The following is a 56,756-nucleotide window of genomic DNA, read 5'->3' as shown; positions in this document are numbered from 1 at the left end:
TTACTTGTTTAGAGCTAGAGAAAACAAACTTAATATAACCCGCAGCTCAGATTGTTTTCATTAAATTGCTGGAACTGATACAAGAAGTTTAAAAAAAGTACATAGTAGACTGGATATAAAACAGAAGTGCAGACCAGAATTATTTCCATTTTGTTTCAGCAGGACAGGGTCAAAGACTTGAGTCCTGAGTCTGCTCCAATACTCACATTTTTCATATCCCTCCCAGATGCTTCTTTTTTTGGCTCATTTAAAGAAGCCCTTTCTTTTAAACCAGACCTAACAGATTCCCTCACCATTTCATCTCAAGAACTGGAAACACATGGCTATAGTGAATGAAGACCTTGCTAATAGCTGCATTGTGCTTCCCAACATCTGTGCAACAACAGTGCTCCTTGTCCGGAAGACGAGGGTTAAAGTGACCAAATAGTCTTTGGTCGCTTTTATCATTGAAATTAATGAATTTAAAGGTATACGATATCAAAAAATCCCTATTAGCAAAACTCATACACAGAAACATACAGTTTGTCTTTCCAATGCATAATGTATTTCTGGGTATTTGTGCAAATAAAGTGTTATAATTTGTGGTTCATAGACGCAACTGTTAGACCTTTCTAATTGCAACATTTTTTTCCTTATTTGATCAAACACAAAATCAAATGTGCTCCAAGTCACTAGGTCCCACAAGGAAAAAACACAAAACACAAATTTCAGTGCCTAAGCTTTGTACTTTTATATTGTATTGCATGGGCCCCATTCCAATACTTTAAGTTGCATTCCTAACCCTAAAGCTAAGCTAATTGACTGTTCCTCACCCCAAATCTTCCTTAACAAGACAGGCAAGGTATGCATTTATTGTGTTAGTTTACTGCAATTTAAACAGCAGATGTAAGCAGTCTTTTTATTAATATTTGTATTAATAGTAGTATAATACTACGGTTATAAAGCCAAGCTGGTCTGCAAGAAAAAACTGCTTGTTTTATCCTCCTTGCTTGTAGTCTATCTTTAGTGCTATTTATGAATCGAGTACATGTACATCTTGAGATTTTGGTAAAGCGAGTAAGCTGGAATATCACACAGATGTCTGTAGAAGCTTTCAGCAAACTATGCAACTTAGCATCAGCTTCTCTAAAGTTAATAATAATTATAATAATGATGCTTGTTGTTGTCATGTCAGCTCTCAGTCAAAGGTATAAATGAAGATGCTCATTTAATTTGTTTTTAAATTTAAGACTCATAGTATTTGAACAAATTTTTTACACAAATCACTGAGTTAATCTCCATTTCCACCAAGGGCTCCGGTTCAAGTCGGTTTGGTGCAGCTTTGTACGGTACACATTTATTTGAATTTTCGGTGTCAAAAGTTGAGAATGGCACCAAAATAATAGATTTATACAATCCTATTTTTATGCTACCCTTCTGTTGGGGTGCCAAAAGTTCTGATCCATTCCTGAAGGCTGGAGACAATTCAGTCATCAAAAGAGTAATCACTCCATCCAACATGGGTAAAAAAGGACAAACATAAAAAGGGCCATGGAATTTGAAGACCGTTATCATTTGTTGTGGCTATTGTCAGCATAGATGACTTCAGAGGTGCAGACCTGTACCTCTTCAATTGTTGACCTGTATTTACTTTGTCAAGTTCTTCATTTACGGTAATTTATTGGCACACTACACTGTGCCAAGCATGTATTAGGAACCTGATGCAGCTGTCGCCATCTTGCTCACACTCTGCTATCAAATTAGGTTGGCTGTGAAAACACCAGCAAGTTCAGGGTTTACCATACCAAACTACCAAATTGTACCAAATTTTTCTAAACTGTGCTGAACCAGACCTAACTGTTTAGTGGAAATGGGGATTTAGCCGTAGCCATTTAGCTGGCATTATTTAGTATTATCTAATTACAACTGAAAAGACTCCCAGCTGTTGAAATGTTCGGGGACAAAAATTGCTCATATCAGCTCCAAAAGAGAGTAAACATTAAGATATGTATGAAATTGAAGACTTATAGAGCAACAATTCCACATATCAATAAATAAGCCATTTTTATTATTTAATGCTGCTTCTGTGTTATCATGTGAAGTAAGTAGCATGGGGCAGGGCTAAAACAGTCAATTATCTTTTCAACTTGTTTTATGCATTCGATGGAACGATTGTCATAGATAGTTTTGGAACGGGGCCACTCTATCCCTGTACTGCATATGATGACGATTGTTACTTCAAATGTCATCATGAACACGCTGTTGGGTTAGGGTTGGGCCAGGTGCTCCAGTGCTTCTCCTTTGCAGCTCATGTAGTGGTAGCCCATGTCAGTTGTGACATCTTTGCAACCCTGGTTGAGGTAAAAGTCCAGAGATGATTTGTTCCAATCAACGACTGTGAAGTTGAGCTGACCACAGCCAGCAGCCAGGCCGAGCTACAGGAGAGCAGACAGACGCACATCAGTACTGCTTTGATCACACAGGGATCAGCATTTCCTTTGATATGCAAGCAACACAAAGTGCAAATGATGTCCAACTTTTACAGTACATTTTCATTTCTGAACTTAAATTGGATAATAGTTTGGGGTTTTCACTCACCTGTGCTACCTTGCTCATCAGTGCTTTCCCAATGCCCTTCCCTGGAAAACACAAACTGCATATTAATTGAGACTTCCTGCTATCACAAATCATTAAGATGTACAATTTTTACACAAAAATATTTAAATTAATCAAAGATTATATATATTTTTTGTTGAGTAGTTAAAGTACGCACACCAAGAAACTCCTGTTTGAACATTTCAAGTCAACATGCTCTTCCTCAGATTTCTCTTGATGTAGGGATTTGGTTTTGCTTTTCTTTACCTATTCGTGTTCATTGTGTCCAGCACCCACTGAGAGCTTATTGACTCTTTTTTGATTTTTCATTGAGTACTTAAATTACCTCCAACCGTAATCAAAGCCAGACAAATCCTTAATTTTAGAGCCTAGTTGTAACTGGATTTTACATAAAAGATTGCTACATAAGGAAGCAAGAATCGCTACTGAAAGCTGCCATACTGTCACTGCGTGTGCTGCTGTGATCAAAACGTTATACTTGGATACATCGTCTGTGAACATGTTCTCTTCCTCAGGTCTGTTTCGCACACTTGTTTTGACAACAGTCAACTCTGGGTGTGTTTATATTGGGAGTGAGGATGGGCTGGAGTAGAATAGAGAATCACTCCCATGATTTTCACAAGCCTCAACGTCATCTTTTGTTATTGTTTTGGTTGAGAGCCCACTGGCAGCAGAATTTACATATTGTGTTTAATAAAAACATCAACATCTTTATTTTCACTACAGTTAACTTTACCTCTGAACTCAGGCATCACATACAAGTCCTCCATATAAATGGCTCTGCCCGACCATGAGCTGTAGGAGTAGAAGTAAAGTGCGTAGCCTATCTTCGTGTGGCCTGAAAGCAATAATCAATAGTTAATTCAAAACATCAGAAAGTTGTAGACAGTTAAAATATTTACTTTGAAAAGCACTATAAAGTATGTTTCTTTTTTTAGGCCACTTGGAGTCATTAAATCCAACATCAACACATATTATACTTAAATATCAAATGATAAATATGATATGGCTAGCAAGTTAGCTAAAACTTGCAGATAATACAAATATGTATTTGCATTTATATTGTATATTTATAATAATAATACTCTTTTACATTGGCTTATTTTCCCTTCAACTCCCGTTGGAAAATGTCCTTAGTTGCTTGATGTTTAATTATGTTTACAGCTTTTTTAATAACTTCGTCTGATGTTTCATTCTGGTAGTTAATCATACCTATATTATATTTTAGGCTTAAAAACAGGACATGGTTGATGAAAGCTGTAGCTCTAAACAGTAAAATACAAGTTACAGGTGCTTCAATAAACCAGTGTTCTTAAAGACACTAAACCAGCTTGATAGCATAAGGGCTTCCTTTCAATGCATCCGATGGAATCTGATACAGAATCACCAATCAAAAATTGTTGAACAATGTTTGCAAGGAGATTGAGACACTCATGGTTTAACAAAATCTATTTTTTTTCTTTCTTTCAATTGGCATTGTCGAATCATGACAATTATTTGCAAATATATTTCTAGTTGGCTTTTTACCATCTTTCGAATATGTTGGCTTACGTTTTGCTTGTAAATATGGTGTTGAAATCATGTTTTTCTTTTTTTTTCCCATAACAATATTATTGAAATTTCCAAACAATATAACAGATAGAAGACATGGACAAAGACATAAACAAAAGGACTAAAATCACCCATTACAAAAAACAAACAAAAACAAAACAGATAATCAAACTAAAATCACAAAAGGCAAATACAGTAGACAATAAAACATAAAACACCCCACTTCCTCATCATGTTCACTTCAAAGTTTTATTAACCTGCTAGAGTGCAAGAAATTTAAATCCAGACTCAGCCTGATAGGGAATGTCCTGTGTCTGTATTCAGTCTGGAGGGCTTCCAATTCAGGAAAGAGAATCTTTTTGACAACAGATCTAAACTCTCTGCGGGGAGGTTGTCCATGAGTGGTTGCCAAGTGATCAGGAATAACTGTCTATTGCCCTTCAGCACTGCACTAATCCTCTCGTGTGGAAGAACAGAAAAAATCTCTTTGTACCACATAGTAACAGTGGGAGGTTTGTCCTTGATCCACCTCGACAGTATACATTTTCTTGCCAAAAGTAATAGTTTATCCAGCGATTTAAATAGGGGGGAGTGATACAATCTTAGACGGCAGGCCAAGTAAAAAAAGGCCGGGATCCTTAGCTACTTTAGTTTTGAAAATGCCACAAAGCTCTTTTGCTATACAGGACCAGAACCGTGATATGTATTTACATTGCCAAAAAAGATGAATATTGTCACCTCTCTCTGTGTGACATTTCAGACATTGTGGTGGCAGGCCTGGGTCCATTTTATTCCGGATGGAAGGTGTTATGTGTAATCTATGAAGGATTTTAAACTGAGTTTCTGTCAGTCTTTTGCAGGGAAAAACAGTTTAGATACACTTAAAAGCTTTTTGCCAGTTGTCATCTATGTTCTCATTATCCACTGTAGGTCCCTCTCCCATTTATGCTGAACATTAAGCAAGCCTACTGGACAAGTGTCCTGTAACAGGTAGCAAAACGAGGAAATAAAATGAGAGGAGTTCTTGCAGTTAATAAGAAAGGGAAGGGAGATTAAGTCCCTGAATAAAGTGACAAATCTGCAAGTTCCCAAAAAAAAAAAGCCATACTGAAGTTGAAGCTGTTGAAAAGACATGAGGATACCATCTTCAAATAAATCTCCAATAAACGTAACACCTCCGGACTTCCACAACTCAAAAATTGAGCAGCTAATAGCTGGGGTAAAGTCAGCATTCCCACAAACAGGTGTCAGCATAGAGACCAAGTCCTTCCTCCCAGAGAAACCAACTATATCCCTCCAGACCCTCACAGAATTGTAAACTATCAGGTTAGCTTTGACTTCTTTCGAACCATTTTGTCTTTTGCAGTTAATCAGACCCCACAAAGATAAAGGCGAACAGGTCCAGGAAGAAATCATGTTTTTCTAAAGTGCCATTTTTTTTTAAAGATTACACTAGTCTCAGAATTCGAAGCATCATCCAAAGGCAAATGGAAAGCTTGACTGGTTGCCTTTGGATCAATCTTTGAATGTAGCATGACCTGGATGACTGAGGACCTACACAAACATTAGTCTCAGATAGAAGCAAAAAGAATATAAATGAAAGAGTTAATAGTGGATTTATCAGCTACAAAGCTAAAAATCATCTAGACCTTACACTGACACAGACCCATAATTAAACTCGACATCTGACCTACAATGTACCTATTGTAGAAGGGAATGGTTCGCTCTTTATCATTTTACTCTAATTATTGTCATGCAGGATATCAAGTATTTTTATAATCTGTCAAATAAAACAGACAAGAAAAATCATAACATTCGATATATTGTTTTTTTTTCCTTTAACAATTACCACAGATATTTCTGCTTTCTTTATTCGGTGGGCTTATTAGTATGATTCTGTCTGTCAAAAGTTCAAATTCTGTACAAAAGTGGGGAAGCATTTTGACTGTCAATATGCCGGTTTATCAGAGTCGTGGGATATCTAGACGTAGGTCTGTACTACGAAGCGAGTTCAACATATCCAGGGTCTCTTTGGGTCATCTGGTTTAACAAACTCTGACCTACGAGATCGTGATTATCAGTCCTACGATGCCGGTTATCAACCTGATCCGTCAACTCAGGGTTGCCAAGAGCGCGTTGACGTAAAAGGGGCGGAGTTAGCGTCATTTAACCTATCACAATCATCACCGCGTCTGCCGTCAGCAGATCGTCATATCTACAAACGTTACATTTGCAAAAAGTAAAAGCTATATTAACAATATAAATACGCTAAGACAAACAGGCTCCCAAGAGACACAGCTGCAGTAACAAATGCAGGAAGGACAAAAAAGGAAAATCTGCTAGTAAAACCATTTGTCCCATCGTTAGTTCACCTTAGAACTGACTATAATAACTTCTGTTTCTTCTCTGAACTGAATGTGTTGCTCTGACTAAAGTGGAGAGTAGAACAGTTTTGAGAAGTTATATTTAAACTGCAGTTCTGACCATCACAAACAGAGCGACTTTGAGACATTAAACATGAATGAAAATACAATTCAAAGCCACAAGAAAATATTTGTAATTGTACATCTTCAACTACAATGTTACGGCGCTTTCTTCAGTCTCTGTTGAAGGATATCAGTGAAACATAATCATTAACTAAACGGACTGTAGTCTAATGTAAAATCAACCGGGACACATTAAGTGTCCTCCCCCCTCTCGATCAGCTCAGGGAGCTCCACGATCAAAAGATCCGATTGGTCAGTGGGCGGAGATTTTCAAAGTTTGATCTCTTATCTCCAACATAACCTGCTCCGAAGCAGGTTAGGTGTTCACCATAAGGTACCGTGGTGATATACCCAGGTAAAAAGTAATTGACCCTCGTAGGACTGAAAACCCAGAGTTAACCCTGAAGTTACCCCGCAAAGCTCATCCTGCTTCGTAGTAAAGGCCTCAGGAGTCAGGTATCTGAAACCAGTAGAGAGTGGGAAGAGGTGACTGTTTAGGTGGAAACAAGATTGTGTCATGGAAGAAAAAGATCCAGCTAGGCAGCAGAGCGTACATTAATGTTTTTTAGTACACTATTCCAAGAGACATAGTGCGTTAGCCTTGTTATATAAGTGGTGTAAAGATGGCCTAATGAACCTGTTGACTTTTAAATGCAGCTGTTGTAAAGCAAAGTAATGGACTTTTGGACTCTTACAGCAATTGCTTAGATTCAGTACACTTAAGGTTGTGCTACAAATGCTGTCTAGAGATCTGTAATGGCCCTTCTTTAAATCCATCAGGCAAAACAAACCATTAAAGAAACATTTTTCCTCCTTGCTAGAGTCCACATGTTTTTCTTGTGTGCTAGCTCTCTCATTAATCTGTCAGGATTTGGGTTTCTTACAAGACAAAATTACAGTATTTATATCCAGAAACAGTTTAAAACAATCAGTTTGTTTGGCGAGATCTGTGGTTTATCCAAATGAGCCACTTTAGGCTTGGGAAAATGCTCAAATATCCATAGCTGCCATTTGGCTAAAGGCCTTTAAAATTAAACAGTCATATTTGATTAGAGAAAAAAAAAACAGAAATAGTAATCACAACTGATTTCACACATATGGACGGAACAAACAATTACTTGGCTGACATATAAGCGCATATTGTACATTGGCAAAAGTTGAAGACGTACTTACAACATGTGTAGGATTCTGCCTCTACAACTTAAATCACTCAAACAAAAAGATGTCACAGCTAAAAGTGATACTGTTGGTTCTTTCTCACCGTCTTTGGTTCTGTGCTGTTCTGGTACCTCAGCAATGATCCCATGGAAGAACGGGTTTTTGGAAAAGCCATCCTGCTCCAAGTCTGCATAAAACAAAAAACACTCGTAATTTATATCGTATGTCATATACTACATATTCCCTTAAATTGAATTTCCATCGTCTTTTCATGGTCTGAAACGTATACTGAAGAAGTGTAATTCAGCTTTAAGAAACCGAAAATAGGCTAAAAGACACTTCATTCTGTAAGCACTAATCATATATCAATGCATTTAAACATTTTTATTGAATATGATATTGTGTGTGTGTATGTGTGTGTGTGTGTGTGTGTGTGTGTGTGTGAGTGTGTGTGTGTGTGTGTGTGAGAGAGAGAGAGAGAGAGAAAGAGAGAGAGATGTACAGCTCTAGGATACTCTGCTATTTGTTTATTATTATTATTATTCTTTATTTTATTACTATTTATGTAACGTTTTAATGTTGACTTGCAAAGGGACTGCAGATGTAGACGAGCACACTGCCCCATTACAAATAAAAACGTTAATAAGAATAACAAATTAAAAAAAGGTAACCTCAACAAAAGGTCCATGAAGTAGCTTTTGAACCTATAATTATTAATTAATAGGATTACCAGTCACATCTTACTTTCTATGAGAGCAGGTTTCAGCATTGTATTTTGTTAAACAACAAAGATTGCTGCTGCTGATGTACATTGTTAATAATTCACCATCTGATTATTCTTTTTTAATGACATGTAGTAGTCAACGTTTTACCATGTGTTATTAATTTACTGATTTGTTCCCCCTTTTTTAATAGATTTTATTGATTTAATTTCATTTATTTCTCTAAAAACCTTTTAGCAAATGACATAATGACACTGATGTCTCACACTAAGCCCCACATTAAAAAGAAAGCGGTGCTAATCATGTACAAGGTGTTTTTGAAGTCTCCAATTAACACTGATTGGAAAACAAAAACAAATAATGAGCAATTTGAGATTAAGACGATCTCATAATCATGAAAGAACTGGAAAAGTACCACTGCTTTGAACCACTGCACTGTGACAGATGCATTTCAAATCTATTAATTAGTATCTATGAAGCATCCTGTATTGGTTTAACAGCTCCTGCAGGAAGAGAGCAACTTCCAGGAGGTCAGACTTGGCTTTCCGCCTAAACAGTCCCAATGACTGTAGATGCCTGTCCAGGGTTGACATACTTAAAGGGATACTTCACCCATTTTACATGAAGCTTTGTATCATTAGAAACATGGTAGTAGTGTTGAATGGTCGTGAATCCAACCCTCATTTTGACCTGAGACGAGAAAATTTTCATTTCTTTGCCTGGAAGTTTTCTTCGTGTGATGCAATATGAGGCTTTTTGCATCACATGAAGAAAACTTTCAAGGATCTTTCAAGGATCCAGTAGTGCCATGTGCAAACAATTCTTACAATTATGAGATCCTGATCTCACAATAATGAGACATTTTCTCATATTTCCAATATACTGCATCTACAACAATCTTGTGTAAATGCAATTATGTGATTGTGTGAATAAAATGTTCAGAAAGGCTGCTCTAATATAATGTTCAGCTCAGAGTGTTCTCTACTTTTCAATCTCCAAGTGATGTTTCTTTTATCTAAACAGGATTAACCTTCTTATAATTGTTTATGAAGGTCATACACAATGAAGAGTAAGATCAATACTCTCAACTTAATTCGAAGATGCACTCTTTATTTCTGTACCTTTCTGTGTGATTTTCACATGATCAGCGATTTTCTCATATTCAGCTAATTCCTGCGAACACAAAAAAAGCATCAGAACTTATTAAGGGTCTGAAATATAACACTTCCTCCACATGTCAGTAAACAGCTTAAATCACAGTTTGCACAGACACTAATAGATGTAAGTGGCAAATCTCCTGTTCTAATATGTATCTAATAATGTCTTTACAATCTAGTTACAACAACAGCCAACATGCAGAGATCTTCTGACGTCAGTCTCTGAGTCATAGACTGGTAATGTCCTCGAGTCACAGCTGCCCCCTACAACCATGCACATGTCCGCTCACCAAGACCATCCTCGCGATGTCCTTGCAGTCCTCAACGTTGGCTGCTCTGATGGAGAAGTCCATGTTGGCTTGAGGTGATGATTTAGATGCTCACAGTGTGTCCGATCTCCGTAAGTTCCGGCAGGGAAAAGAGAGGAGGAGGTATGCTGCAGCTGTCAAAATCAACCGTCGAAATGAAACTGAGGAACGAGCCGCGAGCGCCCCCTTCCACGGAGGAGGCACCCAGAGGATCCAGCAATGTATTATGAAACAGCAGATAGTAAACAGCTTACAAATCATATCTGTGTTAATCATTTACAACTGTTTGGTGAAGCTTTGACGACAGGTTGGCTGGTTTCGCTCTACTGTAGGGGTTAAATATGCCTTTATTAGGGGATACAAATCATCAAAACAGATGTTAGACCCATATTTGAACCCACATTCTTCACAAGCTTGTGTAGTAGTTTGTGTATCTTGTGCAAGAAAACACATTGCGCCCTCTGCTTATTGGGAATTGCAGTTGACATTAATTTGCAAGTTTAACAACATATAAGTGACACTACTTTAAGTACAACTAAAACTTACTTTGCTTATTGCAATTGATGTGCATTTAAGGGACTTTACACTATTAGCTGATAGTAATCCAGCATTGCCCTAATCATATTAAGAGCCATAATCAATTAGTTATAAACTTAAACAACTGTTAACTTGACAGATGAATGAATGGTCTCTTTTAGGTATGTTTTGTGACAGTCCAACAACTTTGGCTCCTTGCAAATTACAGGGTGGCAAAACAAAGCTAAAACCTTTTAAAGTCTTAACAATAAATACAATTTTAATTTAATATAGACAAATATCCAGTTTGTATATTTGCCTCAACCAGACAATACACACAACCTGAAAGTTACAGTTTGAGTTGGACATTTCTGTACCTTTTGTCCAAAAAACTAAATGATTCTATTGAACATATTAAAGTTGTAAGTCACCCAATTTTTTCAGCACTATATATTAGGGTGGCATAGTGTCCAGAATGACATCAGATGGTTTGAATAAATTAGTTTTTATTTAAGTTTATTTTATTTAAATGACACCTATAGGGCTTTTAGAAATCAAAGTAATACAGGTGACGTGAACAGTAAAAAACTTTGATTCATGTACCTATTTAACCAGTTCTTTGGAGTTTGTAATAAACCTTACAGCCTCTAGGGAGCGCCAGCAAGGTCTCTGTGCTGTTCAGACCAATGTCTTCATGGCTGTCTGATGAGCAGAAGAAATGGTTCACTTCCTCAATTTTTGAGGTTTACAATCTCCATTTCTGAGGTTTACATGTGCTCAGAGTCCATATATTATGCATAATTTAAACGCTATATGGAGACACCATATCTATATAAAGACACTGAAAAGTGTGTTTGACTTAAATGTCTTTGCTGTCTTTGTTGGTTGAAAGTTTTGTAAGATTTTTTTTTCTTCAAAGTGAAACAGCTACATTTACAGAAGGTGTCAGGAGCTAGACAGGTCATACTAAGTTAAAAATGTCCCTGATGACGCACGTTGTGGACATGTCATCAAACTGTGAACTTTAGCCACAAAAATGAGAATGAGCTCATGGCTTTACAGTGTTTCAAGGGCTTAAAGGCAAATCTCCAACAGCCAGAGAAAAGTTTTAAAGAATTCAGAATTCCTTGAAAAAAACAGATGAACAAATAAAACTGACACAGCATTCATCTTGAGAGGATGAGGTTTCACGTAGGGGCTGGAAAAATGTTTTTCCCAGATTCAAGAATCAAGTTTGTGAGATTGAAATAAAATAAATATTTAGGAAGAGGCAGCTGTGTTTTGATTTAACATTTAAATGTATTGAATATAACACATTAAAAAATAAAATAATTTATTACACTTTAAAGTCCACAAAATAGAATAAAATACTAAACATTCATTTATACATACATACATTTCTTGTGGAACGAAGTCATTAACAACTGAAATAAAAGAAATTGGAGTTTAGAAAAGTATTAATATATTCAACTATCCGAATTGTATTTTTAATATTTGTTTCTGGCTAAAAAACAACAACAACAAAACTTGAACTTTTACTTTCAACTCTTTTTTTCCAAAGCCTACAGGAATTGTGGTTAATGGGATAGAAAATGGGATGGTGGTTCCCAGCTAGTATTAATGAGGACACAGTGATTACATGGAATGCATGTTTTACGAAAGGGCTAAGGATCCGCCCTTAATGAAATAAGTGTCTATGTTGAGACCCATATTGTGAAAAACTGAGTCAGTGACGCCAGTGTTCAACCCTTTTGAGCTTACACACAAACAAAAACCTTAAGGAGCTGCCTCTTTTCACTGTTTTCCTTTAATACACAAAAAAAAGAACATTATGTTATTGGTACCACAGTGATTGTAAATGTCTGTAAGGGTTGTGCTTTTTGGCTTGATGCTGTTCTTATGTCCTTTCACTTAGATTTTTTAAAGCAGAATAAGTGCAAAATAGTTTATTGCCAAATACCTGTATCTGTAACTTGATATAACTTGTGATTGGTGTCTTTCTCTGTTATCACGTTGATTATTTTTTGCTTTTTTGTTTTTCATTAGCAATTACTACAATCAAGGAACATTTTCCTCTGGGTAAATGAAGAGTACCCTTGCATTTTGCACCTTATCACATCAAATGAAATAAAATCTTTTAGTATTTTTATGGTATTGCATATTGTATTGCATTGGTTTGTATTGTATAGTACTGTATATTGGATGCTTTTTTTAGTTAAGTTATATCTCCTCCTCAGTTCAAGGACCTTTGTTAACTATTGTGTGATTATTTGGTTAGAGACTCTTGTAATGATTCTTAGGGAAACTAAAGTCTACAGCTGGTTTAGCTATATGTGTGCAGTCCGTTTTGATGGGAAAGGCAGTTAATTATCTCAGAGAGGGTCTGTGACATTTCTGAAATGAGGATTTTACTTTTTGATTTGTAGAAGTACACATTTCTCTACATTTGGATGTGTATGTGTTGATTCTATACATAAATCACAGTATAAATAGCAGAATGTGGTTGCTCTGGGCTAAAAATAACTTTATGAGAGATTTGCCACAGTACACGATATTCTACAGAGTGCAGGGTGGGGAGGAAATGAGCAGGGAAAGGGGGATTTTAGCCAGCTTTCTCCTGAGGAAAAAAATAAGGCAGCCTGTGTGGCTATTAATAGCTCCAGGAGGACGGTGTGGCTCTATGAGGCTGCTAATGGCTCCTTTTCATACAACGCAAGCAGAAAAACCAGAGTTCTGAACTCCTCTCACTCTGCTGATGACGTGCGCCAGGCTGAGGCGATTTTTACAGACGCACAAGAGTGCTCACTCGCAGCTAGAATCATTGTCGACCATATGAGTCAGTGCTGTGACTAAGAAAGTGTGAGACCTCTAGCTGGGTTTTACGCTTAACAAATGCAAAAAAAAATCATTACAAAATAAGAATTATTGTATAAATGTCATATCTCTTCACTCAACTGTTTCTACTGCACTCATAGGACGTTTTAGTCACTTTATTATATTGTTATTATGTGTGGGATGGCGTTATCTGGGAAGTAAATCATGCGTCCTCTGAGTGAGGTGTCTGATGTTGAAAAAAAGGAAACCCCCAAGACTGGTGATGAGATCACATGAAAGATATACTGTATGTTTCAAAATACTCAAAATACTTTTTTTGTCCAGAAATAAAGGCTCTTTTTTTTCTAGCAAGTTCAAAAGATTTATACAGTTTTCATATTAGTCAAATATAGTTGGTCAGCCATTTAGCCTTGAATAGCGCTGAATAAAAGGAGGATTAAAAGGGGAGGGATATACCGCTGTATTATGTTCATGAGGCAGACTAATTTAAAACACTTAAACAGTGAAACATAAATATGAATCCAAGCATCACATTTGCTTAGCACTTGTAAAAAGACCATTTACATAACTCTGACATTATTCACACCTCTTAAGAAATAAAAGGGTGGTGTTCAATGTTCCTACTTCAAAAGGTCAATTGACAGACTTTACTTTACAGCCAACTTCTGTTACTGTCATTAAAACAACCAAATAGGCCTCTATGCTTCTGAGTTAATGTGCTGGCAAACTCACAGAGGGGTAAACATAAAATGGACTCCACAGGTCATACTGTAGTGGTCTGCTCTTATGATCTTGTAATGTTTGACACCCACAAGTCTAGAACAAGCCTATAATTATGAGAAAAGTCATAGCACCTTTACTTCATAAAAGACTATTTTAAGGTATCTTGGCACGAGGACAGTTAACACAAGAAATCAGCTTGAAAAAGCCTTTTAAAATTAAATATTTTTGTTTTTACACTTCATTGTTATTAGATTAATCAATGCAGATGTTAAATTATAGGCTTTTGGGAGTGTGGAAGACATATTTTAGACAGAGCTAGCTGTTATTTTTTTAGCTAAATTTAGCAAATAATTGACTAGTGTAGCAGGCTATAGGCTATCAATGTCTTCATCAGAGTCTGAGCAAGCAAGGGAATCATTGCTGCCAGCTGTTTTATATTGACATTATTGCTGAATGTACTGAGTGTTTCGTTCACCATGCCAACATTATTTCTTTGGATTTTTCAAGTAACCTAACAGTTGTTCCAGTATTGTTCGCTAGCTTAGCATCAATGTTCTCATCCATAGATTGTATACACTGAAAAATGGCAGTCACCATATTGGAAATGCTGACTTTACCTAATTATTGCACTTAGGCCTAATGGCAATCCACACAACAAAGTGCCTGACTTTTGATCAAATCAGCCACCCACTATACAGGCTTTAGGAATTGCCATTTGTACCAGACTGTAAATGTAGAACTTAATGATTATTTGTTGGCTTTTGGACTCATCCTAAAATGCACACTGAAATGCAGTATTTTGCAGTATTTGCAGTATTTTGCAGTATTTTGCAGTATTTGCTGCAATGCAGAGGTTGCAAAATCCAAATTTCATTGGAGTATTTTATTTAGATTTTTTTAGTTTGCTACTTTAGAAATTATTTTTCAAGCTGGTATCTTTTTAACCATTTTTGGTACATTGTTGAGGACTGAGTCCCATACTGGATAGTGTTCATTATTCCAGCCACGGACAGGAAGCTGCCTCCTCTTCCTGTTTAGTCTAGATTCTGATTGGTCACTGAGCTTAGGAGCATTTTCAAACAAAGCAGTCAACACCACATTCATCAGCTGCTAAAAAATACTAAAAGTTGCAAAAACAAAAAGAGATGCTGTGGAAGGGTCTGAAATATAGAGCTATAGCTGCTGTTAACTTTCAACCTGCTTCCACTGATACCATTTTTGGACATTATTTCGCTTTCAAAATAAGTGCTCACCATAATTAGCTAGGAGCTCTGTCTTCATTGTATCTAATGAATAGTTCACTTTGGGGATACTGTAGCAATAAGAGACAAACACATCTCTTTTATTTATATCTGGATGTTATTTGACTTGTGGGGCTCTCTTGGACATATTTTCTGTCATAAAATGCTGTAATTATAATAAAAACCTTTATCAGAATGACATAACAACTTCAAAATAAGTTTGAAAAGAAAATGATTTGAGGAATTCCCCCAGACAGACCCTTCCGTCTGTCTCAGAACTCACTAGCTATAGCTCAGGAGAAAAAAGGAAATTAGCTCATCAGCAGACTGATGCAATTCTCCTGTAAAGATAACTTAGAGAAAAAAAGCAGACACGCTGTCATTCCCTCAGCTCCACATGGGCCTATTAACATGCCATATTAGGGCATCTGTGGCCAGAGTGTAGGACCAGTTAAGCAGGCAGAGGTTGTTTTCCTTTTTTTTCACTGGTCTCGCTGTCTCTTAAAACTTAACTGACAGTCATTATCATGTGATTCCTGTGAAAGTCAGGTCACTCGTACACTTACTCACCATGGTTAAGTGGGATATGTTGTAGAAGATTAAACAATCACACTGCAGGTACTTTTTCTGTAAAGATAATAAACAACTAGCTTTCCCGTATGGACAAATGAGGAGTTTCTAATTCTGGCGCAGCTCCATGTCATTGTCTACACTACAGGTTCACTTGTTGTAAGATCTATGTGTTTAATCATAACTCAAACACTGCTGATAACACTTCCATCGACCACAAAACTTCCCCTTTTGATCTCAAGTCTGTATATTGCTGAACATTACCTGTCCTGTTATCCTCCAGGGCTCGTTGGGGTGAGGTTTACACACAATACAGATTTATCTGTAAACGTATTGTAACTGTAAACATACATTACTTCTGTGTTGTTTTAAAGTGTCATACTCCTAATCGCCTAAGGGCTCCTAAGGAGATGTTTATCTGGTGAGCATATTTGCACACAGATCAGCACACAGATGGTTTGTTGTTTCTGATATGTGACAAAGTATGGAGCTAGGAATTCCTCAAGCAACAAAAAAAGTAAATAAAAGTGCACGTTTATGTTAAGGCTTGTGAACTTTGAGCCAAGCAAGTAAGCAGGCTATACAATGAAAATGTTAGTATGCTAATATAACGTTACTGTTAACCATATCAGCTAAGCATTTACCATGGATTGAGAGTGAAGATATACAGACATAGTTTTGAATTGACACAAGGCTGGTTGTACCGCTTGTAATGTGCATGTTGTAAATATGATTTACTGTATATAATGTTCTATTTAATAATGTACACAAGTTAGAAACTCAAAACTGCAATAATCTGACGACGTGAGTTATAGACCAATTTACCCAGTAGCAATTATTGAAGACATTAGGGTACAGGAATATTTGTGTCACATTGGAGACAGGAAGGCTTTAGGGTGGTGCAGTGGTTAATGCTGTTGTTGTATTGCACAAAAGGTTCCTGGTTTCAAATGCCCTAAACTAATCGGTAGTTGTTCAGATATTTCAATCAGTACCAATTTGAAGAACCATGCAACAGTCCAAGAATATAATAACAAAACAAGAAACCAAATACATGGAATGTATGAGTACTAAAAACTCCAATCGAAACCTAAACATTTGGTCAGAAAAGTAATCATTTCTTGGAGAAACAATTGCACTTCACAAATAACAAATGTGATATTATTTATCAATGCAGGGGTCCAAAAACGTCCTGTATCAATGGAGGTCTAAATTTACATACAAATGTTACATTTTTAGTCACATATTGTCTCAAAGCTGTTTAACAAGCAAACAAACATCTATATTTACACAAACAGTCAACAAAATGCTTCACATCCACTTTGGCCCAAATTCCTATATTACTACTAAACCAGCAGCCTATTAAGTGCATGAAGCATATCAATCCAAGCACATAGAAGACAATATTGCATCAACATCCTGAGGAAACTGCCTCTCCCCTAAAGCTTTACTGTAATAAGTAAAGCTTAAGATAGATAGATATGGGAAGTACATTTTTGAATTTTTGAATTTTAACCACTCAGGCTATTGATATAAAATCCCAAGTACTTGAGCATTTCCTGTTAATTAAATGCAGCAGCCTCCTCGTTCTTCTCTTTCTCTCTTATGAAGTCATATCCTCAGATTTGATTCCTTTGAATAAAGGTGAATAACAGGAAAATCGGACCAGAACCTCTATTGATGTCTTTTCTTTTGAGCATCTGAGCCATTTCCTTCTCAGAAACCAGAGGCCTGTTGTACTTGTTCAGGAAGGTGAAACCAGATAGTGGATAACAACCTGGATTTACTTAACTAAATCTGCTCTCACTGGAAAGCAGCTCCTTTTACTTCAGACAATATGACGTTTATCTTTCCTAACTCACATTAATTTTCGTCTTTCTACTAAAATGCATCATTGTTTTTTATTATGGAATATTTCTGATGCTGATGAATGATCTTATCGAACAATCAAGATCTCTATGTACAAGCACATTCTGAAACCTACATCCTTATGGGAATTTCAGCCTTTTTTTCCTCACTGTATTTTTCAATTAAAAAAAGAAGTTATGCTTACAACCAAAACAAATAACTGATAAAGACTGACACTCAAGTTATGCAATGCACATTTGTTGCAAGTTGGATGACACTTGAACACACCTGTATGTGTCAACTACTCTTATCATGTTCTCTATTGAAAAAAAAACTGCAGTAGCCATTCCTGTTTTCATATCTCCACTACCCATCAAACTTCCTCTTACAAGTTAGCCATGATCACAACTGGTGTGTATGGCAGTCAGGTAAACAACAACATTAGCTGGTGTGACTACAAATTATGAAATCTTGGTATTTGGCTTGTATGTAGAGTACATTGGATTGATAAATTACCAAGTAAATGATTTATGGTATATGTGACGAGTTGTTAGTTAAAGTATGTTATATGTGAAAATGGTAAAAATTGTATAATTTTTTTAGGTTTTTTTAGATTTTTTTATGGTGATATAATGTTGCTGTTGTCAGTTAAATAATGAAGTTGATGTTTATTGTATAATTGAATTGGGGAACAGATTGAATCACAGACACCTCTTTGTGGTCCCTTGAAAAAACTAAGGTTTACAAAGAAAATATTTATTATGTTTTATCTTTAAACTATCTAAATATTCTTCATAGGGAAACATCGTAGATCAACTATCAATTTGTTCAGTAAGTTTTCGTACAATATAACAGGTCTACAGCTCTTAGACACTGCAAAGTTGCATGTGAAAGTAAACATCCCTAACTGCAATGCAAATGCTTTTGCAGGTATGTTTATGTAAATGGAATACATGATGGGGTAATATTCAACATATTGGTTAATTGTGTTTTCATGTTAACCTATGCGATAAGCTATTTAGTACTGAACCCAAAGTAGCCTAAAGCAAAAGGGGATTTTTTTTATCTGTGCAAAACAGAAGTATTAGACATATCAAGCATTTCGCCATAAGATGGAACTAAAAAAATGAAAAATTAAGAAAAAATAAAAAGAATTCATTAAATGTGGAACATAGTAATCTGTTAAATGATGTATGAGAAAGGCCAGGTTATTGCCAAATTCAGGAGAGGACCATGAATGATACTAAAACATTTGTGCCTATTCAGCAGTATTAAGAAATGTTAGTGGGGCCAATTGAAGCGATCCAACTGACTGACACAAACTGTATTCACACTGGAATACTACTAAAAACTGATTGATAGTGTTATGACGGTAATTATCATCTGCAGGTAAAGAGTCAGGACATCTTTTTATAGCACAGTTTGTAATCGTACCAGGGACAGAATGTTACTTTTTGCTGCAACAAGACTTAGAGATAACAACTGGAATGCTGCTTTCATTGTTGACAAGAGTACCAACTGTAGATCAGCCACTTTGATTTACAGCAGTTTTCAAAAAAGGGAACTGAGCATAAAACATTGTTACAACGAATGGGTGGCAACCCATATGGTGTCAATTCACTTCCTAATTTTTAGGTTTTGCCATTTTCCCACAATAGCAGTGTTTCATCAAGACGGATGTCACAAACCTGTTGATCAAATAACTTCAAGAGAGCAAAGAGTATGATCTAACTCAATAAACCTCATTTAGCCTAAACAAAGCTCTTTATGGATTACCTGGTTCACTATAGAGTTGTAATAACCTTGACAATGCAAAGCTCATCTCTAAAGGCACTGTGATTTTGTCCCTCCAAATTCCCAAATTTACTTCCAGCTCAACTGTAACACTTTTTGAATTTGACCATTAAAGGACTGGTTTTGTCATGAAGTTTAAGAATGTGCTTTCATGATCCAGCTGTTTAACGTTCTCCCTGCTTCTTGCTCTTTCCTTGTTTTCTCACACTGACTTGTGACAGTCTTCTGAGAATGTTGTGGTTTCAATCACAAGTAGAAGTCAAGATGATTAAGTGGTTGGCAATTAGTTTTTGAACAACTGGGTGTGTCTCTAATGGCGGCACACCCACTGATGATAATGTCTTTTGGATAACTGTGGCTAGAAAAAGGTTTCAGTCTTGGAATTGGGATATCTCAAATTTAATATTTGACTTTTTATACACTTCCTTCTCAAACAAATAAACAGGACCAGCAGTTTAGTTGTGACACCAGTTCAACAGCGCTTAAATCTACCTTGGTCAGCAAGCTAATACCCTCACAAGCTGACAGTTTAAAGTTGGTGGATTTAATGTAAATGGTGCAGAAGCAATATTTTTGATTTATATTTTCTAGGTAAAACTTGCACACAAGCTGATTTTCTAGAAGATATGTTTTGTACATATTAAATTCTCAGTTTGATGTATTTTGTGAGTGCAAACTGACATATGCTTACTGGCACTAATTCTAAACAAACCGAGGTACATAAACTTACAAGTAGCAAAAAAAGATGGATAAAATGATGTAATGTTCAGATGAAGGGATGGATGTCAGGTCACAATGACCTTGAGCACCAACATCTGACCAGTTTGTCTTTGAGTCAAAGTGGACTTTTGTGCCAAATTTGAAATAAATCTCTTCAAGCATTTTGAAGATATCAAACAAGAATATGGAAAAAATTGCAAAAAGGAGTTTTTTTCTATCGGACAAAGTGATGCCTCAGTTAAGTTGATGAAATGCTTTAAGGGTTCCAGAAGACCTCTACCTTTGTCCTTGAAAACGAAAGGTTATTCATCTGTGCATATGCCCAAGTAAACATTGGGCCAAATATGGAAATACTGCCTGAGTGGTATCGCAATATTGCTTTCCCCTTGACTGGAAGGATAAAAAATGTAAATTTGTACATTTTTTTGTGGTATTTCTGGCTAATTAAGGTTTATATCATGATAGAGTTGGTTGCGAAATTAGGAGAGATTCATGATATGGTGACCATTAATGGCTGTACCAAATTTCATGCCAATACATCAAATAGTTTTCGACTAAAATCTATATAGATAACATGATATATAGTGAGTGTTTTGACTTTTGTCTCAACACGGCTTTAACCCTTTAATCTTTCCCTTAAAAGTGGGCAATTCAAGACGCATTCTACTATCACATCTTGAATGGCTCTCTGAATGGGAACACTAAATTGATTTTACCTGGAAAGCAATATGCCACAACATGCTCTCACATGCCCGAGAACCACATCTGCACTTCTGCTTATACCACAGTTTGGATGCTGACTCTGTTTCTGGTGCCCGTTGTGAGGTACATAGGGAGGGTGTGTGCCTGTCTGAGATTGTCCATTATGTCACCGGTGCCCCAAGAATAGTTCCAGTGTGTCCTGCGAGGCAGTGAGGCGAGTGTGACGTTAAAAACTTAACTGTTGTTGGTCCAAACCCAGGAGAAAACAGGGGCCTTACTGTTTCCCCATGTCAGGCACACCCAGCCACACACACACACACACACACACACACACACACACACACACACACACACACACACACACACACACACACGGACTACAGATGCACAGAACCATACACACATGGAATCATTTAAGCTTTTTCCTCTGCCACTGTTGCCCCCAGAATAAGCACTAGAAGCAGATCTGAACCAATGAGGACAGTGATCCCCATTACAGACAGGCTGTGACGCAGTGTGCTTGTAATGAGAGGTAGTGGGTTTCAGATGTTTTTTCCTCAGCCATGTGTTGTACATGTATAGAGAGGAATGTGAAAATAACAGTTGGTACAGCTTGATGTCAAGGAGTTGTTGTTTTTTTTTTTTACATATATTGTCATAAATAGTCTAAAATTAGAACATTTGCAGTGTCAGGTCGAAGCCAAAATAGCACAGCATCAATTGTTGCAAACAATTCCAGTATGGGTTTACATGATAAATTGATTTTAGAAAGATTTGTGACTTCACAGTTATATAACCATGCCTTATCATTGTTGAGATCAGAAATGTTGGTTGCATCTGAAACATTGAAAATACCAGCATGGGAGCTTTTTGTTATACAACTATTGGTTATTTTCTGATGTTTCAGTTAAATTTAGAACCAACTTATGAATTGAATATGAAAAAGAAGTTGTTTTTTTGCCGCTCTACTTCTAAGATAACAGTATTGATGGATTTATTTCCCCTGTAACTGCCTTATACACTAGTTTCTTCATGTTTCTTGGCACTCTGGTCTCTCAATAAGGTATTTTATTAAACAAAGTAGTATTTAATTGTACCTTTTGTTCTGGTGTGGTGTTAGAAAATGTGTGTTCCTTTAACTTGTTTGGGTAGCCTCGTTACTTTAAGAGGGCACCTTAAAAATCAAATTTCACTCAATGTAGCCTAAGCATCTTATTGTCTTCAGTGAAGGGTTGATACAGACAATAGTCTACAGTTTATATGCCATGTATTAGTAACGAAGTGAAAGGAGATGATTTGAACAGCAAAATGACTGCAGCAAAAATAGGCTAAATACTACAAGTGATACTTGTTCCTTAAAACCCAATGTCAATCAAACATACATGTTGATTAATTGTTATCCACCCTGCCATGAGGCGTAAATCCCACTTATTTTGTAAATCATCCCTATTATCGCTCTCTCTCTCTCTCTCTCTCTCTCTCTCTCTCTCCCCCCCTCTCCTGCCTCCTCCTCACTGCTCAGACAAGCGCTCGTCCGCGTGTGACGAGCTCGCGCCTACGTTGTTTAAAACGGTCTTCCCACGAGCCTTCTGAATCATTCACCTCACACAGACAGCAGGAGAAGGAGCGCGTGATTCAGACCATCCTTAAACTCTCACTGTCGTCTATTTGCCCACGAAGAACACCGAGCTCACTTTAACAGCAGATAATCGAGTCAAATATAGCGTGTAGATGTTTCTAACATCAGTTTCGTAGCGAAGCTGGTTTGTGTGGACGTGCAGGACAACAGACGACCACCTGCCCTGACAGTTTCGAATACCACGAAACTCCAGTTCACCATACTCGCACGAGGACATCGTTTGCATGAAACTGTGGCCAGGTAAGTCCAATTTCAGGACAATGCAAAAGTAAAATTGATAAACATGCCTTTTAATTGTTGTAAGCTTTTGTAACATGTCTTACCGCTGTTTATTGTTTGACTGTGTGGCAGTTGTTTGTCACCTAAAAACTTTAAAAGTTTTTTTTATTTTTAAGTTGTCTTATTTTTTTGTTTTTAGAATATACACAACCCACTTTTATATTGCTAAGGTAACCATGACTCTCCGCCGTTTAATTCAGCGTCAAATTAAAGTAGTAAAAACAGAAATAAAACAATAAAAATGTTTGTTAGGCCTAATCCATTCACTCCATTAATTGTTCTAGGAGATGAGCCAATCAGTTTTGGTCTGCAATGAAGATTAAACGTTTTTGACACATTTTCTGGAGTCAATCTAATGTGCTGAAATGGTATTTGCGTAACATTTGGTAATACATGTTCAAGGTTAGTACAAGCAGAAATGTTTTGTAGACCTCTGCAGTGTTTTGACCTGACACCTCTTTGCACGTCAGAAAACTGAAGGCTGGTTGTTTATTCAGATCACAAGACGTGACTGTATTTTTGATGCCCTTCAGACCTTCCATATCTGCAAATTTAAGTTATAGTTGTTAAGAGTATTTAGCTTGGCACAGTGACGGGGAGATCCAGTTTTGTACAAGCGAATTGTTATCATGCACAATTTGTTGCCATCTATGTGCTAGTTTACAAGTCAATGCTGCACCTTCTGCATTGCTTGTTTGTAACCCACACGTGTTGCTGTGCGTGTCCATGTCCTGGTTTCAGCTATGGCTCTAGGTCAACTTGCATCCCTTCTGTGATGTGACACACTCACAGAAGCATGCTATTGTTTGTGGGAGAAATATTTAGCAGGGAATGCAAAGCTGTTTCCTGCACTGGGGGGGTCAACTAACAATGGCTCCCACCCTAGAACGGTCAGTGGTATTCTCTGCAGCTCACTTCTGAAGACGGAGCTCGGATGTTAAAAGAATGGCCAAAAAAAAGAGAAAGGGAGGAAAAATAACACCGAACACAATGGAGAGCAGGCGGTTGTGCGGGTTTGTAGGATGGTCGACAATGGGGGGCAGAAGTGGTTGCATAAGAGTTGAGTTACCAAGGTCATGGTTGCTTTCAAGTCATCAAGCGCTAACAGTAAGATGTTTAAAGAAGGCTACACACTTTATATTGCCTTTGCATCACACTAAACACTCTTATTTTGGCCTTTTCCCAGCTCATCTGTGAGTTTTGTATGTCTGTCAGGAGTCTGTGTTAATGGCTACCCAAAGTCAACCAGACAGTAAATATTTAATGGGCAGTGTCTGTGCTGAATGAATACTCCTCAACCAGTGCGTCACATTTGTAACCGATCCTGTTGGGTGACTTCTTGTTTTTCCATGCAGTTGGACAAATTGAGCTGACTGCATGTTGTTTTTCTTAGATTGCACTTTCCTAAATTGCAACAAATGAAGAGGCTTCTTATCGAAGAAAATCCACAGCGTTAAAAGAATCGGTTGATCCTTATTTAACTCAGGAAATTGTCTTGCTTTATACACATCCATGAAATGCATCTGCTAACCTCTGTTTCTTTATCCAGATAAAAGCCGTGGATGCAACTACGCTCCATCTATAGAAGACAGGTGGAAGGGTGGCAGAGGCTCTGAAGAGGTCCAGCTGACCACCGGCAAATCCAGAAAACCCAGCCTGAAACGCACCATGTCCCTCAGCAGCTTCCACATAATGCAAACCCTCAAGAACTCTCCTGCTGCGCTACGTCGCCGCTTTCGCCGCGACCGCACAGAGTCTTTATCGCATGGGGACCCTCTTTTTAAGGTGCACTACCTGGGCACCGAGAAAATCTTCTCCCTGGACCGAGAACAGGCGCAGTACGCTATTCACCACCTGCTCGATGGTATTGCTAACGGAAAGAAGCTGAGCAAAGATCACGCCCTGGTGGTGCGTCCAAGATACGTCGAAGTGAAGGAGCTGAGTACAGGCCGACAGCTAACGAAGACGTACCTGCAGGACATTGCTTATTGTGCAGCGGATGCCAACCGGCCCAACGTCTTCCTATACATCTGCAAGCATCAGGGCCAGCAGCTGCAGTGTCGGGTGTTCTGGTGCAGCCGTGCAGAGCGGGCGCGGGACATGACGGCTTGCCTTGCACACTCGTTCCAGCGGGCACTGAGCGACTGGCAGCAGGAAGGCTCGGCCACTTTGCAGCCAGGAGAAGTGAAGGCAAAGCTAATGGAGGAGTCATCCAACTCTCCTGCAAACAACAAGAGTGCCACACTTCCTGCCAGTCTGGGAAAAGGTGAGACCATGGCACTGCTTCAAAAGGGGCAGAGAGGCAATGAAGTTTAGTGAGGGATTTATTATTAATAACTCTTACCAAGCAACACAAAAAACACATTGTTTTTAAATATGCAGCTTGAACACACTGAATCCTTTGAATTCCCTCACTGCAGAGACAGCACCTTGCTCGTCTAGGTTAATTACTTTGACAGCAGGAATGTACTGTTTTTTTCTTCTTGTTTTTAGTCAGAATTAGTTGCAATGCATGCAACATTCACTGCAAATCAATATTACAAATATTACATTGCATTTTAACATAAGTAAAAATCTCCCTCTGATTTCAGAAGAATTTCATTCAAATAGGTAATTGTTATCCAAGTCGTTTTAAAAAAAGTGCTACCTTACTAGGACACTTTGGAGTGAAGTTGGATTAACCTTATTGGCCAGTTGGAAAGACTGATGTTGGAGTTGTATTAGCTGCTGTTATGGTAACATTCTGTCTTTTCACTCCACAGTTCGTTGGAGAAAGAGAGGCTCCGTGTCTCGCAGCCCCCTCAGGGCCATCAGCAGGCGAGGATCTGCCTCTGACAGCTGGAACTGAACCACAGCTTTAACCCTTTGAACGCGGGGACTACTTTAACCGGACTACTACCTGAAGGACTGCAGCACTGACGAGAGGGAGGGAATGTTACAAGACAGAGGGGATAAAACCAGAACGGTGTGAAGAGTCCATATTTGGACGTGTGAGGACTCTGCTTATGGTGTTATGATGCCATAATCAGCGAGTTTATGAACTTGAAGGTTATTGATGCATCAAAGTTCTCCTGACTTTTGCAAGAGGGACACTCAAAATACTGCTGACAGCTGCCTTTGTTCACCTGTCAGCAGCTATGTGAGGACTGCCTGCAGGCCATTTGAGGAGTGGACTGTTTCATTTCCTTTGCTCTGCTTTGGCTTCTGGAAATAGATGATATAACAGACATTGACAACAAAAAACTGGAAGACAATGACAACAGTCTTGATTTTTAAGACTGACTTTTATTTAATCAATATTTATGACAGGTGTCTCCAGTTTTATTTCTAAGCCTGTGGCACTAACAAGCATCATTCCCATATATATTTTTTGGCCAAGAATATGTAGATGAGTGCAACTGGTCTGTAAAGCAAATTAAAGCAGTATATATTTTCTGGGCACTTTTAAAAGCAACACACAATTTGAAAAATCTCTAGCAAAACCTTGAAAATGTAAAACCTCCTCACGCTCAGCAAAGCCATAAACCTGCAATAAGAGACAGATACTAACTGTTCTTTGAAATGAATTATTTGCATTTATGTGGAAAAAAACACACCCGACCATGACTCGCAGGGTTTGTTTGTGTCCGAACACTGGGAACGCTGTGTTCCCAGTGTGGAGCCTCTATGTGGAATGCGCAGCCATGCACCTGCATTCCAATAGAGGAACATTTGAGTCGCAAGATCTTCTCTAAAAAGGACACAAATTCTTCTCCATGTCCGGCTATGGCTGGGAATATTGAGCAGCAAAGTAAATTGGTGCTTGTAGCTCTGCACACTTCACTTGTTCACATAATTAAAGCTATAAAAGGTGCCCTAACTGCTTCAAGTAAAATGGAATATGGGCAAGGTTGCATAACATGCTTTCCTGATGGCATACTCCGTCTTAAGGTTTACAAATGAGAGAGTTGAAGATTAGTTACGTATCCTGAGGCTATAATAGCTAACCAAAACGTTGCTAGGAAAGTTTTCTTTATCTCGTTTTGCCAGGAAAGTGTTTTTGAGTGAGGTGCCAATTGTCAGCAAATTTTAACATTTTAAATTTTTTTTTTATTTTTTTACCACAAATGGCACAGCCCCTTTCTCAAAATAAGGGCTTAAAGTGCCTGCTTGAAGTGTATTTTATAAATGTGTTTTATGTCATTGTACATATTTAATTAAATATGTATTTTATGGAGTATTAAAAGTTTTTATACAACATTTTATGTCTACAACATTTTGTCTCTCACAGCTGTGTTGTTTAAAATGACACATTTTGAACAGGCCCTCAACTTCTTGCAGCTTTGACCCTGAGGAACGATCCTGTTTACAGATTCATCAAATGTTATATTTGGCCTGAAGAAAAAAGAAATACGGTATGTTTGTGTGGGAGAGCAGAATTGAACGATTCGGGGGTAGCAGGGCAGGAGACGTTCAGAGAGGTCCTGGGATACTTAATCTTACTCATGTGATTTGTTTCCCAGGGTTACTTCTCTGCTGTTTTCACATTTTCAAACACTCAAATACATGTGACTTCCATTCGGACTGTAGGATTGATGCAGATGCAGCTCATGAGGAGAGCTGATTGAGATATCTTTGGGGAACTAATGAATTAAATCAAAAAGAAATCATTCAAACAAACACAAATGCCTGCAGCAGGTGAATTTTCCAATTACAATTTAAAAAAAACAAAAAAAACCCAGATCAGTCAGAATGTCTCATCTTAATCTTTATTTACTCTTCTCTAGAACAGTTCTGTGCTGTGAGGCTACTGCCAGACTACCCGGTGCTCTCTTTGTGTCGCTGTAACTCCAACAGGGATTGGACATGAAGGCGCCTCAGAGGCTTCACTTCCTCAGTCACTGAAAGAAGATGAGGAAAAAAAACCAATCACTTATAGCTTTAAAAATTAAGTGCAGAGCAAGTGGTAAGGCCCTCTGTTGTATCCTTTGTTATATGGCTGAACAGCACCACCTACTGGTTTTATGAATAGTTTTTGGTAAGGACATAAATTGTGAAATCTTACCTTTGTCGTAGTGCATCTCGTCCCGGTTCCCGTACACCACATACATCTCCAGAAAATTTAGAAGAGCACCTGTGACCAGGAAGCGTTCAGGGAGGGGAAGGTTTTTGATGTAACGCATGTCCAAGGCGAAGGGGTTGGAGGGAGAGGGTACTGTGCACAGACAGACTAGTTCACTGACCACGTCCCAGACACGAATACCTTTGGAAAAAACAATATAACAGAAAAAAAAGACACAGAATAGTATGTCATATTTGTGAAAGTCAAGTACTGTAAGTTACAGTTTTGATCATAAGCACCTGGAGCTTTTTCCATCAGCCTAATCTACTTCAAACAGACTTCAAACTCAAGCATCTGCACCTCGTTAAGCTCATGGAAAGTGGTGTAATTATTTAATCCGTGCAGTGAAACAATAACTTTCTCCTGTTTGGATTCCTCACATTGTTTCCGTACCTCGTGTCTGCCAGTCCCCGATGGACTTGAGTTTCATGGGCGTATCCTTTACCATCGAGTCAGTGCCTCCGATGTTGACAAGGCGCTCGTGGTTGGAGCGTATCCAGGCGTAGGGGCGGCCATACTTGACATAGCCAGCCAGTAAAAAGAGCGTGCAGTTCACCTCCTGAAGTAGGGTAAAAAGTGGTAAAAATGTGTTTTTCTGAAAATTTGCCTCACTTTCTACAGAATTTTTCTTTTTCTTTCTTAACTGATGAAGCTCTTACAGGCACTGCTATCTCTCTTTCACTAGGGGAGGCTGGAAGGAGATGCTCCTCTGTGCTGTGTTCCCTGAGGACAAAGAAAAGGTCAAATGATGCATTTTAGAGTCTAAAATCTGCTGAACAGTCACTTCCATTGCTTGATTAAAATGCTTTTAAATTTCATGTATTTATAAAAAATAGATAAAAATGAAACAAATGAAAATTTAAAAACACAAACAGTGATATAAAAAATACATAAATCTGTCATTCAATTTAGGATTTGTCAACACAGACATCACCTCGAGTTGTGCGTCTGAGTTTTGTTGTGTGTGTGCTGGTGGAGGTCTCGAGGGCCAGCAGGCTCCCCAGGCAGGGGAGAGCTGCTCCTGCTGTCCAGGCTCGGGGAGCTGCTGCTTGGGGAGACATCGCTGCTGTTACAGCTGCTACTGGAGGTGAAGGAAGAGGCTCTAGACACAGCAAAACCTGGGGAGCGCCAACCCTGCAGAAAGGGTTAGAGGGGAAAACATAATGTTTGTGCACACTTAATGTCAGAAATGTGTCCATTTCAATTGATTCAAATGAATAAATTCTAAATCTGTGTTTTATTGATGTACTGTATCAAAATAAACGTACCAGATCCTCATTAACTACTGTCAGAAGCAACTCCTCCTTCCCTCTTAGCCAAGGCTGGAAGTATTTGAAGCCCTGCAACAGACACAAAGACCATTTGCAAGAAATAATGTAGTTCACCACGTTAGCTATATGTTAATATTTCCTTGAAGATTAATTCACTGACCTGTAACGATCCAAGCAGAGCCAGGTCATTGAGGAAGTGCTGTAGTTTCCTCCTCTGCTCCCTCTCTCGTTTCTAGTTTAAGAGAAACAGTTTTTATCTCAAATGCTAGCTACCTCCAAGCAGCACAGCTACATCCAGCTAACACCACCAGTACCTTCCCTGTATCTTAGCAACCTGTGAAACGCCCCCTACCAGCATCCATGTTCACAACAAAGGCATCGTCCAATGTAAAACTACAGCATTATATTACATGCATCACAACAGATTTACCATTGTTTCCAATCCTAAATCAACATTTTGCAGCTGATTAAAGAGGAAATGAAGGAGACAACTTACACTGCACATTTTGTCCAAAAGAGCACACGTCTTCTTCACTTGCAAACATGACGTGATATAAACGACGACAAATTGCTAAACCATACCCTATGTCTTACATGGTCGTTATCTTCCTGCAGTGATACACAAACAGGACGAGGGTTTGTTCTCTCTGGGTGTTTCCTTTTTGATGCTCACAGCCTCTGTCTGTAGCAGTATGAAGTTGGTTGGGCATTTGAACCCCCTAGCGGTCATTTTGATGGACTATCATTAAAGCTGCAATGTGACAGCAAAAACTATACTTTGAAGAAATAAATCAAAATATCACAGACCAAACATTGAGAATAAATATATTACATGTTTTATGATTAGGCCAAATCGCCTGATTCTTTATTTTAGATCCACTCTCATTAAAAATCCAAGCACACAGGCTACCAGTGAGAGAAACTAATGCCAATAAACCATAGCAAAGTGTAATAATAATACAATATTAATTTGTGTACTAAATGTTTTGCCAAAAAATTTGAATAGAATTTGGCACCCTATTAACCAGCTTAAAAATATAAATGAAGGGGAATGTAGACGGTTTAAAAGCTAACAAGACAATATTCAATATAAATGTAATATTTAGAAAATATTTACTTTTTAAATGTGTTAAGGTATGTGTGCCTGAATGCAAACAAAATGTTGGCCCTGTTTGTGTAATATATTTTAGCAATACTGCTACTGATATTTTTAGCAAAGAGGGCCTATTTAACTTACAGCATCGCTGTGACTATTTAACTATAAACCTTTATCTGTTCATAAGGTATTGGGCCCCCGGACATGATTTCTATCAAGCATTATGCGAACCTGAAAGCAACCCTGGCTAATGTATGTGTCTTCTTGCCTTAGTCTTTGATTTAGGATAAATGCATGCCATGTATGTATCAATCTTATATTTATATTTTATTTAACTTTAGCTTATATTGCACTTTTCTAGTTTTGACTACTTAAAGAACTTTCACACCGTATGTCACACCTACCCATTCACACACTGATAGCAGTTGTTATGTAGTGCGACCATTGGATCACTAAAAATGCAATGTTCATAGGAGCATCCACCCTTCTATTCACAAAAATGAATTCATGTCTCTGATGAAGGAATTGAGTGACTTTTAAAATGCTTTCATTACAATTATGTGGGTTTCAGTCAGCCAGAGTTAGCTTGCATTCAGCAAGGCAATTACTTCCTTTACATTGAAGAAAATATTTTAAAGACATTCATGGTACATTTAAACTTTAAGGCAGCTTTTACTCATATGAAAAAAACCCCAAAACAATAAGTCAATTTTTTTTTTATCATTATCATAATGTAAACATTCAGCATCATATAAATGTTACTGTGCTGGTAATTGGCCCGTGTAATTGAATCTGATTTTCAAACAAAAAGAATCATGATTCTGTTGAGAGTCAACTCCAAATTGGAGCTCTCACACCTTGTCAACACTTGTTCACAAATTACCAAAAGGTGCAAACATAGCAATAATTAATAGTGCAGCAAAGGTTTAAATCTTTAAAAATAACTGTCATTGTGATTCTGAAGATCTTCATAGAAGACAAAAAGACGGCTCAGCCTATAAGCTTCTTGACGCAAAGTGGACAAAAAAGGTCCTGATCTCTTTGGGTGAGATGGTGACAATAAACCCATCACCTCCACAACACCCTTCTTTGTCTATGAGAGAGAAAACACAATTACAACAAGGTATGTTAAAACAATATTTCACAAAATGAACATATTGTTAGGTTTTAATTTATTAAAATGCCAAAAAACGTTTTGATATCTTACTCATTTCAAAGTTATCTGTTGTGTTCCACTTCCACCTCTGCAGACTGTTGATGTCCCAGGTTCCTGTTAGAGAACGCTCCTCCAGCAATTTTACTTCTCCTAACCCTTGCAAAATGTTCTGTTTACACCAGGAAAAAAAACATGGAAAGAAAGATAATGCAGAAAGAATTTCAAGATAATGAATATTGTTGTTTTAACACTTGACAATAATATGTAATATGTAGAAATGAAGTTGTATTTTATTAAAAACACCTTTATGTTTATGGTGACTGGTTTTGATAGCTCAGGGTCTTCTCCCTCCTCGAAGAGATGCATGATTCTTAACAGGACCCGATTATAGTCTGGCTCAGAGTGCAAATCTTCATCTAGAAGTTTATTATTTAAACAAAGTTATACATTTTCTTTTGACCAAAAAACACAAGTCTTTAAATGAATTTAAAAAAAAAACTCACATATATCAAGCTTTGTGTGAGTGGACAGGTCTCACCTGAGTGAATGTGGCTGAGGTGATCATTGTGGTTGGAGCTGTAGTTCCATCCAGGGATACTGAAGCTGAGCAGGTGGAGGTTGGGTGGCAGGACCACTAAGCGCACAGGAGAACCTCCTCTTATTTTTTTCTCATGCCAGGGCCTCTCTTAAAGTAAACAAAAAATAATAATAATTATAGACCGATATTGGATAGCCGATAAATTGGATGGCTGATATATTAAGCCGATATTGACCTTTTTCAGATGTATCTGAACTGGCATATTATGTATTCAATTCAAAAAACGTTATTTGTCCCCGGGGGGCAATTCAAGGGCACACAGAGCAGCAGATAACGACAGTGCAACTATACTAACAATTAACCAATCAACAAAGAATAAATAATAATAATAATAAAGAATAAATAGTATAGTATAAAGCTTGCGACACTTTACAGTCACATGTAGCAGAGCAACACCGCTAAGTAGTCTGTGGTCAGCACTAGACTTAGTTTAATAATTGTTGAAGTTGTATTACATTAATACATACTCTTTCATTTGGTTATTTCTTTTAAAAATGTACTCGTGTGAACCTTCTTTTCAGGACTGGATGACTGAAGTGGGCAGAACTGCTGCTTATGAAAGAATGTCATATAGGATGCTGGACAGAACTGAAAAATATTGTCTAAAGTGGGATATGTACCTCGATTATATCCAGATGTCACAGTAAAGATCAGGCAGACGCGCAAAGATGTGGGTTGAGATGCAAGCCACCTCTGAGAGTGATTGACCCGTCAGGAGTAGGGGTGGGTGGGGGGTGGGATTTAGGGTGTTGATGGTTTGTACATTTGTTAACATATTGTGTATGTTGATTCTAATATCAGAAAATAAAAATTGCAAGTCAAAAAAAAAAAAAAAATGTACTCGTGTGCAGAATGAATAGTCTTATCGGTGTACCATCCACACAGAAAAGGACTGTTTTTACTCCAGCTCAAGAATTCAAGGTACCAGGTTGCGAGGTAAGATCAGACTTTATAGCAAGCACCCCCTATGTGTTATGTTAAGCATCCCTTAGAACATTTGATTTACGTGGTTGGTCTATGGGCATGATGACAGGTCTGTGCTGCAGCTCTATCGCCTCCCTATGGTAGAGCTTGGAAGTGGTACGGATGGAGCCCAGCATCAACCACAAAGTGGGCCTTACAACCGAGCTGTCGTTTAGGGTTAGGTTGTAGCCAAGGTTCCAGGGTAAGTTGTTCCAAAGACGGCGATGGAGCATAACCTGGGTAGAAAACACATGATGAAAACATGCTTCTGGTGTGATTAGCAGGGCGTTATCTTTATATATTTTGCTTTACCTCTAGTTGTCCGTTAGCTTGGCTTGATACGCCATGAGCTCTGTCACTAACCAGAACCATTCTGCTGAGGTCGTCCTCAATGTAGGCTGCTCGAACCATGGGGAAGTAGTTCTACAAAAAGCAACATTTTAAGTAATAGCAGGTCAACTTTGGGTCGATTTGAATCTCAAACACTTATTGAAACTCTTACTCGAGCTAAAGTGTTATTAATGAACTTCCTGTATGTTCTCTTCATCATCTGGTAGCCGTTGTCATCGGTGTACAGTGTCCTGTTGTTTTGCAAGGAGGAGCTGGTTCGGAGGACGACCTCAGTGTTGACATGAAGGGGACCCAGAGAATACGTCTGCTCCAGCCTGTGACACCTGCTCCCAAAGCATTCTGGGACACGGGTGGTGATGGAGTACGTGTAGTCTTTATCATTTTTCTCTCTGGAACGTGCAACGGTGAGTTTTAATCTCAATATAAATATATTTTTTTTAAAACAAGATGCATAAAATTTTTTTATCCACCTGTAGAAGCGTTGCCTGATTTCTGTCACGACCTTCCCGGGGATGATCTCCATTTCGACGGCCTTGTATGCCCGCACAGCTGATCCGTTAGCACTGAAGATGTAGTTATCAGAGATGGGTCCTGCTTTTATATCTCCGTTAGCGTGGTACTCCCAAAAATCCTGAGTCATCATGACTGTCTTTTTTTCTTGACTGCCCAAGAATGAAATAGAAGTTGAAAGTAAGAGCCAAAGAGCAAAGAGCCACAAAAGGGGAACTACTACAATTTACAAGACATTACAATGTGCTACCAGGTGTGAAAAAGCACAATAATGTTTAAATCTTCAAAAATGTAACATTACAAGTAAAAGTGTGATTAACTTACAGATATGTTATGCTGTGGAGAAGATTTGTATCCTGGTCAAACATGAGCTTGTAACAATCATTCAGAACAGGAAGGAGTCTCCTCCCTGTTTCCAACGAGTTGGGGATGAAACGTCTCTCAAACTCAACCGCTTTAGCCTCATACGTCCAGTTACACTTCAGCCGCCTCCCAGAGCATTTCTTCTCCCAGAATTTAATCAGGTATTTCCTGTGCTGAAGGCCTCCGAGTTCAACCACGATAAAAAGATCATAGGTCATATTGGACTCTGCCGACCTCTGGATCTGCAATAGCCAAAAAGATCAACAGAAAAAAAGATAACAGCCCAAGTCCTACTCTCTATCTTCTAAATGAAGTCAAGGCTCAAGTCTTGCACTCGGGAATGTCAACACTGCAGATTGAGACAAGCTATCAGTACCTGCGCAGGCACAGGGTGCCCATCATCATCAAAGACAGCAGCTGAGGGGAAAGGTGCAGTGATGTTGATAATAGTGGTGATGTTCCATGCTAACGGGTTGTAAACGATGACATGTTGCTCCAATGTTTTATGAACACCTGTCACGAAGAGAGAAATTTAAGGTCAACATTTTTAGAAGTAATAATAATAATTATGAAAAAAAAAAGGTTTTGACAAGCGTTTAAAATTCTTAGTGTGACACATGTCCTATCTGTTAGGTAAGGTTTATAACCTATACTGAAGCCTGTCAGCAGGGGGAGCTCCAAATGTTTTGGCGACATTGATGTATGATGCAAAACGCAGGAGGTAATTAGCCTACTTAGCCTATTCTTTGAATAAATTGTAGATGGTGAAAACAGCTTGCTTAGCTTTAATAAAAGTTCAAAAAACTGCCTGAGCTAACAACAAGCACTCACACAAAAACATGGTGTAAAAATGTAAAAAAATTAAAAATTAAAATGAAGTCTATATTTTGAATGTTAGCTGCAGAACATTCCCCACCTTTTTTGTGGTAGCGACTGCCAAGGATGTTGGGTAAGTTGAGGTTGTGAGGCAGCAGGAAGAGTGCAGCTAGAAGCTCCTCGGCCCCCATCATGGCCTGCATTAAGTGCTGCAGGTACATGTTTGCCACTTTGGGAGATTCGGTGCCAGTGATGCCATCATGGTGTTGGACCTAAAAACATTTAACATAAAATGTTTTATTTTGTGTTAAAATAGAGTAAAATGTTAAGTATAAGTTCCTGATAAGAAACTTGTTCACCTTTATTTTTTCTTAATCTTCAGCTAAAGATGTAAAATATTTGATCACTTTACCTCTGAGACAGCCCAGCGAAGTGCTTTCAGTTTGTCTAGGGCCCAGTCTTTAGCCACAGGTCCATCAGGGAAGCTGATTCTGTACCGGGTGAAGAGAGTCTCTACTGCATGAAGCTGGGAACTGGCCTGTCTTGCCACTCCTTTCAGGATGTTCCTGGAGGCGTAAAACCCTGTCCATGCCTGATGAGGCTCTGTATGAAAACACAGGACAAAATGTAAACAAGAAAACTTACAGTGTCGTTTTCTTCTGTGTTGTGTATTAGGTTTTAGGATTCATACCAGTGGAATATGGGAGAAAATCTTCACTCCCACGGAGGTCCCAGACCAAATTTGATTGGTGGATTGCTTTGAAGTATTCACTCAGAGTGGCATACTGCACTGTCACCCCAAACTCTTTACTGTTATGATTGATATATTTCATTAGAGGATCCATGTTGTTGAACTGGACGGATGAGTTGTAGAACTGTTTGTCACAACCCTGAAACAAAAGTTGCACAGAGTTGATTATTGGCACCGACAGGTCGCTCTCTCTCACTCCTGCACAGCCGAAGCACCGTAACACTACGTGAAACCGCACGCTCAAACACTAATTTTATACCTTAGCGGATGTACTGTGTAAGCACAAAGGCAAAATGACACACAAGTTCTGCTGTGAAAGGAGCGTCTTATGAATAAAGATAGAAATGTAATTGCTGGACCACTAACACAAACCTTATTAGATTGACATTTAATAATATAATCGAAAGTTTCTGTTTGCTCACCCAGGGCCACAGCACATGCTTCGTCCTGAACCACGCCGCTCTCTCTTTGATGTTGTCCACCATCGTCTTGGCGTAGGCTTGTATGGTGTCCTTGGTTACAGGCAGGCTCATGTTGGGGTAAACTCCATTTTTCGGAGGATCAGGAAACAAGGCAACCCCATTCCAGTAGAAACCAGAGCTGAAACATAGTTATTCCGCTTGTCTATTGAGCAACACTCATTTCTAGCAAGAGCACCCAGAACACAAACCTCAATGGTCTGAAGATAAGCTTTCTTTACTGAAACGGCATAAACATACACTGAAAATAAATGAGATTGACTCACAGCAGAAAAAGAGAAATCATTATTTGCTGTTGGACAGCTTCGACTCGTTTGTTTATTTGCCAACCCTTTTATGTTATTTATGTATTGTTCTGTATGTGAACGTATGTAATGTTATACTGTCTATATTTTTAATTCTGAATATATTTCTGCATGTGTTTAATTTGAACTCTTCATTTTTTTAGTTTATGAATAATGTTTCATTTTCCTGTTTGTGTGGGGAAAATGTCTATATATAAAAGAAGCTGACATGCCGTGTTGGAGGTCTTCAGAAAACAACAGAAGTCATATTTAAAAATGAAAAGACAACCTTACATGGAATTATAAAGCGTTTCACTTGGCCTACCTGTTGGAGAATGGCAGGTGTGATGGGGTGCAATAGCTAAACTGGTCCATAGTGTGAGTGAAGATCTGCTGCTTCTCTTTAAGAGAGGGAGAACCTCTCCAAACAAACTGTAGTTTCTAGACAAAAAAATAGAAAAACACGTTCTTGTTTTTCAGCCTAAATATTAAGATAAACATTTTTAAATAAAAGTGTGTAAAAAAGAAAAGAAAAGGGGTTGTCATCTTATACCTTGTTTTTCTGCATCGAGTCTTTAAGGTCATAGTCAATGCGAGAGATGAGGTGGGCGTTGAACCCAGCCAGGGCGAAAAGGACAGGGGTGGTGACTGAAGCTCCAAATGGATCCACATGCCAGGAAAACTGAGGACGCACCCCAAACGTTTCATACAGGAAACCGTGTCCCTCTGAAACAGCACAAAAGCACATGTAACAGGAGAAACATACCGCCAACTATGTCACTGTTTCCTCAAAGTGAAATTTGCAAAAGCAGGAGGTGTGTCTTTGTACCTGTCATCTGTAGTATGTCATCGTTCAGGTCAGTTACAGCCTCGTCGTGCATCACTTGTCCCCCAATGATGAACTCAAGTCGACCCTCTCCAACAAGTTGTCGCACCTAGAAAAGCAGCAGAACCACAAAAGGCCACTCCAAAGATATTAAAACCATAAGATTATTTAACTTTCCATCGAAAATAAAAACTAAAAATGTTAACATCATGGTATGATATCTCACATTCCGGAGCATTTATTTTGGCTTTTTAGGGGATAAATAGAGACTACTTTACATATTTGTTGTGTCAGTACATTTTGTGACCTATCATGAGTCTCTTACTTGTTTCTTATGAGAGTCTGTGGCCACAGTATCCCACCAAAGTCGAAAGAACTCCTGCTCCACAGCGATGAACCTGCGGTCTGGAGCCTTTGACAGCTCCTCAGTCACACTGGTGTATACATTAGCAGCATAGGCGTGCATACTCTCCTGTTGACACAGATACATGTGGCAACATCATTAATACAACTTTAATTAATACAAATATAGGATATACTGTTTGTTTAAATATACACTGTTAAATAGCACACAATATGTGTTATAAATTATTATTAAATTAAATCTACCTGGATAGTGTACACCCAGCCAACATCCATGTGACTATGTGGGATGACAAATGTTTGAATGAGCTCGTTTTCTCTGGTGAATCCAGAGGAGCAAAAGCAACAGAGTAAAGACACAACACAGGCAAAAAAGATCATCGTTTAAACCCTTAAAGGCGAAGAGAAGCTAAGAAACTTGTCCGATCATCTCCTGAACTTCCTTATTATTGTTGTGTTGCAGAAGCATGTGATTCGGACGACTCGCGGTTGGTTGACTACGGAAGCCCTGAAATGCCAAGCTAGCCTGACGCCGCTTTTGTGTACGCATGGGGGTTTAGGCGACCTTTAAACCGGAAGCTTTACATGTAAACACTGCTGGTTTGGAGGTGAGAGTGTTTCAGCTCTCAAATCAATTTAACAATGTCAAAAAATAAGAAAATAGCCTTGATATTCGGAGGGTTTGTTACGGCTATAGCCGCTGCGTTTTACCCGATATTTTTCTACCCTCTCACGCATAACGATGAATACAGTAAGTTACTTAATGTTTGTTTTACACAATGACACCATTTACAATGTCTCCCAACCCACTTATGTGTGTAACGATATTACATAGTTGTTTTGGGTAAAGGATCAACTCAATTCTGCTTCAATGTTGAAGCAAGGTCGTAGTTTAGCGTTCATCCACCTTTAGTTTAGTTAGCTAAATGAAAATGTTTGGGCTTTCTTTTTTACGACACACATTCATCTTTCCTCTTTCCAAATCCCATCAAGCATGTATCATGTATCATGTATCATGTACAGCAAAGACTAAGGAGCTGCCAGGACATAGTGTGCTGCCTCGTTTTAAATAAGGTTTTAGTTGTAGTTTCTGAACATAATCTGACTGACAGGTGCAGTCAGGACATCCGGTAGATGTGCAGACAAAAGTTTGTCCGATTTAAAATGACAAGCTTGGTCTTTATGTTGATTTTAAAAAAACTGCAATCCTCTGAATTTACTCTTCTGTCTTTGCTAGGAAAAGTCCAAAAGATAAACCGCACAGGAATCAACCAAGCAGATGTTCAACCTGTTGGTAAGAACACAAAGCAGATGTGTGGATAACAATGAAGGTTCTACTGGTGAAATAAATGAAGAAGAAAAAAACCCAATAGCACTTTTTTTAGTTGATGGTTTAGCACAGTATTACAAGCACAACATGTATGTTTATCACCAAGGTTTGGAGTACCAGCACACATTTGGTTGTCATTCTATGTAATTTGACACATAAAATACAGAGCATATATTATGTGAATGAAAGCTCAACATTCCCCAAATCTCACTGAGAGTGCTGAGTAAAGTAAAATTAGTGCTGAATAAAGTAAGATTGTACTGAATTGTACATCAAAGATGCAATGGAAGTCAAGGAATTATTAGGTGACTTGAAAGAAAACGAACAATGTGGATTTACTGGTTCTGGCTTCATCAATGTGAGAATGCATTGATTTTCTTTGTCAGTAAAAATAGTTTTAAAAACCAGAGCCTTTGGGCTTTTGTATTTTTGGTTGGTCAGTGCAAATAAGTGTTTTATTTTTTTTTCTAGAGGTCGTCAATGTTGTCTAATATTAGCACATTATAAAGCCACTCAACCAATTTAGGCTAATTCTATTGCAGATGTGCACCGATATTTGTAGATTTATTCTCCAGTCAAATAGCATTCCATTTAAGTTTCATTGTCCAAATGTTTCTCCTTCTGGCTGAAGAGCGATGAAGCTTGTTGTAATCCATATAGCAATCTTTTTTGCTGTGTCAGCCGGTGATGTGCAGCTACTTTCCACTTGTGTTTGAAAGATGCATTTGAGGGATCAATTGGTAGATGAATGAAACTTTTATTGGCCCTAAGGGGATTTGCCTTGCCCTGTGTATTTATCTAGAGATGGATACACATTCATAGAGCTATGAATGGAAGCTAAATCTAAGAAAAGAGTCGCCAAATACATCTGCATCAGATGTTTTTACTCCCCAATGTCGACATCGGTTCCCAAAAATCACATATTAGTCAGGCCCTATTTTTTCCCCTCACAGTTTTCTTTTTTAAAAAAAGAGCTTTTTCACAATATTTTAACTGTTATGAACCACATGATAAATTAATAAAGATTTTAAATATAACACTGCAGTACCTTAAAAGAGCAACAATGTTGGAGTATCATACTTGCTGCAATGTGTATATCATGTTGTTCTTTTATTTATTTCTACAGGTGTAAAGATGTGGTCAGATCCATTCAAACCTGCTGACAAATGACGACCAGTGACTGTTGACGCTTCACTGATTCCACAAAGGGAGGCTGATGAAGACTATGATGAGAGAATGCCGGTGCTTTGTGTGTGTGAGTGAAAGCTTGAATGTGTTTTTTGTTGATTTTTGTTTTGTGTGAAATGACTCCTTTTAAATCTGATAAATAAAAAATGAAAACTCTTGTGACTTAACCATGGCTCTTTAAATGACTCATATAAACTGTTTGGCTCGATTGGGTAATTTATTCTTATCTGAGAGAGAAAAGAAACCTGAGAAAAGTTTGATGGACTTTCTGCCACAAACTGCTGTTTGGTCTCTTTTGTCCACCAGGGGGAGCTCCTCACCTTTCTTTTCGGACAATAAGCCCTGACTGTGTTAGTTTTGTTTGTGCATTTTAGATATTTTGGAAAAACTTTAGTATTTCCAAAACCCTTCCTTTGGTATGCAGCCTGTGGGAAATTATAATAAAATACAGTGGTTTGTTTATCCATCCTATTCACAAGAATCTGTTTTGACATTTTATTTTGATTTAGCTGGTATGAGTCTTAAAAACGGTTCAGCAGATGAGGGACAATGTCCAGTAATGTGCGGTGTCCTCTTCCAAAATGGAAACAGTGGAGACGGAGTTATTCCAGGACACATCACTCTGTATTATCATCTCCTCGTCACAGACAGAGGCTTTAATTGTTGCCCGGCTCTTTAAATGGCATGTGACTTGCTGTGATTTGCCCATAGGCTGAATGGGACGGGGCAAAGCTCTACAACTCTTTTTAAAATTGACTCAATGTGATCCAGACTCCCCTTAGGAGTCCATGGGTGCTGTAAAAGCAGGGAATTCCAAAACTGTTTTTCCCCCTGTACTTTTGCGGTTTCCTGACATTGACCATGATCCTTTTGCAGAGTTTGGTCCATCAGAGTCCGTTTGGAGGAAAGATAGATTAAAAAAAGAGCTAAAGCACGTGTTTATTGTCCTTCAGAGATGGTGCATTTTATATGTTACCCTTAAACGTCACTGCCCCTGATCTTGCCTGTGCTTTTCAAACTTTTAGGAGCATTCGTGAGGCAAGCTGCCAACAAAACCAATTGCACGGGCCAGCAACGGCCACTCTCCTTCTCAACCCCCCAATCAACAATCCCCATTGTTTATGAGAGGTTGTTATTGTTGGGCCGCATTCAGAAACAAGAGAAAACTCAAGAGCCTGGCTGTGCTAGAGGGATCCAAAGTAAAGAGAGCAAAAGGGGTGAGGGGGGGGTGGTTGAAGGGGAGAAAAAAGAAAAAGAAAATTCCTCTCATTCCCTGCTGGTGTTTTCCAGATTCCTCAAGCTACGACTTCTCGGCAGTGTGAGTGAAGTAAGCAAACCAGAGGGGAAATTGAAGTGAACGAAGAGAGGAAGAGAAGCACATTCTTGAGGGGACGCGTCACCTACACACAGAATAGAAAGACACTCAATCTCTGTTTGTTTGCCTGGCAAGGAATGCAACAGGTTGTGCAGCATGGCCCTCCATTTTTATGTTTGAATCACTGTGACATCTAATTTTTAACACAGTTTTGCTCCTTACATCCCAAGCATTTACTGTCCTATGCTGTCTAGCCCCATTGACTGAAGCTAAATATGTAGATAGACAACCTTCACTATAAAACTTTCAACAGGGTCACATCGCTCTATTAACCAACATCAACTCAACAATGCCGCCCTTGCAGGACTTTTACGATCCAACCATTAACCTATCACACAAATCTCTTCACGCTATGAGACTTTTTTTTAGGAGAGTTCTGGCACATCATCAATCCAGGCGTGTGTTCAGGGTGCAAAGGTTGCTACCTTATTTCCATGGGAACAAGGGTTGACAGACAGGTCAAGGAGTTGAAGAATCAGCAGAACATTTGGGAAGGGGTGGGATGAGCAGGGCAAACGCCTATTCCCTAAAATGTCAGAGTGGTATATACAAACAAAACAACAAATAGAAAATAACTTTCAAAACTCTAAAGAGTCATCTTGATGACACATGCTGTAATTAAAGGCAGAACTGTGGCTTCATTTCTATTTAGAGATGTGTAACAGTGAAGGGCAACTCTTGTTCTTTTTCTGTTTCTAATTGTTTTTATGGGATAACATTTCATTACACATTAGCCTATTCATAATAAAACCTGACTAACTTTTTCGACTGACTTGTGCAGAGTGCATTCAAGGCAATCAATGCTGACAAAAACATATAATATCCAACAAAAATGACTCTAGCAGGTGGTAAAGGGCCCCATACGGACCACAGATCACCAGCTTGCTGCAATTCCCCACCTTTTCAAACCACTGACCTACTCTATCCACTGTCCTCTCTACAATAAAGGCAAAAAAACCCTCCCCACCTTTTATTAAAGGGACCCCAATTCTAAAATGTTCACGAAATATTGGAAAAAAAGAAAAGAAAAAAGAAGCCGAAATGCTATACAGGCATTAAATGTTACAAGATAGAAATAGTAAAATGATGTCACAGATAGTCAGACAGTTTATATCAAGGCATACTAAATTAATTTTGTTTCACAACCAATTCAAATCTCCCCACAGGGTCTTTAAAGTCCCATGGCACAATTGTTTCTGTGGTATCTTTTCTGTGTTTCACTCAATCAATCAATCAATCAACAGCTATAGTCTATACAGTTTATAAAGGCATTCTTGGTCGTAAAAATAAGAACATTGTATCACCTACCTCTGAAATTAGCAAACTTCAACTCATGCTAACAGAATTAGAAATGAAGCCTCTGTTAGCATGAGAGCACTTTTTTTTTTTTTTAAATATCAGACTTTAAAGAAGCAAAAGAAACAGGATATGATAACAATGATACAGAACCAGAAATCAGATCTTTATCTACACTACAACTGAATTCACCTGACTGAGGTGACTCAACTGCATGGCGAAGCTTCAAAAACAAGAGGGAGCATACCGCTGTTAAGCTGACTTCTTTCAACAAAAGATTTTCGTTTAATTTTACACCTAAACCTAACGAATGCTGACTCGAGTGACATTACTTCAGGCAATTGGTTACATGCTGCAAAGCTTACTTGAACCCTGTGGAGGCTTTGCATGTGTTTACACAGTGTGTTTGGATGCATCTGTAAATCAAAGGATTTAGAACATCCATATCTTCATTCTTCATCAGGATGATGCAGCATGTTAAGAGTTCATTGAGTGCAGCTTTGTAAAACGATGACTGCATTTCACCAAAGATGCAGCCAAAAAATGAAAAAATAAATAAATAAATCAAAGAATGTCACAGATTGTCTCATTAAAACAAATTCATCAATCATGTGCAAACACATCCACTTTGGTTTTCTCTGAAAAACAAGCAAAAGTCTACATTTTACGTCTCAAAAACACTGCTTAGCCATATAAAACAATGTAACAGAGTGTTGTCCACATTCTTGGGTCAGCATGCGCAAGGCTGTGGAAACAGATAGTGTAAGTCTGAAGCAATGTCCAGGAAAAAAGGCACTGAGTGTGTGTCATTCAGGAAAGAAAAAAGTTCATAAGAGGAACTCAGTATCCCCCAGAGCCTAAACTGTGGTTGTGGAACTTACTGGAACTCTAAACATCGTGTGTGTGCTGTTGTATTATGTTCATGTTTGCCTGAAGCAAAACCACAAATAGATAATTATGGTTTGTTTTAGGTTGCATCTCTGTTGCCCAGTCGTGAAGGTATTGCAGTTCATTGCTGTGGTGTGTCAGTTCTTAGTTAGAGCTGTGTGTATGCATATAGGAAGAATGCTAAACGGTAGATGATGTTTGGATGTATGTATGATGGTGTATATGTATGTTCCTTCTTGTTAGACATGATTTTCATATTTTATGAAGGATATAAGGATATATAAGGATTTAAGGATGTCATTGTTGGTATCTTAGTGGACCAATCAGGTCATCTCTTTAGGTCACTCCAAAATACCTTAATGACTAATGTATGGCTTGCCAAAAATAGATTTTGGCTTGGTCTGTTCCCTAATAATCTGTAATTCTATTCACACTTACATTATGGTATCCAGAGGGTCTCCAATGACCTCAGGGATCCCTGCTTTTATCAAGTGACACTTCCAACTAGTTTAGTTTATTGGATTATTTTGACGTTAAATATCTTAAGGTCGACTGCACCTTGTATTATTTTTCTAAAATGTTTTTTTTTTTTAAAGTCAAATGGATAACCATGACATTTGGTGAATAAATCATGAAACATTTTTTTTTTTCCATTCAGGATGAATTTTGATAAAATTGGTAATCCTTAACTTTCCATCTCTTTTTCTATTCCAAACCTACCTCCTTTAAAATATACCTGACCTTCTGTTTGTGCTCTTTAGCAAATTTAAGCATGCTAACATGCTGAACAAAGATTCCAAAAACGTTTGTTCTTTTTATTTCTGATGTCAGTACATGGTTAGTTAATGAGCTGCATGCTCACATGACGACCAAAAGTTCTCCTTCTAAAATCCAGCATGTTAAGTCTTTTGACCATGTTTGCATGCTGCTGTTAGCATTTAGCCCAACACATTGTTTTGTCTAATCACAACGCTACAGACCATCATTGCAAGACAAATAGCCTTGTTTGCTGCATTTTGCATTGATCACTAGGGAAGAAGACTGTAAATCACTGAGAACACATTGAAAAGATAAATTAATCAATCTTCTTTTTTGTTATTAGTTATTATCCGCACTTCTTTCACTGCCTTTTGTTCTAGAGAATTTCAGATTCACTGAAATCGTTTGTAACCCAACCACTGTTGGTTTATTTCATGTGATTTTTTTTCTTTCTTTTTAAAATAGACTCTTTTTTCTTGCCAAACTCAACATATCCTTTTCTCTCCTTGGCTGTTCAAGCAGCCAGTGGATATAATTAAACAACACCTCTGAATGAGGTGAGCAGGAAATTCTCAAATGTTTCTTACCATTGCCAAAGGACTGTTGATTGGCTGACGTCCACTTATGCATCAGTAGAGGAAAGTTTTAAGCAATTAGTTGGAGTTAAAGGTTGGAAAAAAGTCATTATTTTATCCATTTTGCATTTTTTAAATGAGGAGGAAAATCTTTGTTATGGACCGACCTCATCATTCTAACCATCTTTTCCCCTTTTTGTCCCATGTTCCACTGATTCTATGGAACCAAAACCACAATTACATCTACTGTTTAATTAACAGAGACCTACAAAACCATATACACATACACACAGACTGATTGAAATAATATTGTCAAAGTATCTAAACGCACGCCATTACACCACCACCGTCTGAGCCTCCGCCGTCAATCATTATATGGCAGGTTTCCGTTTCACAGTCCCATTATAACCTTAAAAATGTCTTATACGCACTAAAATAGCAGGGCGGCTGTTGATTTAGGCACGCTTACTGACAAAGAAGGCCAGAACTGTAAGCAATCATGCTGTCTTTCCAAACCTCTCAGAAAGGCTAAGAAAAGAGTGGAGCAGTAAGGGAGAGTGATTTACAAGGCACCTTACTACTTGACACGTCCATTTGTGAAAATACGTCTACGGCCTATCAAAGCTCTTGCTAACATTACAAAAGCATGGTAAGTTCTTTAAAAAAAGTTTCTTATACTCTGCAGGACCATTTTCATTCATATTTCCTGGCATGGGGCTTTATGTCTCTTAGTCTTAGGGACACAATCAAAATAAACACTTTAACCCCAAGCCAGCTTTAAACATTATACTATAGTGAACAATACAGAAGATATATAATTTCAGAGCGCTGTTAAACAGCAGGCAATGCAATAAAAGATTGATAAAAATGTGTAGTATTATGATCTAATAAGACATATGAGCTGTGTTTTAGTTGGACACAATGTACCACTGGGCTGTATGATTCACAGTGTTGAAAATAGCCACAATGCTCTGCTATTTTCATGAAACTAGATTAAGTGTATCCTATCATTAGTGGTTTATACACAGGGTAAGTTAATTCAATAAGTCAGACCTATATCATATGGCGTATCCACAGCTGTATATGAAGAAGTATTTTGATGAATATTTAGCATCCAAAAGTAGTGCGGGATGAGTCATGTTTGGTGTGCATTTCCACTTTAGTGTAAATGGGGTGTGGGTGAGCAGACACTGCGTGCCTCCGGGATCCTCGTGGGTTTTCATTAGGGCCTAGTGGATGACAAGTGAATATACGACTTGGCTCAAGCAGGGAATTCTGGGAAAGTCATGGAATTTTGGACGCCATGATGGAACACAGGCTGTCTGCTCTTGGCCCATTCACCACTTAAGAAAGAGGAGGGATCCTTCTGTGCAGTGTGTGTTATTGTGTGTTTTCTTGTGTTTTGTATGTGTGGGACCTCAGGACTTCCTAAGGGAGCTGACCCAGAACAATGACAGGTTTATAGCACAGCACCATGCAGCCAGGTTCACATGTGGCTAATATCAAATAGAGACAGGGATCATTCTGAGCACCAAAGCAGATTTGTCACAATTGAATTGTCCATTTTATTAGCAAGACATTTTTTTTTATTATTTCAACTGTATCTGTTCAATGCATTAACCCTTTTCACCTGTTCTAAAACCTTCAATGCTCTAAAAAAAAGAAGTGAAAAAAGTGCTTCAAGAACTCCATTGGATTTTCTTCTTTTAAAACTTACAGATAGATTAAAAGTATTATAGCTAGAGACAATATTATCACAAAAATGAAGACTTGGTGAGATATGAAAAGATAAATTAAACTGATAAGTTCATAAGGCAGTACTGGAGGAGAAAAAAATCCAATCATAAAAAGCAATGTTTCATTTGAACTCATTCTGACAGACTTTAGATGATTTAAAGCTTCACTGAATTACTTGAGGCTTGGTCTATAGACTTGTCTGTCACAAAAAAAGGAAACTTCCTTGTACTTGAGATTTAAGTCTTGTCTTAAGGCTTTGTATTGAAAGACAAATTAAGCTGACTTCCTCAAATGACGTGTGACTAGATGTAAACTTGTTTTAAATCTAGTGAGACTTGTTTGTTGAATCTTGCATGTACAAAGATTGAGACTTGACTTCTTTAAAATGGTTTGAGTAACTTGTAGTTTTTGACTTAAATTCTTTTGAAAGCACTTGAAACTTAAAGAAAGTTGGCACTTTTTGATCCAGTAGAAGTGGCCCTTCAGTACTAGCAATAAAGCAAAACAAAGCTGTTTGGCAACATCTTTGCCATACTAAGCCGCTACTCTTCCCCAGCAACACACTTCCAACACCCTCAACTTGAGTTTGTACGAAAGGAGTTAGCTTAAGAGGCGGAAAACATTTTTCTTGGATTAAGATGCCTTTGGCTTGCACTGTTGTGTTAGCAGGCTAATGTTAGCACACTTTAGTTGGCTCATAGCTTCACATTGCATATATGTGAAGCTATGAGCTCTCAGTCCTTGATTAAAACACATTTTATATGTGAGAGGAGTGGGTCGTCCCGTCCATGTAAACCTGATGTAAACACAGCCATTTGGACTTGCTCTTCTCACTCATCGTTGACAGTCATGACTCAGAGGATATACTTGATTTCTACTGTATTTATGTGTAAACTGTCTCGTTCTTCCTTTAACTTCAAACCTCATTACTTGATGTTGACTTGTTGTGCTCTTAAAATTTCTGAGACATGATAAGGACTAGTGTCATGAATGAATTGGTCTAGGACTGGAGACTTGCGATCACAACACTAAAAGTCTGATTACTCTCAAATCACTCACATGAGTTGTAATTGTACATAAACTTGTTCATTAGGATTTAAAGAGAGGGACTTGCTATTGTATTAATGTTGACTTGTGATTTGCCAATAAAAGCTGCGTTATATTGGCAGAGCCAAAAGCAGAGCGTGACTTGGAATTGAACTAAAATGACTCAAAAACAGTTCCTGCTTGCCTGGTTTTCACTGTCTCTGCCTCCAAGGGCAGCAACACAAGTTAAGGTTAAGACTGTGGAAATTAACCTTGGAAAGGAATCTTTTTCCACAACTGTTTCAGAACTTCATTATTTCCTACATTTGTTCGTCTTCACTGTACATGCAATTGCGGGTCAAAAATAAACCATGGTCGTATGCATAACCCTAAACCTAACCACAAGATTAAATAGCACCCATATGCACTGATGTCAGTAGGAAATTTGCAGAAACTATTGAGTTGCATTCATAAACCTCATCCTCATATAATACCCAAAGGGTCTGCTATTTAACGGCATCCACACACGAAATCCACCCCAAGATGAAAGCAAAATCATATCCCACCTGAGCTACCAAGATCTCTCCCTTTGGGCTACGAGCTTACATTGTGGTCTCTCTTTTTCCTGCTCTCCTTATCCAGCCATCCCTCCATTGCTGCACCATTCAGAAAAGAGAGAGCGCAAACCACATGTTTCAGCAGAGACATCCTAAATGGGCAGCATCCCAGACCAAAGTACCTCCAGCTCTCCTGCCCCCCTGGCATCACTTAGCTCTACCCTGTCATTAAGGACAGCGCTAGAGGATTTGTATTGGAACACTGCTTTTTGTTCGAGTAGGAAGGGTGCGGAGGGATAAAAAGACATGGAGAAAAGGGGGAATAGAAGAATGATGTCATGTCAGGTCGGCGCTGGAAGTGAGTCTGGACCTGTCGTGGCAGGAATACATTAACACAGCCACTATTTTACACTGACATTATGCTCTAATGCTGTGTTCTTGGTTTTAAGTCTTATATGGAGGAATATTAAGTAAATCATTGTGGAAATAAAAACCTTATTTTCATTTTCACCCCATTTATTAACCCATACACTGCTATTAAGTATGTGATATGATAAAAGAGATCTGGACTCTAAATCCCTTCCTCTTCTTATTTTAATAATTAACTTTTTACAGTAACAGTAATGTTAGTATCTGACCACTTCCTTGCTAATATAGCTGTTTTGGCTAGTTGCTAACATAATTTTTGTGTGATATGAAAGGCATACAATTCAAGCTAACAGTAATGTTAGCCAGCAAGTAGTTGAATGTACATAAGCCCTGGTCTTACATTACCATTTGCTGGGAATCTAGGCTTCTTTTATAATGTATGGTTGTTGTTGTTTTTTAAATAAAAAATGTTTTAGTATTCAACTACTTTATAGCCTAAATTAGCCAATGTGGTAGTATACTAACTAACACTTCCATGATAAGAAAGGCATAGCATAGATTCCAAGTGAACAAAGGGAACAATAAAGGATGTATAAAGGGTTAGGAAATTAAACGTGATGTTTGAACTTGTTAATGCTCGATGTCCCTCTGGATTTTCAATGTCTAAAGTATTTTTTAGGGCCGATCATTGAGAAGCAGTTAATAACATTTTGTCAGATACTTTGTTTATTCTTCTTAAGAGAATTACTTAATTTTAATATTAAAACAACAAATTAAGCTTCCAACATGCAGTATGATGGATGGTGAATAAAGTTGTCTTTCGGATGATGTTGCCTTAAGGTGTTGCTGCAAGAAAATCCATGTCGATGGATAGTGTGGAATAGGCTACTATGAAAAATAGCATGTAATTTGGAATATGTGTATCTGGATGAGTAAATATGTGTCTTTCTATGTTCTGGACTGTGGGTGCGTAATACTTGACTACATGTGGTTCAGAAAAGTACAGGCTGTTTAATGTAGCAAACTTAGTCTTTGTTTCAGTGTTTCTTTAGTGGGTGCATGGTTGAATGAATCATTTGGACAGAGGCTGAGGTATCAGAAAGAGCGGTTTGGCTTGGGGTTGAGGGGTGGAAGACAAGAGAGAAGGAAAACCAACATGTACTTGAGGTTTCTGGATTCCTAATGCATTCCACTGCACAGTGATGTCGGTCTCCGGCCTGTTACCTACAGTGTAGTGAGGAACATGTCAGATACACCACAGACAGCTAGGACTGAAAGTAAATATTGAAATGATCTCTGTTTTAATATAGCGTTGAGCTGAACTAGAGATGAAGCTTATTTATTTTTCTTGTTTTTGAGCAAAACTTACTTGAATTAATCCATCAATCCATTATTGATGCAGCTTTCCCTTTTTAGGGTCACAGGGGACTGGAGCCAATCCCATTTTTCATTGGGTGAGAGCTGAGGTACACCCTGAACACCAGTCAAACACAGGGCTGAAATATCGAGACAAACAATCAGCCGACAGGTAATTTAGAGTATCCAACTAGTCTAACAAATACGACTTTTGACTGTGGGAGGAGGTCTAAAGAAGCCAGAGAAAACCCACACATGCACACAGGGGGAGCCTGCAAACTAAATACAGAAAAACCCTGCCCGTCTGGGATTCCAACCACGAACCTTCTTGCAGTGAGGGAACAGCGCTCACCACTGCACCATTGTGTAATCTACTTGAAATATTAAATCACTCAAATAATGCTTCAAGTAAAATTATTGACGGTTGTAAACTTTATTGGGGTGGACTACACCAATATTGTTCATAATTTGTCAGCTCAACTCTAATTTTGAGATGGAAATAACCATTGAAATGTCAGTCACAAAAGTCATTGGCTCCTTTTGGTGCCAGCTGATCTGAGAGGATGAATGCAAAAAGACTATTGTTAAACATGTTTAAAGAAACTAATTCAAATCAGACTTGAGTCAAATCTGACATTAAAAGTTTACTTGAAAAAACTTTGCATCCTCTCCATGGCCTTATTATTATTATTATTATTATTATCATTATTATTATTATTATCATTATTATTATTTCGTCATTGCTTTTAAATACACAAACTTAAAGATGTAAAACCACAAAGCTTCCGAGAACCACAATATAAAACACAGTTCTTGAAGGATGATAAACCTAGTAAGATAATTGCTTGTACAAATTGCTATACTCATTCGTTATCAATTATTAACTTTTTTTTTACACTACATGTTATTTACCCCTGCAGTACAAGCTACATGTTTATGTTATTTCTTGAGTTACAAAGATGCATCGTTGGACTAATGCCATGATTGTAAGCGAGCAATTAGATCATCCATAAAGGGTCCATCTCTGAATGTTAGACGAGTGAACCACAACGAGAACTCCAACAATCGTTTGCATTTAATTTCAACCACATTTAACTTCTTCTTCCATGGTATTAGTATAGACACTTCATTTTTTTGCGCAGCAATTCCATAATACACACAGTTATGTACACTTTATTCATGAACACATTTGTTTGAAATGTGAAGTGAGAAGGAAATAGACTTCTTCTGCACTCCTGATGTTATTCCACATATTAATGCCATCTCTTATTGTCTTTTCCTCCAATAATATTTAGATGGAAGAGGACTGATAGGAGCCGAGTTCCAATAACAGAGATTAGGTGCCCTGGGGGTTGATTGTGCAGCACTTTTTGAGGAGCGAGGAGTCTGCCTAAGTAAACTCAGCTCAACACTGAGGAATTGCGCTCTGGAACGTGGTGGTGTAACCGGAGCGCAGGTTTGGGAATAGCCCAAGGGAACTGGGCTCAGTTTTCCAAAAGCCTCTATCTTCTCCTGCGATATGTAGTGTGATGTGAGGAGAACGGCTAAGTCAGGAAAACAAGTATTAGGAAATTCTATACTTCACTCACGCACAGACAAAGACATTCTTTCATTCTCTCTACTTTTCTGTCTCCCTTTGTCTTTCTTTCTTTCTTTCTTTCTTTCTTTCTTTCTTTCTTTCTTTCTTTCTTTCTTTCTTTCTTTCTTTCTTTCTTTCTTTCAATGTCACTTTCTTGCTGAGTGTCTCTCTATTTTTCCTGCTCTCCTAAATGTCTATACCCTAGAAATAGGAGTGCAAGCAACAGCAGTTAGAGCAACAGGAAATTCAGCACTCTCTGCTGTAAAGGTCACAAGGATGGCCTTGTCTATTGGGATTTCAAACATCTTTGAAGGGAGGATCTTTCTTTCTTTCTGTTTTTTTTTTTTTTTTTTTTTTTGCTGATGTTCAGTCTTTTTTGGATCAGTCTTCCAGTTTGTGATTGTTGTAGTGTACAAGTCTAATTAGGTGCTAACTTATCTGAAAATTGCAATACAAGATTAAATGTTCCATCCATCCATCCAACCATTTTCTGCCGCTTATCCGGGGCCGGGTCGCGGGGGCAGCAGTCTAAGTAGAGACGCTCAGACTTCCCTCACCCCGGACACCTCCTCCAGCTCTTCCGGTGGGACCCTGAGGTGTTCCCAAGCCAGTCGAGAGAGCGTGTCCTGGGTCTACCCCGAGGCTTCCTCCCGGACGCCCCCTGGACGCCTCCCTAGGGAGGCGTCCAGGGGGCATCCGGACCAGATGCCCGAACCACCTCAACTGACTCCTCTCGATGTGAAGGAGTAGCTCTACTCCGAGCTCCTCCCTGGTGACCAAGCTCCTCACCCTATCTCTAAGGGTGCGCCCAGCCACCCTACGGAGGAAGCCCATTTCGGCCGCTTGTATCCGCGATCTCATTCTTTCGGTCATGACCCAAAGCTCATGACCATAGGTGAGGGTAGGAACGAAGATCGACCGGTAAATCGAGAGCTTCGCCTTTCGGCTTAGCTCCTTCTTCACCACGACGGACTGATACAACGACCGCATGACTGCAGACACCGCACCGATCCTTCTGTCGATTTCACATTCCATCTTCCCCCCACTCGTGAACAAGACCCCGAGATACTTGAACTCCTCCACCTGGGGCAAGGACTCCCCACCGACCCGAAGAGGGCAAACCACCTTTTTCCGGTCGAGAACCATGGCCTCAGATTTAGAGGTGCAGATCCTCATCCCAGCCGCCTTGCACTCGGTAGCAAACCGCCCCAGTGCACGCTGAAGGTCCGGGTTCGATGGAGCCAACAAGACCACATCATCTGCAAAAAGCAGAGACTAGATCCTGTGGTCCCTGAACCGGACTGCCTCCGGCCCCTGGCTGCATCTAGAAATTCTGTCCATAAAAGTAATGAACAGAGCTGGTGACAAAGGGCAGCCCTGCCGGAGGCCAACGCGCACCGGGAACAGGTCCGACTTCCTGCCGGCAATGCAAACCAGACTCCTGCTCTGGTCATACAAGGACCGGACCGCCATTTAGCAAAGGGCCCCGAACCCCATACTCTCGGAGCAACCCCCACAGGGCGCCACGAGGGACACGGTCGAATGCCTTCTCCAGATCCACAAAGCACATGTGGACTGGTTGGGCGAACTCCCATGAACCCTCGAGCACCCGCTGGAGAGTGTAGAGCTGGTCCAGTGTTCCGTGGCCAGGACGAAAACCTCATTGTTCCTCTTGGATCCGAGGTTCGACTAATGGCTGGATCCTCCACTCCAGTACCCGGGAGTGTGATTCCCCAGTGGTTGGACCCTCCGGTCCCCCTTCTTGAAAAGAGGGACCACCACCCCGGTCTGCCAGTCCAGAGGCACTGTCCCCGACCTCCACGCGATGTTACAAATGTTTTCATGCTTAATTATTTTTGCCTTTGAAAGTCGCATTCAGCAAATATGAAACTGACAACTATTGGCAGAGTGAATAGTTAGTCTCCTGAAATAATTACCGATTGATTTATGTGTCAGCGTGTCAAATAAAATATGTAAGAACTGAATCAAACAAATATTCCATGTAATATGTATTTTGCACTTGGCGTTACAAAGCAGATTGATGAGGGTGTAATTTGGGGTGCAGCAAGTATAAAACAAATGATAAGAGACGGGGAGACGATCATCTGATTGGGAGATAGAATCAAACTAATGCATCATAGGATTGCTAAGAAAACAGCAAACCATTTTCAAAATGGAAACATGGACACATACTCACAAGAAGACTTTAAGGATTGTATCAACTGTCATGGATTTACTATAGAATGTCTATGAAAAGACATTTGTTGTTTCTATCCTTGCCTGTCTTATCTTCTTCTCTGATGTATGTCTCTTCAAATAAAAGCATCTCCTAAGTGAATTGAAGTTGAAGGCCTGCCTGCATTAAAATCCTGAAACATAGACAATCAGAATGGAGCTACCACAACAACAGCTTTCTTCTTACCCTTTAAAAAAGTAGGCTACATCTTATTTCAGCAGCTTTTCCAAAGATATTAAATACAATAAACAATACAATGTCTTATACTGAGAATCAATCATTTGAAAATCCAAGAGGTTTCTGAGCAGTGTGGAGAGATGATAATAGCAGAAAAATAAAATTTAACAGACACAATTGCAATATCCACAGAATGTACAGGGATTGGCTGAATTAGCTGTTAAAATTACAATACAGTATGTCTACACCCTCAACGCACTTCTTTCATTTTTCTATTGCTATCTCTCTGCTTCTCACACATATCTTGCACTCCCCCATTCTTATCCACTTTCCAGTCTGGTCCTCCCACCCCTCTGCCTTTTTCCACAGCGTTTCATTTCCTTTTTCTATCTTCCCCCCTACTGTTGACCTCCCCCCATCTCTTTCGATATTTAAACCCTTTCTGCACCTCCTACAACAAACAACACAGCCATCTTGTTGTCTAATTTTCTGCCTTTACCTTATTTTCCTTATTCTCTCTGCCTTACTTGTCATTCTGTTCACCTCATTATTAGCCTCTCTCTCTCTCTCTCTCTTTCTCTCAGTCTCTCTCTCTCTCTCTCTCTCTCTCTCTCTCTCTCTCTCTCTCTCCTGCCCCACACACATACACCTTATCCAACTCTTCCCTTGCTTCTCCTCATCCTCTCCCCTTTCTTTTTCCAGCTCTTACTGTGTACTCGGTGTGTCTGCAGGGGCAACGAGTGGTCAGGTCTGCCTCCGGGCATTGACAGAACACAGGACTGCCTCTGGGTGTCTGTGTGTGTGTGTGTGTATATGTGCATGTGTGTGGGTGCATACGTTTATGTGTATGCGTATGTGTTTGGTTGCCTGGCACAGTGCCCAGACCCACCTCGTGTGGCGAAACTCACTTCTTTTTTACTTTTTAGCAGTCTGGACTACTGCCCAGAATGACCCTTGTTCAGACACATGCACACACATACTCAGACCCACAGAGCAGGAAAAAAAATCCTCTCGTCTTTATCTCAGTCAGTTCTAGTACATGCATTTAAATGTGTCCATATTTGCCTCCTCCTACATTTTGCATTTGTGTGTTTGTGTTAAAGAGTTTCCTTGGCAGTCGATGTACCCAGTGTGTACACTCAATAGGCCTGATTTCCAGCAAATCTTATTCCACAAATAGTTGTGTATATGATTTAATTTAGGATGTTTGCGTTAGATCAAAACTAACAAACAAAAAAGGGTACACGTTTTTGGTTCTATAGTACAATGAAGGAAAATTCCACAGTTCCAGGAGTTAGTTTCTAACTAAGGCCAGACTCAGACTAAAGTTTTCATGATATGAGATAATTTGCATCATGCACATAGGAAAACATTTTCTGTTGTTCTTCCAATTAATCTTTAATAAGATTGGCACATCATTCATACAGGACAATATTAAGACAACCATGTGTGCTCGAAGAATTGATGTACCACTTCACCTGATTTCATATGAATTCAAAGAGGAGAAGTACACAAAACTAAGACTGATGCTTTACAATGAGTAAAAATCAGAACAAGACTAACAGAGCCTACGATCTGGCAGAGTGGTGGAGTTGAAGCCCGGTATTTGGAGAAGATGATTAGCAGATGCGGCCCAACTCCTACACACCTGATCCCACTCCTGCAATCAAGAACACACACACCCTGCAAACCAGGATTAAACAGAGGTCATAACACTAGAGCGTTTTTCTAGTCTTCTGACTGCAGGTCACTCCTTCCCATTCACACACTGATAAAAGAGGCTGCTACCTAAAGTTACCAGTAGTAACTAATCCCATTCATTCATGTTCATACGCCCCCGAAAAAGCAGCAGTACTTTGGGGATAATGCTGTTTGCTACCTCTCCAGTCAATGTTTGTGCTTGTGCCGTGGTCCGTCTTCAGAGCGTGCCAGCAGCAGCACTACGCTCCACTGCAGTTTCAAATATGCTGCAAATGATGTCTAATTTCAACGCCATGCTCAAATCAGCTCTGAGAGCCAGTGTCCTTTCCATTTGCCATCCCTGTAAGACACATATCACTCTTGAGATTAGTGCAATGGCAGATATAACCAAACTCGTCTTGGTGTTAACATTGCAAATTATACTTTTTACATGCTTACACATACTTACACAGTGGCTCTCCCACTATGTTGACTAGCAGAGTAAATGGACTATGGCGGTCGCCTCGTTTTCATATGGTTGAAGATGTTTTTGACAGGATTATACATTCAAACGTAGGAAAAACTCAATTAAAAATGATGACTAGGCCTCAGTATCAGCATATTTGGTCACTGCACTCGCCACGCCTTCAGCTGAAAAAAATTAAATTTTTGGAACAGAGCTGCACTAAGCAATTACGCTCCTCCCTCACCGACCAATAAAAATCAAGAAGAGGCAGGCTTCTGATATCAATTTCTTAAACCACAATGGCTGAGCATAAACTTTTTAAGCGTACGTTATTTTCACATTTTCTAGGTGATATTCCCTTGAAAATAAAAAATAAAATGTTAAGCACAG

General features: G+C 38.7%; 5 protein-coding genes across 8 annotated transcripts; 2 read left to right on the top strand and 3 right to left on the bottom strand.

The window, feature by feature from the left end:
- Nucleotides 1-2,017: 2,017 nt before the first annotated feature.
- On the bottom strand, nt 2,018-10,168 carry sat2a.1 (spermidine/spermine N1-acetyltransferase family member 2a, tandem duplicate 1). 3 transcript variants are annotated; one of them, XM_079370946.1, is made up of 6 exons: nt 9,948-10,162; nt 9,634-9,685; nt 7,894-7,977; nt 3,332-3,433; nt 2,578-2,618; nt 2,018-2,414 (listed from the first exon to the last, which is right to left on the bottom strand). In XM_079370946.1, exons 1-6 carry the CDS (start codon nt 10,020-10,022, stop codon nt 2,247-2,249), a joined length of 522 nt encoding a protein of 173 aa, XP_079227072.1. In that variant the 5' UTR covers nt 10,023-10,162; the 3' UTR covers nt 2,018-2,246. The 3 variants fall into 3 exon arrangements, with proteins under 3 accessions (XP_079227072.1, XP_079227073.1, XP_079227074.1); XM_079370947.1 differs by having other exon boundaries at nt 9,960-10,159; XM_079370948.1 differs by lacking the exon at nt 3,332-3,433 and having other exon boundaries at nt 9,948-10,168.
- Nucleotides 10,169-22,716: 12,548 nt separating this feature from the next.
- LOC306841170 (low density lipoprotein receptor adapter protein 1) lies at nt 22,717-27,083 on the top strand. The gene is made up of 3 exons (XM_079370881.1): nt 22,717-22,805; nt 24,394-25,110; nt 25,607-27,083. Exons 1-3 carry the CDS (start codon nt 22,790-22,792, stop codon nt 25,690-25,692), a joined length of 819 nt encoding a protein of 272 aa, XP_079227007.1. The 5' UTR covers nt 22,717-22,789; the 3' UTR covers nt 25,693-27,083.
- Nucleotides 27,084-27,602: 519 nt separating this feature from the next.
- LOC306841169 (uncharacterized protein) lies at nt 27,603-29,939 on the bottom strand. The gene is made up of 8 exons (XM_079370880.1): nt 29,713-29,939; nt 29,377-29,448; nt 29,214-29,285; nt 28,880-29,079; nt 28,605-28,668; nt 28,339-28,504; nt 27,889-28,086; nt 27,603-27,724 (listed from the first exon to the last, which is right to left on the bottom strand). The coding sequence occupies exons 1-8, from the start codon at nt 29,719-29,721 to the stop codon at nt 27,642-27,644; spliced, it is 864 nt and encodes a 287-aa protein (XP_079227006.1). The 5' UTR covers nt 29,722-29,939; the 3' UTR covers nt 27,603-27,641.
- A 903-nt stretch (nt 29,940-30,842) lies between these two features.
- Nucleotides 30,843-38,255, bottom strand: man2b2 (mannosidase, alpha, class 2B, member 2). 2 transcript variants are annotated; one of them, XM_079370846.1, is made up of 19 exons: nt 38,019-38,255; nt 37,735-37,881; nt 37,413-37,518; nt 37,137-37,309; nt 36,909-37,024; nt 36,243-36,420; nt 35,761-35,959; nt 35,482-35,672; nt 35,170-35,341; nt 34,630-34,766; nt 34,215-34,495; nt 33,851-34,042; nt 33,532-33,769; nt 33,342-33,452; nt 33,073-33,265; nt 32,007-32,153; nt 31,772-31,884; nt 31,520-31,637; nt 30,843-31,405 (listed from the first exon to the last, which is right to left on the bottom strand). In XM_079370846.1, the coding sequence occupies exons 1-19, from the start codon at nt 38,151-38,153 to the stop codon at nt 31,308-31,310; spliced, it is 3,045 nt and encodes a 1,014-aa protein (XP_079226972.1). In that variant the 5' UTR covers nt 38,154-38,255; the 3' UTR covers nt 30,843-31,307. The 2 variants fall into 2 exon arrangements, with proteins under 2 accessions (XP_079226972.1, XP_079226973.1); XM_079370847.1 differs by having other exon boundaries at nt 38,163-38,246.
- A 43-nt stretch (nt 38,256-38,298) lies between these two features.
- Nucleotides 38,299-40,362, top strand: smim20 (small integral membrane protein 20). The gene is made up of 3 exons (XM_079370848.1): nt 38,299-38,523; nt 39,010-39,066; nt 40,229-40,362. Exons 1-3 carry the CDS (start codon nt 38,415-38,417, stop codon nt 40,270-40,272), a joined length of 210 nt encoding a protein of 69 aa, XP_079226974.1. The 5' UTR covers nt 38,299-38,414; the 3' UTR covers nt 40,273-40,362.
- The last annotated feature ends 16,394 nt before the right edge of the window (nt 40,363-56,756 follow it).

Source organism: Symphodus melops, assembly GCF_947650265.1.
Source record: "Symphodus melops genome assembly, chromosome: 20".
NCBI lineage: Eukaryota > Metazoa > Chordata > Actinopteri > Labriformes > Labridae > Symphodus > Symphodus melops.
The sequence above is the reverse complement of the archived record's forward strand: the minus strand, read 5'-3'. Positions and strand labels throughout refer to the sequence as shown.

What these genes read in the sequence shown, in the direction of transcription:
- LOC306841170 (XM_079370881.1), top strand. An exon ending in TCCTGCCAGTCTGGGAAAAG is followed by an intron (nt 25,111 to 25,606) that starts GTGAGACCATGG and finishes TTCACTCCACAG; the next exon opens with TTCGTTGGAGAAAGAGAGGC.
- sat2a.1 (XM_079370946.1), bottom strand. Translation starts at nt 10,022, where the DNA reads ATGGACTTCTCCATCAGAGCAGCCAACGTTGAGGACTGCAAGGACATC. An exon ending in TGTGAAAATCACACAGAAAG is followed by an intron (nt 7,978 to 9,633) that starts GTACAGAAATAA and finishes TGTTTTATGCAG; the next exon opens with ACTTGGAGCAGGATGGCTTT. An exon ending in ACAGCACAGAACCAAAGACG is followed by an intron (nt 3,434 to 7,893) that starts GTGAGAAAGAAC and finishes TATTGCTTTCAG; the next exon opens with GCCACACGAAGATAGGCTAC.
- man2b2 (XM_079370846.1), bottom strand. Translation starts at nt 38,153, where the DNA reads ATGATCTTTTTTGCCTGTGTTGTGTCTTTACTCTGTTGCTTTTGCTCC. An exon ending in ATCAGGCAACGCTTCTACAG is followed by an intron (nt 33,770 to 33,850) that starts GTGGATAAAAAA and finishes TGCACGTTCCAG; the next exon opens with AGAGAAAAATGATAAAGACT. An exon ending in AAGCTAACGGACAACTAGAG is followed by an intron (nt 33,266 to 33,341) that starts GTAAAGCAAAAT and finishes TTTTCTACCCAG; the next exon opens with GTTATGCTCCATCGCCGTCT.
- LOC306841169 (XM_079370880.1), bottom strand. An exon ending in CTCTGCTTGGATCGTTACAG is followed by an intron (nt 29,286 to 29,376) that starts GTCAGTGAATTA and finishes TGTCTGTTGCAG; the next exon opens with GGCTTCAAATACTTCCAGCC. An exon ending in CGGGGACTGGCAGACACGAG is followed by an intron (nt 28,087 to 28,338) that starts GTACGGAAACAA and finishes TTTTTTCCAAAG; the next exon opens with GTATTCGTGTCTGGGACGTG.
- smim20 (XM_079370848.1), top strand. Translation starts at nt 38,415, where the DNA reads ATGTCAAAAAATAAGAAAATAGCCTTGATATTCGGAGGGTTTGTTACG. An exon ending in CACGCATAACGATGAATACA is followed by an intron (nt 38,524 to 39,009) that starts GTAAGTTACTTA and finishes TGTCTTTGCTAG; the next exon opens with GAAAAGTCCAAAAGATAAAC. An exon ending in AGCAGATGTTCAACCTGTTG is followed by an intron (nt 39,067 to 40,228) that starts GTAAGAACACAA and finishes TTATTTCTACAG; the next exon opens with GTGTAAAGATGTGGTCAGAT.